Below are 72089 nucleotides of genomic sequence, written 5' to 3'. Positions count from 1 at the left end.
AGAGCCTTTCCCTGAATGGAGATCAACTAATCAAGAAAACATTTAACCAAACTCTACAAGAAAAGAAAAGAGGGTACCCAAATAAATATAATCATAAATGGAAGAGGAGAAGTAGCACCACAGAAATATAAAGGTTTTTAGGAAAATGTCGTTAATAACTATCTGCCAACAAATTGGACAATCTGGAAAATAAACAAGAGATAAATTCCTAAAACATACAATCTTCCAAAACTGAATAAAAAAAAACAGGAAATCTCAACAAATTGATTACAACTAATGAAATCAAATCAATAATCAAAAAACTTCCAACAAACAAAAGGTCTGGACCAGATGGCTTCACAGGTGAATTTCGCCAGACATTCAAAAGCTAACACCTATCCTTTTCGAACTATTTCAAAAATTCAAGGGGGGGAAGAATCCCAAGTTCATTGCATGAGGCCAGCATCACCTTAATTCCAAAACTAGATAAAGACACTACCAAGAAAATTATAAGCCAGTATTTCTGATAAACACAGATGCAAAAATCTCTAATAAAATATTAGCAAACTGAATCCAGTAATGCATTAAAAAGATCATCCACTGTGACCAAGTGAAATTTATTTCTGGGATGCAAGTTTGGTACGATATCTGCAAATCAATAAATGTGATGCACCACATAAGCAAAATTAAGGATAAAAATCACATGATTACATCAATAGATGCAGAAAGAGCATTTGACAAAATCCAGCCCAAATTTATGATAAAAACTCTCAATAAAGTGGGAATACAGGGAACATTTCTCAACATAAAAAGGCCATATGTGACAAACTCACAGCTAACATTATACTCAATAGGGAAGAACTAAAAGTATTTCCTGTAAGATAAGGAACAAGATGAGGATGCCTACTTTCACCACTCATATTCAATATACTACTGAAAATCCTTGCCACAGCAATTAGACAAGAAGGAGAAATAAAAAACATCCAAATTAGAAAGGAAGAAGTAAAACTGCAGATGACATGTTACTGTATATAGAGAACCCTAAATGCTCTACCAAAACACTACCAGAACTGATAAATGAGCTCAGTAAAATAGCAGGAAACAAAATAAATATTCAGAAATCAGTTGCATTTTTATACACCAATAAATTATCAGGAAGTAAAACTAAGAAAACAATATTATTTACAGTTGCCTCAAAGAAATACCTGGGACTAAATATAACCAAGGAGGTAAAAGTCTTGTACTCATAAAATTATAAGACATTGAAGAAGATACAAATAAATAGAAGCATATACCCTGCTCATGGATAGGAATAATTAACATAATTAAAATATCCACACTACCCAAAGCAATCTTTAGATTCAACACAATTTCTATCTAAATACTAGTGGTGTTTTTTACAGAACTAGAACAAATAATTCAAATATTTATATAGAACCAACAAAAACCCTGAATAGCCACAGCAATCTTGAGAAGGAAGAACAAAGTCAGAAGTATCATGCTATGTGATATCAAACTATACTACAAGGCCATAGTGATCAAAAGAGCATGGTACTAGCATAAAAAGACACATAGATCAATGCAAAAGAATGGAGATTCCAGAAATACAATGGAACCTTGGTCTCAAAATTCATTCGGAAAACTGTTTCAGAAGTGATTTGTTCAAAAACTGAATCTCCTTTATCACCTGGCAGACTCATGACTGACCATATAGGCATTGTCATGAAAGGGTGGTTGGGTCCAGAATAAAGACCTGAAGTGTTGTTAGACAATAAAGACATTTTTTTTCCATGAACAACTTGGTCAAGAACCAAACTGTTCAAGAAACAAGATGTTCAAGAACTGAGGTTTGACTGTAAATTCACACCTATATGGTCAATTAATATATAACAAAGGAAACAAGAAAATGGGTAAAGACAGGTTATTCAACAGATAATTTTGAGAAGATTGGACAGATGCATGCCCCCAAAATGAAACTAGCCACCTCCTTATACCATATACAAGAATAAACTCAACATGGATTAAAGACTTAAATGTAAGACTTGAAACCATAAAATTTCTACAAGAAAACATTGGCAGCAAACTCTCTGACATCTGTCTTAGCAATAGTTTTTCTGATATACCTCCTAGGACAAGGGAAACAAAAAAATAAAAATAGACAAATGGGACTATATCAAACTAAAAAGTTTTTGCACAGCAAAGGAGATGATCAACAAAACAAAAAGAAAACCTATTGAATAGGGGAAAATATTCACCAATGATACATCTGGTAAGAGGTTATGATTCAAAATTTGTAAAGAACTCATACAACTCAACACCAAAAAAAAAAAAAAAAGCAAAAAAAAAATGCCAATCCAATTAAAAATGGGCAAAGAACCTGAAGAGACACTTCTACAAAGAGGACATACAGATGGCCAATAGACATATAAAAAAATGCATGTTATTTATCATTAGAGAGATGCAAATTAAAACTACAATGAGACTATCACCTCACACTTGTCAGAATGGCTATCATCAATAAATCAACAAACAAGTGTTGGCAAGGATGTGGATAAAAGGGAACACTTCTACATTCTTGATGGAAAACAGATTGGTGCAACCACCATGGAAAACAGTATGAAGGGTCTTCAAAAAATTAAAAATTGAACTGCCTTATGACCCAGTGATTCTACTTCTGGATATATATCCAAAAAAACCCAAAACACTAATTTGAAACAATACATGCACCCTTATGTTCATTGCAGAATTATTTACAATAGCCAAGATATGGAAGCAACCCAAGTATCCATTAATAAACAAGTGGATTAAAAAAAGGTAGTGATAAATACATACAATGGAATATTACTTGGCCATAAAAAGGAATGAAATCTTACTATTTGCAACAACTTGGATGGACCTAGAGGGTATTTTGCTAAGTGAAATAAGCCAGTCAGAGTAACGGAAATACCATATGATTTCACTTATATGTGTAACACTTATATGTGTAATCTAAAGAACAAAGTATACAAAAAAACAAAACAAACCAGAAACGGACTCATAGATACAGAGAACAGACTGATGTTTTCCAGGGCAGAGGCAGGTTGAGGGAGTAAGTGAAAAAGGTGAAGGGATTGATAAGTACAGATTGGTAGTTGCAAAATGGGGGTATAAAGTTTAGCATGGGAAGCATAGTTAATAATATTGTAATGACTATGTATAGTGTCAGGTGGGTACTGGAAACATCAAGGAGAACCTTTTGTAAAGTACATAATTGTCTAACCCCTATGCTGTAGGCCTGAAATGAATACAAAATAATATTGAATGTACACTATAATTTTTAAAAATTAAATAAATTTACCATCCTAATTAACAATTTTAGGTGCACATACATGTATTTTTTAAAAGATTTTATTTATTTATTTATTTATTTATTTATTTATTTATTTATTTTTAGAGAAAGGGGAAGAGAGGGAGAGAAACATTGACGTATGGTTGCCTCTCGTGTGCCCCCAATGCGGGACCTGGCCTGCAACCCAGGCATGGGCCCTCGACGGGGAATCAGTCTGGCAGGCCAGTCAGTGCTCAATCCACTGAGCCACACCAGCCAGAGCATTAAAAAAAATTAACAACATTGTGGTGATTGCCAGGGTTGAGGGTGGGGGGTAGTGGGGGGTAGGCAGGGGACTAAATGGTATGGAAAAAGAAACAGAAAAAAATACAATAAAATAAAATAAGAAAAACAAATTTAAACCCAGTTAAAAGCAGCTTCATATAGGTGGAATCACAGACTATGTACTCTTTTGTGTCTGGATTCTGCTCTGTATGTTTTTAAAGTCACCAATCTCATTGCATGTATCAATACCTGATGCTTTTTAGCACAGGAGTTATTTCATTGTATGGATATACATATTCATTCACTGGTTGATGGACATTTGGGTTTTTTCCATTTTGGAACTATTATAAATAAAGTTTACAAGAACAATTTTTTGCATATGTGTGGAAATAAACTTTCGTTTGTGTTGGGAAATACCAAGGAGTGGTATTTCTGGGTCCTTTGGTAGGTGTCTTTCATTGAAAAGTAACTCTGCCACTGCTTTCACAGCATTATATTTTTACAAGTCCCATATTACCATTCCGGTTGCTCCACATGTTCACCATCGCTTGGCATTATCAGTCTTTAATTCTAACTGTTGTAGTGAGTGGGTAGTCACAGATCCTTATGGTTTTCTTTGTACTTCCATGATAACTAATGACATTGGTCATCTTTTTAGGTGCCCATTGACCATTCATATAGTACCTTGTTTTCATAGTGTCTGTTCAAATTTTGCCTATTTTTAGAAAATATATATTTTTTATTAACAAGTTATAGAATACACACACACACACACACACACATACACACACACAATTATCTCCCAGTTTTTGGCTTCCCTTTACATTTTCTTAGTGATGTCACTTGAAGAGCAGAAGTTTTTAATTTTGATAAAGCCTAATTATTTTTATTTTCCTGTAATGTGCTGTGCTTTGGGGTTCTGCCTTAAGAAATCTTTGCCCACCTCAAGCTTTCAAATGTTTAACTTCTGTGTTTTCCTCTGGAAGTTTTGGTTTTTAATATTCAGGTTTATGATGCATTTTTTTAATTAATTTTTGTACATGGTCTGACCTAAGGATCATTTATCCTGAGCTAAGGATGTCATTTATGCATAATGACTTTTATTTATTCTTTTCCCAAATTTATGCTTTTTATTTCTTTTCTTGCCTTTTTGCACTGGCTGGGACATTCAGAATAACATTGAATAAAAGTGGTGAGAGGCAATAGGCTCTCTGCTAACTGATCTTAAAGTAGGTAAAAGACATTCAGTTTTACACCATTAAATATGCTAGCTGTGGATTTTTCGTAGATGCCCTTTATCAAGCTGAGGATGTTCTCTTCTATTTCCCATTTTGCTGAGAGACTTCAATATGAACTCTATTTTTATAGAGTATTTTGGTGAGTATAAAATTCTAGACTAGAAAGTTTTTTTTCCTTTTAGCACTGTCAAGAGGTTATGCCCCTGTCTGTTGGCTTCCATAGTTCCTATTAAAAAGACAACTCTCAGTCCTATTGCTGCTACATTAAAAGAAAAGTTTCTTACTTTCTTTGGCTACTTTTTAGTGTTTCCCCTTAACATTGGTTTTCAGAAGTCTGACTATGATGCAATGTGGTTCCTTTGTTGGGTTTTTGTTTTTTGGTTTGGGATTTGCTGAGCTTCTTAAATCCGTGGGTTGACTTGTTACCAGTTTCAGAGATTTCTCAGACATTATCTCTGTACAAACTGTTTCTGCATCATTCCTTTTCTCTTTTCCTTCTGGGATTTGAATTGCATGTGTGTTAGAACATTTGAACAGGTGCCACAATTATCTGTGCTCTTTTTAATTTCTAATTATTTTTCTTCTCTGATTCACTTTGGTTATATTGCATTAACCTGCCTTCCTTTCACTTATCTTTTCCTGTTTGTACCTGTCCAAAAAGTTCTTAAGTTCAGATACTATATTTTTCAGTTCTGAAATGTTCATTCATTATTTTTTATAGATTGAAATTTGCTCTTGAAATTTTTCATTTCTTATATTTTGTCTACCTTTTCCTCTATTGGGAGAGGGGAGAATATATTCATCATAGTTAATTTAAGATCCCTGTCTAATAATTGTCATATCTGAATCATCTGTGTCTCTGTTTCTACTCTTTTTTCCCCCTCCTCATTTGGTCTTATTTAACTTTTTAAACTTTGCCTCATACTTTCTTATTGGGTACTGGACATTGAAAATGAAAAAAATTTAAATCTCTAAATGATTTATCTTCCTCCAAGAAGGGCTGTGTTCTTCTTCTAGCAAACTGAATACCGATGGGTCATCCTTGTTGTGGCTTGATCGTAGGCAATGTTATACCTCATCTCTTCTAATTTGGTTCTTATATTTAGGGTTTAGCTGTTACTTACAGCCTGGCATTTCCATGGTCTCAATTGAAGTCCTGGGGGACTTACTACAGTCCATCCTCAGGTACGGCCTGGATTCCCACCTCTGACTCTCCAACATCATGTGGCTACTCAGATCTGCAGCTCTGTAGCCTCCCAGCTGCTCTGTACTTCGCGGTTCTCCATGTCTGTCCACATACATGCCTTAGAAGTTGGTCAATGACTTGAAGGGAATTTGTACACAGATTGTGATGTTCTTTCTCTGTAGTACCCTTCTCTCAAAGATTTTTGTCTCTCACGTGTCAGTCACTTTGGTTACCCAAATTCTAACCCTGTATCTCCTCAGCCTAGGAAGATTTGTCTTTGCAAATTCTGCTCTATTCTCCAGTCCTGCAAATTGGGAAATGCCCTCAGGTAAAAAGCCGGAGTCCTGTGGAACTGATCTCATGAGCTTTCTTTCTCTCAAAGCCTGCAGTTCTTCAAGACCTATTATTGGTTGCTCTCTGAGGCTTCAAACAATTATTTTATGTTTTGGCCTGCTTCTATACAGTTGTTTTCAGCAGGAAATTTAGTTCCATAATAGCTATTCTGTGATAGCCAAAATTTTAAAGTCCTCTTTGAATTTTTGAGGTAACATACACTAGTAATAGGAGAACCACAGTGCCAGTGCTAGAAAATTAGAGTAAACCCACACTTTTTCTGTAGACAACTATTCTTCTTTTGAGAACTAGTTCCTTGTCCTGGTGCAGACTGAATGCCTGGCCAGGGAACAGTTAATGATCATGGGTCCTAAGCTGTCCCTTATGTATTGGGTATTAATTTGAACAAATAAAATATAAAATCAGATTATGTACATCAGTTGCAAGTAATAAATGTTATATTAGGTCAAGCAGATTTTGAAGGCACAAGTAAATTGCACGAGCACTTGGCTCAGACTCCCATGACACATAATCTTGCTATGTTGACACCTTTCCATCAACTCTAACATACATCCTCATGGGAAGTGTCCTATAACCAACTTCCTCAAGAAGAAAAAAAATTACATATAATTTTTCAAAATGGACTGCTGCTGCATTGCAGCCTCATTCAGGAGAGCCCTGTATGACCAACAAGAAGGTAACTCTTGTCAGTGGGCAGAATCTTGGGCAGTGCATCTGGCTTTTGCCTGGTGGGTTTAGAAGGCAAAATGAAAAGAGTTGTGGATCTACATGAGTTTATGGATGACGGCTAATGATTTTGCTGGAATATGAAGGAACTTGGAAAGAACATGCTAAGAGAATTGGTAAAGAGGAGATCTAGAGAAGAGTTAAGGTGTGAGATCTCTCAGAATGGGCACAAATTGTCAGGCCATTTGTCTCCCATGCAACTATTTACCAGAGGGTATCCATGGTAGAAAAAGCTCTCCCGAATCATCAAGAATAGACGAAGTCAGGTAGACAAGATAACCTGTCCCATGGAAATCAGTCAGACTCATAATGAGAATGAAGGCTACACCATTGGAGTAAAGTGTTAACCTTTTGAAGGCTGTTAATGACGCTCCCCTTATTTTTAGCAAAGCCTAGGGACATCCTCCCCCCTGACTCAATATATGCTCTATGAGGTGCCAGGTAGTTAAACCCTGACACCCAGGGGGATGGTAGGTGCAGTGCCCCATGGGAGCACTATCTTGAGAAAAATACTCCAGGAGGCCTCCCTGAAAGGAGGAGTTAAAGGCTTAATGAGCCATGACTCAGTCTTCAACAAGGCCTTGCACAGAAACACCACAGGAAACACCAATGTGGACCAGGCTTAACAGGTAAGAAGGGCTAGGGATGCAGTACCCAGAGAAAGGCAGAGAAAGCTGGGGTAGGAAGACAGGGGCAGGGAGGCCAGAGCCTATGAACCAGGGATCAAGAAGACTTACTGGGTGTGCACAAGAGGCAGGCAACCAGAATCCAGGTTGGCTGTGCATACGTGGGCTGTGAGACCTCAGACCACATATCCTGGCAGCTCCGGGTAAGGGAGTATACTCACAAGTGGGATTCAAATCACCTTGGTCAAGGGCTTCCCACAGGAAAGCAAGACTGATGGCAGCAGTAACCATTGGGAACACTAGCAAACTTTGCCTTCTTACATGTTCCAGGTTCCTGTGTAAGCTTTGTCCAGAGTTCTCTCCATAAAGACTCACAACAACCAAGGAGGGGACAAGGAGGGAAAAGGGCTCAGAGAGAGGAAAGTGACTTGCTCAAGGTCACACAGCTGAAGGTTGGAGCTGGGATTGCAATCCAGTCCTTTCTCACTCACAAGTCCACACAGTTAACCACTTAGGTCCACATAACATAATGTAAAGAGCCTGGCCAGCAGTAGGTGCTCACTAGGTGGGCTTTTCCTCTAAGCTCCTCACTGAACAGATGAGAAAACCAAGGCTCAGAGGCCCAGAGTCACAGCAGCAAGTGCCAGAACTAGTCCAGGAGCCAGGACTCTCGGCTGCCAGGTGGAGCTCAGTCCCTCACAGCAGGTCAGCTACAGGACAACCTTTGCCCTCCCCTCTCACCAGCTGTGGCCTTGGACAACTGCATGTCACTCTCTGATCCCCACTTTCTCATTTGTTGACGGGGCATAACCACTCCCTGGCAGAGCTGGATGAGAAGTGATGATGGACGTAAAATATATAAAGTGGACATCTGGGTGATTGACTTTTCTGTCCTCCTTTGCCCCCACCAGCACTGTAACTAGTTCACAGACAGTCCTGACAGGGGAGACTTTCTGGGACAAGTTCTGAGCCCTGAGAAACAGCACGTTTTAGGCCCTACACACAGAGCTGCATCACTCAGGTGTAGCATGTACTTCAAAATACAAGAATGGGGCTTTGAAATAGCAAATGTGAAATTCTTGCAGGAAGTATTTTTGGTGCCCCTGCCTTGTAGTGACCCAGCACATGCCTGGTCTACCTGTTGGGTAGTCCAGCACCACCTGGCAGTGAAAAGCATGTGCCACCTCTCCACCAGGGTCTCAGTATTGGGACACAGGAGGCAAGAGAGGGGAAGCTGGACTTGATGGCCCCTAGGACTCCTCTGGCTTTGGACCCCTGCACTTGTGCACCTCAGACCCCCGACTCTGCCTCCCCTGGGACCGTCAGCCATGACTGCCTCTCTGAGGGCAGCAATGTCCGGGGCAGTGCAGTTTGCATCGTTTCGGGTGTGAGTAAAACCTGATGACTGAACTTGTTGGATGGGGGTTGGTTATCTAAGGGATAAACCTCTCACTTTGGGACAAAGCAGGTTCACTCTTTTTTGCTAGGTCTTGGGAGCTGACTTCTGGATCATTATTTCAGACAAAGATTTGCATTGCCAGGTACCAAATCTTAATTTAGTACTTACCATATATAGACTCAGGTAAAAATATGAAATATAGATTTCTCTCATGTTATTAATGAAAAACCAGAAAGGGAAATAGGTAACATGAGATCTAATATTTTTTTCCCCGTAAACTTGAATTTCTGGATTCTCCAGGAAACATGGCATAGAAGAAAGAGTCCCATCCTGAGAACAAAAGACCCTAGTTCTGGTGGCTACTCTGCAACCAATGCCTGTGGCACCTGAGAAAGCCTCTGCTCAGCCTCTGGCCTTCAGAGGGAAAATTAGTTGGCCTTAAAAATAAAAAAGATTTTTCTAGTTTTTACATTGGTGGTTTTATGTATAAGAGATGTGATAAGAGAAAGAAATTAGAGGTGACTCAAGGACACTGCTCATGGCATAATCAGGATCAATGAGGCAGCCATACCTGTCTCGACAAGAACTTGCCAGGGGCGGGAAGGGGGGGTTGCATAATCTGAGGGACAAGTCTAAAGCAGAGGGCGAATCAGTACTTCCCTGAGCACAAACCCCCCCAGTCACATGACAATTTCTGATCACAGACTAGGGAGGCCTTCTGGGTAGTGAGCATCCAACGGTTGAACAGAAACACCTGCCAAGCTGCAGCAACCAGTAGGGGGATGAGTTCAATGGAGTAGCACAGACACTGTCTCAGATTCTCTGTTGCTAACCAACTGTGGGAGAATCCATTGTCAGCTCAGACTCCAGATAGGAATGACTTCCCACCAAGAGTATGTTCAGTGTCACACCCTTCACTGTAACATGACAAAGAGCCAACACACAGAGGCAGGATACAGAGTACTCGGCTTACATGGACATAAGCAGGACCACAGCACCGAGCAAACAAGAGAGAAAGGAGCCATTCCCTGGTTAACAATTACAGTGGGAAGACAATCATTGCTGTTAATCTTGGAGAAATCAGCCCTCCCTAGCAACGTGGCGACAAAGGCGTCACTTTTTAAAAAAAAAACTTAAAGCAAATGCCAAAAGAGAAAAGAGTTTAGTAGGCTGGTTTAAGAGACCTGATATCCCCAAAAGGATCATATGTAGAAGAGGAGCAGCAGAAGTTCTTCTATATACTTAACACAATTGCAATTAAATAACTATGTGATTTATTGCTTAGTCTCTTTCTCTACCACTAGAATTTCAACTCCACGTGGTTGGAGACCTTCTCTGTCTTGTTCAACTTGTCTACTACATACCTAGCATATAACACCAGGTTTTGTATACCATAGGTATTTTTTCCACACTTGATTAAAAAAGGAAAGAGGGAACTCTGGGATAGAATGAAGACAGGGATCGCCATCTTTCTTTTATAGTCAAAAATAAATATGGTTACATGAACTATACAGTGATCATTATTTAATTCTCATTCCAGAATCACTGATTATTCTCATTTCCAGATGTGCGTAGTTCCCACGTTTTCATTACTCACCTCCTGGGCATCCAGGTTAAACCGCCATGCAGACTACAGCCTGTAATGGATCAGAGGATTCCTCGACCATCTTCTACCTTACGGGCATCCCCTCTCTGCCGAAACACCTCTTCCTTTCTATCTTCTTTGTCTTTCTCTTCCTCTACCTGCTTATCCTGGTAGGTAACACCCTGATCCTGGTGGCTGTGGTGGCAGAGCCCAGACTCCACAAGCCCATGTACTTCTTTCTAACCAACCTTTCTGCTGTGGACATCATTTTCACCACAACCACTGTTCCTAAGATGTTGTCCCTACTCTTAGTTGGGGACCAATTCCTCAGCTTCCCTGCCTGCTTCCTGCAGATGTACCTCTTCCACGGCTTCTCCTGTTCTGAAGCCTTCATCCTGGTGGTCATGGCCTATGACCGCTACGTGGCCATCTGCCGCCCACTGCACTACCCTGTCCACATGACTCCACAGACCAACACAGCACTGGCAGCTGGTGCCTGGCTCACAGCCCTCCTCCTGCCCATCCCGGCAGTGGTACAGACCTCCCACATGGCTTTTGGTTCTGTGGCCCATGTCTACCACTGCTTCTGTGACCACTTGGCTGTGGTCCAGGCCTCCTGCTCTGACACCACACCCCAGACCCTCATGGGCTTCTGCATCGCCATGGTGGTATCCTTCCTGCCCCTTCTCCTGGTGCTTCTCTCCTATGCCCACATCCTGGCCTCAGTGCTTCGCATCAGCTCCCGAGAAGGACGCTCAAAAGCCTTCTCCACTTGTAGCTCCCACCTCCTGGTGGTTGGCACCTACTACTCCTCCATTGCCATAGCCTACGTGGCCTACAGGGCTGACCTGCCCCTGGACTTCCACATCATGGGCAATGTGGTGTTTGCTATACTCACACCTGTTCTCAATCCTCTCATCTACACACTGAGGAACAAGGATGTCAAAGCAGCCATCACCAAAATGGCATGTCCCCAGGGCCCAAAGAATGCGGGGAAACCCTGGTTCATAGGTGTAAGTTGATCTACTCACAAATAACAATAATAATAAAAGGGGAAGTGGACAATTCAAGCAGCCAGGTATTTAGAACAATAATTCTCAAAATACAGTCTTAAATTTTCCTCCATTGTAATAAAATAATAAGTTTCTTCCCTTACTTCACAGACAAAATGGATGGGAGTTTTCTGTTTAATTTTTTAAGCTGTGAATCCCAAATTTCACAAGACTGTGAATACAATTTTGGTCACATTTCCATTAATTCAAACTACTCTGTTTCTCAGAGACTCCAAGTATTTGACTAGCAAAAAAATCAGTCTTTTGCCTTATACCCTCCTTCCAATATTTCTAAACACCCTCAGGATTGTTAGCACATATATGTGAATCAGCCTTGACCTTATTGCCAGAACAGAAACTTAGAAACCCCCTTCAGGGATAAAGCCTGACACTTCTGCCATCTCAATTCTTACTGCCTGAAAATTCACTGCCACCAGTCACACAAGAAATTTACCTCTGATATCTAAACCGTCATGGAGTCATTGAAGAGCATGCCTTTCCTCTAGCTTATGCTTAGGCGTGTGGTATCCCCTACCAAGCCTGTGTGGGCACCAAAGCATTGTGGTTCTCAGCCACACCAGGGTTTCCCACACATGACAACAGAGAGCTAAGCAGAGAATTTCCCCTTATCAGTAGGATCCCCTGTCCAGGCCCCTTTTCCCTTCTCCTATGCCACATTTCCTCTTGGAGAACTGTCTAATTTGTCTATCCAGGGACATGTAGAACATATGTATTGTTAAAAGTGTTTGGGGGGAACCCAGGTGACATATCCTCATCTCTGACTCATGACAGATATTCCTATCTCAACTTCTAGGGTCCGAGTTTTTGCCAATCAAAGAATTAACTTTAACCATTTTCCCAACGTATAAACCCAATGTCAATGAGAATTCAACTGATGATGCAACTCAAAAAAGGATAGGATTTGTGCTTGGACTTAGTTTTCAACAGGCTTGGAGATCCTGCTATGGTCAGAAAGGGCTTACTGAAGCCAAATGATAGAAAGACTTTAAGTTTTCTTGTATATTGACCCTGGGCAACTGGAATTGGAACTCATGTTCTTCTGGCCAAACCTTATTCAATTTGCAGCACTTCTATTCCCCAGTCCTTGAAGCTGACATCTAGACCTCATTAGGACCACAATCCTCAAGGTCTAAAGGAGACCTTAATGAATTGCCTGCCTCATGGTTCCAAGAGATACTAGAATTTAACCCAAGGACTTGGAAATTTTTTGCCCTCTACCCCACTACCACCCAATAAACAACTCTAAAAATTACCCCCATGTTACCAAGTTCTGTTTTGAGCAACTTCTATTATGGTGTCAATTTCAGTTTCAGTTCAGGACTTTGGTACCCTGTGTCCCTAGATGAGCCTCATGACATCCTTTCATGTTCAGATCCCCTTCTAGATGGAACAATGTATTAATCACATGGAGCATGGCTCATGGCAATATGGAATCCCAGGCTAGTTCCACTCTCGCCCACTATTTCCTTGTGGCTCCTCCTAAACATTTTTCATGAGTGGACATGAAATAGCAACAACAATAATAATGTTTTTCACCTGTAGCTTTACCTGCTAACTGGCACGTAAAAATAGTTTTGACTTTCATGCATCAAAGGACACTATTAAGAGAGTAAGAAGACAACATACAGAGTGGGAGAAAATATATCTGATATATTTTCTTGATAAGGGGTTAATATCCAGAATATATAAAGAACCCCTACAGCTCAACAACAACAAAAAACAAACAACCTGATTCCAAAAATGGGCAACAGACTTGAAAGACATTTCTATGAAGAAGATATCCAAATGGCAAATAAGCACATGAAAAGATGCTCAACATCACTGGCCATCAGGAAATCAAAACCATAATGAAATACCACTTCACACCCATTAGGGTGGCTATTATGAAAAATAGGAAGTAACAAACATGGAGAGGGTGCAGAGAAATTGAAATCTTTGAAAACATGGTGCAGGCACTGTGGAAAACAATATGGTGATTCCAAAAAAAATTAAACAGAAAAATACCAAATGACCCATCAATTCCTCTTCCATGTATATATTCAAAAGAATTAAAAGCAGGGTCCTGTGCACCTATGTTTTTAGCAGCCCTATTCACAATAGCCAAAAGGTGAAAAAACCCAAATGTCCATCAACAAATGAACAAATAAACAAAATGTAGCATATCCATACCTGCTACAACATGGATAAATCTCAAAGACATTATGTTAAATAAAATAAGCCATACGCAAAAGGACACATATTATAAAATTCCACTTACGTGAGGTACGTGGAATAGTCAAATCATTAAGACAGAAAGGGAAACAATGGGCACCAGGGGCTGGGGGTGGAGAGGGAGCGGGAGAGTTACTGCTTTGTGTGTACAGGGTTTCTGTCTGGAATGACGAAACACTTCCGGAAACGGACAGTAGTGATGACTGCACAACGTTGCCAATGGACTTAATATTACTGTATATTACACTTAAAATGGTTAAAATCATAAATATTATATTAGGTATATTTTAACACAATAAAAATATATTTAAAAAATGGTTTCACCAGGCCATAGGTCACAGGTCCCTGAGTAGCTGAGGGCCTGGCTGGCATTTTGTCAGATGCTCACGTCTGGATCAATAAGCAGTTGCCAGAGGAAGATGTGGTATGTTGTTCAATCACATGGTTTAACACGGACACAAAACTCAGTGGAGCCGTTTGCCTTCAAAAGTGGGGTGGGAGGGCAGGCATTTGACACCTGGTACACTTAGGAGAGTCCTTTTTTTATCTGTATCAGGTGATTGCTGTGAAGATTTGAGTGAGAGCAGGTAATTTCACCTCCCAAATATCTCGAGACTGCATCCGCTCCTCTGCACCCCCACTTCATCTACCCTGGTGCAGATACTACTACCTTCTCTGACCCGAATGAGCACAGCAGTTTCTTCGTGGGTCCCTCTGCCTGTGTGCCTGCCCTCTATCCCATTAAGTGGGCAAAACGGGCTTTCTGCCTACATATAAATCTGATTACCTCGCCTTCCTGAACGTAACTCTAAGACCCTCTCTGATCTGGCCCAAAATGATCTCTTTGACCTCAGATCTCACCACTGCCTCTCGCAGCAATTTTGAACTTCCTTCAGCTTCTCAAACACACCAAGTTCTCATTCTCACCAATAACTCACTCTTTTCTCTTCCCAAAGTCCTCTTCCTCTTTGTCTACATCAGCTGAAATCTTAACTCATGCTTCTCCTGAGACATCCTCTTCTCAGGGAGCCAGCCCTGGCACCTCACCCTGAAATGTGAGGTGGGTGACATTCATGTGTTCTCCCTCAGCACTTTATAATTCCCCCATCATGGCACTTTTTTACTTTGGGGCCTTAGGAGAAGAGAACCTGGAGCACGTTATACCCATTAATCTATGCACACTCCTTGCTTGTTTTATTCATCTTTCTCTTTATCTCCATCCCCCCAATTCCCATCCCCTTTCCCTTTCCCCGATTAAGCATCCATCCTGATGTGTTGGATATATGTCCATAAATATAAGCATATCTTTGTAAAATGTGTAATGTTGTTTTATGTATGTATGCACACTTTTAATTTCTATAAAAAAGAATTATGTTACACATCTCAGTTTATTTCTTACATTTGTATTCAATTCTATGAATTCATAGACCTATGTTGCTATTTATATATCTAGTTTCATCGGTACTAACTGATGTATAATATTTCATAGTATGATTTCATCACATCTCACTTTTCTCCTAGTGGAGGACACCTAAATTACCTCCAGCTCTTTGCCACCACAATGTCTTCAATGTCCTTGTGTATGTCCTTTTATGGACCATGGAGGATTTTCCCTGGAATATATAACAAGGATGCAGGTTAGTCATCAGCTATGCATAAACTTTAGCTAAATATAGGCTTTTCTCATTATTTGCAGATTATGCATCTGTAAATTGACTTAATAACCCCAAAACCATACTCATGGTACTTTCACTGTCACTCACGGACATGCCCGGAACAGCAAAATATTGGAGTCACCCGTGCACATGCTCCTAGTTGAAGTCTAACAAGGCAACACTCTGCTTTCTTGTTTCAGCTTGTACTGCATACAAGTTCCTTTTTCATGGTCTATTTAAGGCCATGGTTTTTGAGGGTTTGCTTTTTTTTTGCATTTTTGTACTTTTGGAGGGTAGGGTAATACTGCTGTTTAAAACGGTACCCAAGCATAGTGCTGAAGTACTGCCTAGGACTCCTAAACCCAAAAAGCGTATAATGTGTTAGATAAGTTTCTTTCAGGCATGAGTTACAGTGCTATTGGCCAAGTTCAATATTAATGAATCAACAAGATATACTTAATAAGGTGCTTTTAAATAGAAACACACATAAAACAGGGTATGTATTTGATCAGCTGATGAAGATCTGATCAGAGGCTGACAAGAATGTTTCCCCTAGAAGAATGATTCACTATTTCCTAATGCATTGTTTGCAGCTACTTTATAGAACACAAACTATCACAAGTGAGAATTGAGTGTACTTTAATATTGTTTCCTAGAATAGTTGTACCATTGACACTCCCAGCAGTAGTGGACTATGTAGTTCCTATCTCCCTACATGATCACTAACATTGATATTATTCAGCTTTCTATTATTTTGCTACCCTTATCAGGCTAACTTAGTACCTCATTCTGTTTAATCTGCATCTCTCTGATTACTAATGCAACATCTCTGTAAATACTTGTTAGCAACTAGCATTTACTTTTTTGTGAATTGCTTATTGAGAACATTTGCTCATTTTCCTTGGATTTCCTGTATTATTTTATTGCTTTCAGGACTTTTCTGTGTTTGTTTCTTGGCAACTTTAAATATTACAAATATATTTTCAAATTTATGATATGTGCTTCATGTAGCAGAAATTCTTTGTTTTTTTAGATTTTGTTTTTATTCTTCAAATACATTTGTCTCCATTTTCCTGCCACCACTTTACCCTGCCCTACCCACTCCCACCCACTCCTAACTCCTACCCTCAATCCTTCCCTACTTTGGCTTTGTCCATGGGTCCTTTATACATGTTCCTTCATTCAACTCTTCCCCTTCTGTTCCCCATTACACCCCTCTCTTTTACCCTCTCATTACTGTCGCTTTGTTTTTTCTTTAAATGTTGCTGGTTTTATTTTTCTTGCTTGTTTGTTTTGTTGATTAGGTTCTACTTATAGGTGAGATTGTATGCTATTTGTCTTTTACCCCCTGGCTTATTTTCCTTAGCATAATCCTCTCCAGTCCATCCATGCTATCGCGAAAGATAGTAGCTCTTTCTTTCTGCTGCATTGTATTCCATTGTATAAATGTTCCATAGTTTTTTGATCCACTCATTTATCAATAGGCATTTATGTTGCTTCCAGCACTTGGTTATTGTAAATTGTGCTGCTATGAACATTGGGGTGCACAGGTTCTTTCGATTTGGTGTTTTGGGATTCTTAAGGTATAATCCCAGCAGTAGAATTGCTGGGTCAAAAGGCAGTTCCATTTTTAACTTTTTGAGGAAATTCCAAAATGCTTTCCACAGTGGCTGCACCAGTCTGTATTCCCACCAACAGGGTACCAGGGTTCCCTTTTCTCTACAACCTCGCATTACTTGTTTGTTGATTTGCTTATCATGGCTATTCTGACCGCTGTGATGTGATATCTCATTGTGGTTTCAGTTTGTATTTCTCCAATGGCTAGTGATGATGGGCATCCTTTCATATGTCTCAGGGCCCCGTTTATGTCCTCCTTCAAAAAGTGTCTGTTCAGGTCCTTTGCCCATTTTTTAATCAGATTGTTTGTTTTCCTGGAGTGGAGTCATGTGGGTTCTTCCTATATTTTGGAGATCAAACCCCTGTCCGAGGTATCATTGGCAAATATATTTTCTCATACAGTTGGTTCCTTTCTCATTTTGCTGATGTTTTCTTTAGCCATGCAGAATCTTCTTATTTTGATCAAGTCCCATTTGTTTATTCTTTCCTTCATGTCCCTTGCTCTAGGGGACATATCAGTGAAAATATTGCTGTGTGGAATATTTGAGAGTTTCCCGCATATGTTCTCCTCTAGGACTTTCATGGTGTCGTGACTTATGTTTAAGTCTTTTATCCTTCTTGAGTATATTTTTGTGTATGGTGTAAGTTGGTGGTCGAATTTCAATTTTTTGCATGTAGTTGTCCAGCTTTCCCAAAACCATTTGTTGAAGAGGCTAATTTTACTCCATTTTATGCTTCTGCTCCCTTTGTCAAACACTAATTAACCATAGAGACATGGGTTTATTTCTGGTCCCTCTATTCTGTTCCATTGATCTATATGTCCGTTCTTATGCTAGTGCTACACTGTTTTGATTAGAGTGGCCTTGTAATATAGTTTGATATCAGGTATTGTGATCCCTCCTACTTTGTTCTTCTTTCTCAAAATTGCTGCAGCTATTTGGGGTCGTTTATGGTTCCATATAAATTTTTTATATGTTTGTTTTATATCTGTGAATTTGTCATGGGTATTTCAATAGGGGTAGCATTGAATCTATAAATTGTTTTGGGTAGTATGGATATTTCGATGATGTTAATTCTTCCAACCCATGAATATAGTATATGCTTCCATTTATTTGTGTCTTCCTTAATTCCTTTCTTCAGTGTTGTGCAGTTTTCTGAGTACATGTCTTTTACCTCCTTGGTTAAGTTTATTTCTAGGTACTTTATTTTTCTTGTTGCTATAGCAAAGGGGATTTTTTTCTTGAAATCTGATTCTGATATTTCATTGTTGGTGTACAAAAATGCCTTCAATTTCTAAATATTGAGTTTGTATCCTGCTGTTTGGCCAAATTCACTCATTTGGTTGAATAGTTTTTTGGTGGAGTCTATCGGGTTTCCCGTGTACACTATCATGTCATCTGCAAACAATGACAGTTTTAATTCCTCCTTTCCAATTTGGATGCCCTTTATTTCTTTTTATTGTCAGAATGCTGTGGCTAGGACTTCCAATTCTATGTTGAATAGAAGTGGTGAAAGCAGACAACCTTGTCTTGTTCCCGATCTTAGTGGAAAAGCTTTCAGTTTTTGCCCATTGAGTGTGATGTTGGCTGTAGGTTTTTCATATATGGCCTTTATTATGTTGAGGTATGCCCCCTTTATTCCCACTTTTCTGAGTGTTTTTTATCATAAAAGGATGCTGCACCTTATCAAATGCTTTTTCCACATCTATAAATATGATCATGTGATTTTTTTCTTTCCTTTTGTTTATGTGATGTGTTACACTTATCGATTTGCAAACATTGAATGATCCTTGCATCCCTGGGATGAATCCCCCTTGATCATGGTGGATGATCTTTTTAATGTATTGCTGGATGTGGTTTGCCAATGTTTTGTTGAGGATTTTAGCATCTATGTACATCAGCGATATTGGCCTGTAGTTTTCTTTCTTAGCTGTGTCTTCTTCTGGTTTGGGGATTAGGATGATGCTGGCCTCGTAAAAAGAGTTTGGGAGTCTTCCCTCTTCTTGGATGATTTGGAATAGTCTGAGAAGGGCAGCAGTTAGCTCTTCCTTAAATGTTTTGTAAAATTATCCTGTGAAACCATCCAGTCCAGGGCTTTTTGTGTGTGCCAGGAGTTTTTTGATTACTGCTTCAATTTCACCAGCTGTTATCATTCTGTTCAGGCTTTTTGCTTCCTCTTCATTTAGTTTTGGAAGGTTATATTTTTTTACAAATTTGTCCATTTTATGGAGGTTTTCAAATTTCTTGGTACGTAAGTGTTCATAGTAATTTCTTACAATCCTTTGTATTTCTGTGGTATCAATTGTTATTTCTCCTCTTTCATTTCTGATATTATTTATTTGGGTCTTCCCCCTTTTTTTTCTTGATGAGTCTGCCTTTTCAAAGAACCAACTCCTGGATTTGTCGATCATTTGAATCGTTCTTTTAGTCTCTATGTCATTCAATTCTGCTCTGATCTTGATGATTTTCTTCCTTCTACTCGCTCTAGGCTTTGTTGTTGTTTCTCCAGTTCTTGAAGCTGTAGGGTTAGGTGGTTTATTTGAAATGTTTCCATCTTTTTTAGGTAGGCCTGTATTGCTATGAACTTCTCTTTCAGGACTGCCTCTGCTGTGTCCCATAGATTTTGGACTGTTGCATGTTCATTTGTTTCCAGAAGCTTTTTGATCTTCTTCTTTGATCTCATTATTGACCCATTTATTGTTTAGTAGCACACTATTCAGTCTCCATGATTTTGAATGTTCTTACATTTTTTTCTTGAGAATGGTTTCTAGTTTCAAGTCCTTGTGGTCCAAGAAAATGCTTGTTATGATTTCAATTTTCTTGAATTTGTTGAGCCTTGTTTTTTGTCTATCTCTGAAAATATTCCACATGCATTTGAAAAGAACATGTATTTTGCCTTTTGAGGGGATGAAAGGTTCTGTATATGTCAGTTAAGTCCATTTGACCTAATGCGTCATTGAGTTCCCCAATATCCATGTTGATATTTTGTTTCGGAGATTGATCCATTGTTGACAGTGGGGTGTTAAAATCCTCTACTACCAGTGTGTTGCTGCCTATATCTTTCTTGAATTTCTCCAAGAGTTTCCGTATATATTTGGGTGCTCCTATGTTGGGTGCATCCAGGTTTACAATGTTTATTTCTTCTTGATGGATTCTTCCTTTGAGTATTATGAAGTATCCTTCTGGGTCTCTTTTTATGGCCTTTGTTTTGAAATCTATCTCGTTTGATTTAAGTATTGCTACCCCTGCTTTTTTTCCTGTCCATTTGCTTGGAATATTTTTTTCTATCCCTTTACTTTCAGCCTGTGTAGGTCCTTTGTTCTCAGGTGGGTGTTGTGTAGGCAGCATGTGTGTGGACCATGTTTTCTAATCCATTCAGCTACTCTATGTCTTTTGACTGAAGCATTTAATCCATTCACATTTAAAGTTATTATTGATCAGTACTTACTCATTATCCCCTTCGTACCTGTGTTCCTCTCTCTCTCACTCTTTTTCTTTATCTTCTTAAAGCAGTCCCTTTACCATATCTTGCTGTGCCAGTTTGGTGGAGGTGTATTCTTTTAGCCTTCTTTTGTCTGGGAAACTCCTTATTTCACCTTCCATTTTAATTGAGAGCCTTGCTGGGTAGAGCAGTCTTGGTTGTAGGTCTTTTCTTTTCATGACTTGAAATAGCTCTTGCCATTCCCTTCTGGCTTGTAGTGTTTCTGTTGAGAAGTCAGCTGCCAGCCGTATTTGGGCTCCCTTGTATGTTACTACCTGTTCCTCCTTCACTGCCTTTAAGATTCTCTCTTTGTCTTTGATATTTGCTATTTTAATTGTGATGTGTCTTGGAATGGGCCTCATTGAGTTCCTCTTGAATGGGACCCTATGTGCTTCTTGGATTTGTGTGACTTTTTCGCTCCTCAAACAGAAGTTTTCCATCATTACTTTTTCAAACTGATTCTCTATCCCTTCCTCCTCTTCTTCTTTTTCTGGTATCCCTCTTATACGGATATTATTATGTTTCAGATTGTCCTGCATTTCCCTAAACACCTCTTCATTCTTTTTGAATCTTTCTTCATTTTCTCACTCTCTCTGGGTGCTTTTTTCTACCTTGTCCTCCAGCTCACTATTTCGATCCTCTGTTGCACTAGCCTGCTCTGGATTCTTTCTACTGTGTTCTTCAATTCAGAAATTGTATTCTTCACTTCCTCTTTCCTTTTATTGATAGATTTTATGTCCTTTTTCATGCTGATATAGTTTACAGTAAGTTTCTTGTAGTTTCCCTGTTGTTTTTGGTAATTCTCTCTGAGCTCACTGAGCTCTTTGAGCTTCCTTAGAACCATTGTTTTGAACTCAGTATACTTTACTTGCCTCTATTTCATTTAGTTCTCTTTCTGGGGATTCCTCCTTTCCTTTCAATTGGGGGGTGTTTCTTTGTCTTCCCATTATTTGTGAGACTCCTTTTTGTTTCTACTTCTTAAATTGATCTTTTTGACTTCCTGACTTTCTGGTGTGAACTCCTATGGTAGGAGACAGCTGTTCTTTCTTTTTGGATCTGTCTCTGATGATGTCAGATATTGACCCTGTCTGACCTTAGGCAGTCTGTTCAAGACTTCCAGGAATCTACTGTCTGTGCGTGTCTCATTCAATTGTTAATCTAATCACTTTGCACTCAGCAGTCAGGCCTACGTACCTCAGGGTATGGCAGAGTCCCTCCTGGAGTCAGGGTCGTTGGGTCCTCTCAGGCTGCTGCCACTCAGAGGAGTGGTCTGCTTGAACCAGATGGCCGCTGCCATATGGGTGAGAGGTCAGCACCAGGATCCCGCCAGCTACTGTCTCTGTTCTCTCCCCAAAGCCTCCTTCTCCAGTCTCTCCGCAAGTGTCTCTAGACTACTCTGTGTCCCTCTAGCCAGGAACCTACTATCTGTGGCTTCCATTCTGTCCTCAGCAGTCAGGCTTAAGCACCCCTGAGTCAGGGCAGAGTCCCTCCTGGTGGCGGGACTATTGCGTCCTCTCACGCTGCTGCCACTCAGGGAAGTGGTCTTCCTGAGCAAGATGGCTGAGGCTGTATTGGGGATGAGTCAGCACCGGGATCCCACCAGCTATTCCCTCAGTTCTCTCCCCAAAGCCTCCTTCCCCAGTCTCCCCTCAGGCATCTCTAGCCCACTCTGCCCCCGCCTTTGCCAGAGCCCAGGATAAGTGGCTGCTAATAAAAATTTATGCGTCAGCCTTTTAAATGGCTCTTTGAGTCTCCAGTCCCCTATCTGGCAGAGCGCAATCCTGCCACTTTTTCAGCTGGCTGTTTATCTGTGTGCTTTTTGGGCTCTGATGCTGTAGGCTGGAGATCCCCACTTATGGTTTAGACCTCACTCTTCTCAGGGAGATCTAACTGACCATTTAAATATCCCTCTGATGCTGCCACCCATGGGCGCCCCGCCCACCTTCTCGAGTCTCAACTGCCCTCCTTACCAGTCAGGTTGTGCTAAAGCTGATTCTTCTGTCTGTCTGAGGTTATAAGGCTCCTCTCTCACTCTTGTTCAGTTGTTTGTTCCAGGTAATTTCTCCACAATTTAGTTGTAATTCCAGACTGGTCCTGGGAGTATGTCACTGTGACTTCCATTCACTCCTCCACCATCTTGCTGCCTTAGAAATTCTTAATTTTGATATACTCAAATCCATTGCATTTTTTCCTTTTTTGTATGTGAGTCTTTAGCATTTGCTTATCATTATTTCATCAAGGTATTCCCCTAACATTTTCTTTCATTAGCTCCCTAGTTTTATCTTTCACATTTATATCTTGAATCCATGTGAAATTCCTCTGTGTTTAACATGTAAGGTAGGAATTTTGTTTTATTTTTCTTCACATTGTAAGCCTTTTCCCCCCTTAAATCTCTCTTTAAAAAATCTATTCTTCCCCATTGGTTTATAGTGCCACATTTATTAATTTCAAATTCCTATATACCTTGTCTACTTCTGAGCTATCTATTTAGTTTTACTATCTATTTGTCTATGTCTATGCCAGCACCATGTGCTTTTATTATTATAGCTTTGCAGTATTTTACCTATCATTTATATATATATATAAAATTTATATATACTTTACAAAACTTAACAATAAATTTTTTGAGATTGCTTTATGTTACCCCTCCCACTTATTTGATATAGCTTCCCATTTATTCAAATCTTCTTTTATGTCTTTATTTAAGTTTTGTAAAGACATTTTCCTTTTTTTAAGATTTGATTGATTGATTGAGTTTTAGAGAATGGGGAAGGGAAGGAGATAGAGAGGAAGAGAAACATTCATGTGTGGAACATCCATCAGTGCCTCTCACACTCCCCAAGCTGGGACCTGGTCCACAACTCAGTCATGTGCCCTGACTGGGAATCAAACCAGTGACCTTTCAGTTCCCAGGCTGGCACTCAATCAGCTAAGCCACACCCTCCAGGGCTCATTTAAATTTTTTAATTATTTCAACAAACATGGTAGTCATTTTTGACAGTATAACTTCATTTGCATTACTACTGTAATGGGCATTAAAAATGTTTGTCCTAGTTGTTATGCTAGAAAAAGAACACCAGTTTCCAGCTAGTATAAGAGGTTCCCAATCATAGTCACATTGAATTATAACTTAGTGTAAGAGGTTCCCTTTTCACATTGAATTATAATTGCCTTGTTATTACTCATATGTATTTTTCATTAAATGCCAAGCCATGTGAGGATTGGCACTGGGTCTGCCTTTGTTATCTCTGAATGCCCAGCACCTCTCAGAGGGCCTGGCACACAGCAGTAGCTTAATAAATAGCTCAGCTTTTGACATGTGGTGTCATTCAATATTAGTTCCCTCTCATCTCTGAATAATCAATCATCTCATCAGATGCCCCATTGTAGAGATGGACAGCCTCACACCCAGAGAGAGAGAGGATGTATCTCCCAAGGAGTAAATTAAAGAAAAACTGAAGCCCAGGTCTCCTGGCTGAGATCGATTTCATCTCCATCTAGCTGTCTCTGCTCATTAAGTCCGTCTCCCCTTAACCTCATGGGAAGAACAGACATAGATTCTATAAGAGATAGAGCAAAGAGAGCAAAGTTATCACTTGAATTCCGGGATCAGCCTTATCAGAAGCCAAACTATGCCCTTGGACTTCCCAGTTAAACAAACAAGGAGATCCCATGTTTTACTCAATCTGCCATGTTGGATATTTGTCTTTATGTTGGACAGCAGGAGATCAGGGTTCAATTACACTTTATCACAGCCTTGCTACGTGTCCCTCACCAACTTCTTACCTATCTCTTTTCTCTCTGTAAGATGAGGGGCTTGGACCAAGATGTCCTTAAGGGCCCTTCTAAATTGGACCCTCTAGGAGGCTAAAAGTTGCTTATAGTTTAGGGGATCTCATTGCTTTAAAAAGGGGGACATTCTGAATCAGCTACTTCTGCCACTGCCTTTTCCTTTAGATCAAATTGATAACATTCCTTAATTCAACAAACATCTATAAAGGAAAAACTATAGCTAGGCATAGGAAATAGAAAGATAAACAAGAAAAAATTCCTCGTGTAGTTTACATTGAAGTGAGAGCACAGACAATAAATAAATAAGATAATTACAGTTTCCGTAGTGCTATTAATGAAATAAACTATCAAATACATAGGTGGCAGACCTTGTTAACAGTGTGACTTCAGGCAAGTCATTCTCCCATTAGGGGCCTCATTTCTTTCTCTGGAAGGGGGCTTCTAATCCTAGGGGCAGGGGAGGGGATGAGCACAGGACGATTTCCCTGCCACAGGCCATGACAGTGAGAAAACCAGAGTTGGAGGGAAATGCTCGCCCTGTGGTTAAAGACAGCAGACCCACTCAGGGCACAGAGGGAAGGGGGAATGGATGGGAAAGGAAGGAGAGAAAGAGACAGGACCAATCACCAGTGTCTCTGAACACTTGCTCTGGACCATGCACTATATCTTGGGCTTTAGGTTATTGTATCTAAGTCTCACAACAAACCAGCCATGTAAGTATTGCTGTTCCCATTTTGCAGAAGAAGAAACTGAGGTTCTGAGAGATTATATGACCTTATGAAGTAGCAAAAAGAGGATCCAAGAGGAACAGGTTTCTTTGACACCAAATCTGATGCTGATTTAGATATTAGGAAGATTCTAATGAGATATAAAAACATATAATGTTGAAACTTTGTGTTCTGTAGGAAAGGAAGAAAAGAGATGTGTGAGGGCTGAAAGGTTAGGAAAGTATTCCTGGAGCAGATGGATTGTCAGCTGGGCCTCTGAATGTGAGTGGGTTCGAGAAAAAAAAAAAAAAGGAGGAGAGAAGTAGAGAGCATGAGGCATTGGACTGAGATCCGGTCACTGGATCAAGTTAGGAGTACATAAAGGTGGTTAGGGAAGATGAGGCTGGAAATGTGGGCTGGCCCAATAAAGAGCCTGGGGTGCCTTACTGAGGAGTGTGGTCTTGGTTCTTGGGTATTCAGGAGCTGTAGGAGGTGTGCAAACAGGCAAGGGACATGGTACAGGAGAGTAGATCTGAAGTCAAAAGACCAAGAGTGGAGTCACGATTCTCCCACGTATTAGCTACATAGCCTTAGACAGTTGATTTCATTTCTCTGAGCCTTAAATCCCTCGTCTCAAACATGCCTGACTTAAAGAGTTGTATTCATCATTGTATCCTCAAGCACAAGTTTCCCTCATTTAGAAGGTGTTCCACAGATGTTTATTAAATGAACTAAGATTAAAAACTGCCTATCCCAAACATCTAAACATAAGAGCTAAATGTGTGAAACTTTTAGAAGAAAACATAGAAGAAAAGGTTCATGACACTACATTTGGCAATGACTTTTTGGATATAACAACAAAAGCACAGGCAACAATAGGAAAAAAATAGGTAAATTTTGCTTCATCAAAATGAAAATTTTTTCTTTGTCATAGGTTACTATCAAAGGAGTAAAAAGGCAACCCACAGAATGGGAGAAAAATATCTGATACAGGATTAATTTCCAGAGTATACAAAAAACTCAACAACAAACTAAACAACCCAGTTAAAAATGGGCAAAAGGCTTAAATACACATTTCTCCAGCGAATATACACAAATGACCAATAAGCACATGAAATGCTGCTTAAAATCACTAATTATTAGGGAAATGTAAATCAAACCACAAGGAAATACCACTTCACACGCATTAGGAAGGCTAGTATCAAAAACAGAGAACGACAAGTGTTGGCGAGGATGTGGAAAAATTGGAACCCTGTGTGTTGCTGGTGGTTCATGAATGTAAAGGACTAGCCTAGGACTTGGCACCTGGTGAGTGCCCATTACAGGACAGTACTATGGTGTGGGGGGGGCCAGTGATTTCTGTGATGAGGATAATGCACTTCATACAGTGCAACACTGAAGCCCTGTTCTTATATGATGAAACAGCTCTGTCATTACTTCTGCACTTGTATTTTTCCTCAAAGTGGGCAGGGTGTCCCTGAGGCTTACTCTGCCCCTGGAGGGACCCAGCCCAGCAGAGGAGAGATGGGCCTGTGTCAAGCAAACACACATATACCTACCTCTGCTCTCCCCACCACCCAAGATTCCAGAGACCCTAATTGGCCTCCAGAGTGGAAAAAGTTCTCATTGAAGGGCCCTAATTAATCCCTAGGAATCTGGGTCCCCATATTCTCCTCTCATTGCTCTCCAATTCCCCAGTTACATGTTCCAGACAAGGAAGGAACTTTGCAGACTCCCCAAGGAAAGAGGCCTTGGGAGGGTCTCGTGCATGGTCTGTGCCAACTGTCATAATGAGGCCTCAGGAGAACCTGCCTCACCAGAGCAGACTCAGAATGTGGAAAGTAAATGCTAAGGATGCCTCCCAGCACCTGTTCTGGCTACATGCCCACACGTGCCTTAGCCCCATGTCATAAGCATGTGTGTTCTCACCTGGCTTTCCCAGGGGCAGCTAATTTGGGCATCTCTTCATACAGCTCTTTCCAGCCCACAGTTCTAGAGGCATGGTCACTGTCACTGCCCTGGCAGCATGTCACCACTGGAGGTCCTATCGTCACAGGAGCTATTTCTGCTCATCCTTCAAGACCCAGAGCAAACACTCCTCTGTGAAGTGTTAGCCAAGTGCCAGGCAGGTCCGCCCCATCTTCCCTGGGGTGCCCATTGTTTCTGGCTCCTGGCAGAGTTCATAGCACTGGGGGCCCTGGAGCAGATCTGGTTGTTTGCACATTTTTTATTCTGGCCAGACCCCAGATCCACAGTGAGTGGGAGCTGGGTCTGAGGGGAAGGAGACCTTGGTCTCGGTTCTACCCTACTATTGTCTTTACTCCAAAGTAGATGTCCACATTGTGTTCATAGTTGTTATTTAAAAACAGGTTCTGTAGTCAAATAAAATTAGAAAACAAGACATAAAGATTTACTTACTGCAGAACTTCTCAGAGCCTTTACTCCGTACACATCCGTTGTGGATCTCTAATAAGGTTATGTGATGCAACAGTTCCCAAACTTTTTTGACTACAGACCTTTTTGACTCCTGAGCATCTTATTGGACTGATATAGAGAATCATTATGTAGAATCATTCTGAAAAATTAAAAAATGACCTAGATTACAATTTACATGTACTCAGTCCAACTGGGGAAAAAAATCATTTTAGAGGTTTGCCTTATATCATATGCTCAAGCAAGCCCTAAGTGAGTTAACGAATTAAATGTGAAAATGAAATTATAAAAACTAAGGGAAATGTGAATGTGGACCGTGGGAGCTCCAGCCTGCACTGAGTCTCACCCACAGTGCTCTCATTACTTGTGGGATGAACACAGGGTAGTGATGTCACACATAGACATGCTATGTAGGTAACATTCAATTTTGCATCTTGAATAGGCTGCTTCAGCTGTTAGAATGACAAGGCTCCATTCTGGCCGTACTCTTCCTATGAAATTACATCTAGGAAACTAATAACCTCACACTTGGAAAAGCTCCCTAATGATGTCACTTAAAGTAACCATTGGGCCTGCATAGAATAGCCTTTCATTCAAAGCGGTGACTTCAGCCCTGATATAATGGTGCCCTGGAAGGTGGAGAGGGACCTGGAGAGAACCCAGCCTTTCCCCTAGTGTCCAGCTTTGGGAAAGCCCAGGCCTGGTGTCAGCTGAAGAGAGAGCAGGGGTGGGGGTGGGAGAACAGCTTGAGCAAAGTTGCGGAGGAGGGAAGTGAGGAGGCCAGCTGAAAGGTGTGGACAGTTGGGGACAGAAAGACAAGACAGGGCCGGGTCATGCAGGATCTTAAATACCAATCTAAGGAATTCGATTTGAGGACAGTAAGTCACTGAGGAAGGGTTTGGCACAGCAAAGGGGGCAGCATGGTCAGATATATGCTTTAGAAGGGTCACTCAGACTAGAGCACAGAGAGGGGTGGGTGGAGGCTATGTGACCAGCAAAGAGGCCACCTTATTGGTCCAGGAGGAAAGAGGAGCACCGAGGTAAGGCATGGCCATGTTGAGGGGGAAAGGAGGGGATTAGGGGGACACTTAGAGAAAGAGACAGCAGAACTTAATCATTGACTGGTTCATAGGGACTCTAATTATCTCACAGATCCCATGCAGAAATCTTATAGATGTGGAAACTAAGACCTAGAGATGGCCCTGTCCAAAGGCACACAGCAAGGTAGTGGTAAGGCTAGCCTAGACCCAGGCATCCTGGCTCCCAGCCCCAGACCCTTTCCTTGCAGTGGCACAAATAGCAATAGGACCACACAGGTCTCACAGAGCCCTGAATGCCAAGCCTGGGCATTTGGACCATTCCCATGAGCAATTGGGAGCCATGGCAGGTTCTTATTATTGGCAGCTTTTCTTATTTCTTTGCCTTCCCCCAACAGGAGCCTTGCAGTGCTGTTGCTAAAGTGTACAATCTGGATGCTTGCAGGCCAACCCAACTCCCTCAGTCTTCATATAGAAGAAAGAGTCATCTTCTCCTCTTTACAAGGAGAAAGCACAAAGCTCAGAGAGGTAGAGATTCACCTAAAGCCACACAGCCAGTTAGTAGCCCAGATTTCCCCAAATCCCAATACAGCTCTCCCATAGCCTAGTTTAAACACACACACACACACACACACACACACACACGCACACACACACACAGGCTAGGAACCTAGAATTATGAGCCTGGAGAAGGAAGTGTCTGATGCAAGGTCGCAAGTGGGTGGCAGAAGCAGGACCTTGAGTCTGGGTCAGCCCCCTGGGGCCAGTTCAAAGCCAGCTAAGCTGCCTCCCCCCCTCTAGCCTTCCCTCCACGACTGCAGTCCTGTGAAGCAGGCTGTGTCCTGGCTCCCTCCCTCGCAGTCATCGTGCCCCCATCTGTCTTGCCGGGGGCCAGTGCTGGGACATCTCCAGGCTGCCTTCAATTATGAGCCAATAAATATGAGATGTGCTGTGCCACGAGCAGTCCCACCCCCACCGCACCCCTGCCAGCCTTTGCACCAAGGAAGATTGGATTTTGTGTCGTTCATTTTTTATCTCTAGTCCGTGTCGGATGGGAAGATACAGTACGTGGGCAGTGAATAATTTTATCCTTCCTCCACTTATCAGGCACAGCACTGAAATGAGATGAGTGGTGTCCTCAGGTCGCCTGCTGCCCTCATGCGGAGAGGTCCTCCACCCTGAGCCCCGAACCCTGGGCTCCTACCCTCTGCTGGGAGGAAAGAGTCCTGGGCAGGAAGACAAGGGACCTGGATTCAAGCCTTGGCCCTGCTGCACACCCACTGTGTGACCAGGGGCAAGTGTCTAAGGACATTCTGTAAGGCCCTTCTCTGCGCCAAGCTCTGTGCAGCCAGGCAGGGGCCACAAAGAGGAATCTGACCTGCTCCTGCTGCCAAGGAGCTGGCCGCCAACTCCAGGCAAACAGACATCCCATGGAGGCAGGGGTGGCAGATGGTGGCACTGGGCATGAAGGGTGACGATTTTCTTTCTTTCTTTTTAAACTGATTTTATAGAAAAAGGGAAGGAGAGAGAAACATTAATGTGAGAAAGAAACATCAACGGGTTGCCTTCCATATGTGCCCCAACTGGGGATCGAACCCACAACCTAGGTATGTACCCTGACCGGGGATGAAACCTGAAATATTTTGGTGCACAGGACAACACTTCAACCAACTCAGCTACCTGGCCAGGGTGAAGAGTGAGAATTTTTCAGGTACCATGTGAGGAAATGGAGGGAAAGGAAACATTCTGGCAGAGGCAGAGGGAGTTACTTGAATAAAACATGGCAGAAGGCAGAGAGTGACAGTTGCTTAGGGACCTGAGAGTGTGGCATAGGGCAGATGGAATGTGGGAGAGAAGAGTTTTAGGCAGGTCAGTGCCATTATCATATTTGCACTTTCAAAAAAATCTCTTCAACTACAGTCTGAAAAGCAGATTAGAGGATAGTGGGGGAGAATGAAGGCAGGGGTTTCAGTGAGGCGGTTGGTGCAATGGTCCAGGAGAGAAAGGACAATTTCCTAGATTAGAGCATTAACAGTGAATCCAGAAGTAATAATAATCATTATCATCATTATCATGAATACTATTACTAAATGTTACCATAGGACAGTTAGGTGTTTACATCTTTGTTTCTTATCCTCACAACAACTCTTCAAAGTGGGAATGTCCCCAGTTTGTAGATAAGGAAATTAAGTCCTGGGTGAATTAAGAGAGTCACTAAAAGTTATATAGGCAGTAAGTGGCAGAGGCAGGATATCAAGCCAGGTCTGCTGAGCCCTAAAGCCCATACCCTTTGTACTGTGTTCTTTCTAGAAAGGGAGGCACAGTCTCCAGAGAGTCTAAGAGAGTGTGGAATCCATCTGATTTGTGCTATGGTTTGGATGGGGAAAGCAAAGGACAGAGAGGATTCAAGGAAGCCATGCAGGCTTCTGGCCAGGGATGCTGGGTGGAGAGAGGGAGCACAGGAGGAGGAGTGGGTTTGGGAGTAGCAGATGGGTTTGGTCTTGGCCAGTTGAATTAAAAGGTAGTTGGAGCCAAGATCTAGCCTAGAAACAGAGATTCGGAAATCATTGACAAACAGACAGTCACCATTGTGTGAGTGGATTAGGTCAATAGAGGAAGTGTGTACAGTGAATGGAAGATTGAGGCTGGAACTTCCGAGAATTCCAACCCTCAGAGGATGCGCAGCAGGACAGTAGATAGGGGATTAGAGTGATGCAGTGTGATGTCAGCTCAGGAGAAAAGGAACTGCTTCAGGAATGTCAAAGAGTAAATAGTCCTTGACCCTGCCTAGCAGTCAGTAACATGAAAGTTAATAACTGGGTTTAGGGCCAGCAAGCAGCAGTGCAGAGAGCGCTCCAGGCAGCAGTCATTGGCAAAGTAGTCTTCAAAGGCACAGTGTAGCCAAATGGTTGGAGGGGCCTACACCTACCCTACCCGTGGCCCAGAATTATCTCTCTGCACTAGGATTTGGGCAGGGAAGGGGCATCTTTTGACCGTGGCACACTAGTGACTCCTACCCAAGCTTTCCCAGAAATCCCAGGCTAGGTGAGGAAAGTAGCAGTGTTAGGGAGAGAGATAGAGATGTGAAGGAAAGAAAACAAAAAAGATTGTAGAAGGAAGAGAGAAAGGCTGAGAAATGCATAAAGACTGTTAGGGAGGTATGGTAACTAAAAAACTACAAAGAAAATAAAAGGAGACTTTATTTTTGTACTATTTTCTAATAATTATAGCTACCAAGAAGGAAGCCATAATCCAGCATGGCTGAATGTTAAATAAGTGAAGAAGAGTAAGAACCACATATACCCAGGGAAATAGAACAGTGTAAGTGTCAGTTCTGTTGCTTTTAAAGACACTTGGGTTGTTGCCTTTGCACTTGAATGACACATGGGCTGGGTATAATACTACAGTACACATGAGCAGAAAAGCAAAACTAGAGCTGAAAGGAGAAGACTTGACTCTAGTGTGATCATCAATTAAGTTATGTCAAAGTACTCAGTGTTTGTTTCTGAAACTCTTTTCAATCTTGATGAAAAACTTGTCTAGAGCTGTAACATGTTTTACATTTTACATAGCTGATTTCATGGTTGATTGACAGTTTTTTTTTTAGGCTGCTGATAGGCACACAATTTTTTCTCTGCAAAAGTGGGGGCACAATCTCCATATACTTAGCATGGAGTTTTGGTGGAGTGGGAAGAGTGGAAGCCAGTGTGAAGAGGAGTGAGGAAGTGTAGAGAGCATGTGGAAAAATCCAAGAAAAATGAACTGCACAGTGATGGTGAGGAAAGGAGAGTAGCTGTAGAGTAACATGGGATGTAGGACATTTTTGAGATGAGAAAGTCATAAATATGTTGAATGCTAAGAAGCCCATGGAGAGAGAGCTTAAAGAGGGGAGGCAATGATTGGTAGAACCAGTTCCTGGAGAAAGTGGGAAGAAAATGAGCTCCAGGACACCAAACTACAGTGGGGGCAGCTTCATGGCCACTATACTATATAGCATCGTGAATAAGAGCTTGGGTCTATAGTGAGATAGTCTGGCTTTGAAACCTGGCTCCATCAGGATGGCTTTGGTCAAGTTACTTAACCTAAGGCCAAGGTATCAGTTCCTCATTTCCAAAATGGGGATAACTGACAGTGTCTATCCCATAGGATTATTATAAAGATCAAACGAGTTGACACATGTAAAGTACTTAGAACAGTGCACAGCACATATTAAGTGCTTGAAAAAAGGAAGCTGTTAGTGGTCAACAAAAATTAGCTGTTAGCAAACTCATAAAGCAAGAGAGAAGGGGAAATATTAGAGTGGCCTGTGGAAACTCCACTTGGAAGGGAGGAATGATGACAGAGTTCATACCAACAGCTTTGCTCTTGAGCCAAGCTTTGGAGTTGGAGCTGGGTTCACCTCATTTTACTATGAGGAACCTCAGTTCTGTCATCTGGACAAAGCTTCGTCTGAAGGGAGGTTGTGAAGGCCAAGCCCTTAGAGGTGCTCAGTGAATGGTAGTTACTTACAATTATGACCTACTTCCTTCCCAGAGACATAGACCTTGACAAGAGATCTGAGAGGGAGAGCAGAGCTGAGGGTTGGAGCTTTAAGTGTGAAAAGGTTTGCCATCACCGGTATGGCTCAGTGGGTTGGGCATTGTCCCATAAAGTGAAAGATTACCGGTTCAATTCCCAGTCAGGGCACATACCTGGCTTGCATGTTTGGTCCTGGTTAGGGCATGTATGAGAGGCAACTGATCAATGTTTCTCTCTCACATCAATGTTTCTCTCCCTTTTTTTCTCCCGCCTGTCCCCTCTCTCTAAAAATAAATAAATAAAATCTTTTTTTTTTTTTTTTTTTTAAGTACAAGAAGGTTTGCTGGAGTGCTGGATGCTGCAGAGGGTCAGATGCAACAACTTCCAGGCTACCTGGAGAGGAAGAGAAGCTAAGAAAAGTTTCAGAGGTGAGGGGGTCCGAAGCTGGAGGCCTTAATGAAGGTGAAGGCAAGAGGAAGGGGCCAGGAGAAAGGTCTGTGGTTTAGAGGAGGATAGCTGAGTTTCATTCAGGCAAACTTTTCTAGCACTTACAGTATTCCAGGAGCCACATACAGCACTTCATTACATGAAGTCATACAACCCCACCCCACCCCCATCCCGTACAAGGCCTGATGGTAAGCCCAGAGGCCTGTCCCTCCCACAGATCTGTAAGGGCCTTGCGACCTCCTGATCAGGTGCAAACCATAAGAGATCCTATAATGTCTGGCAAGGCTGAGTAGGACAAGTGAGCCAGGCCAATCAGACTCCTTCTGTCATGCATAAGAACTGGGTAGGTTAGACATCTGGTAGTAAGAAGTGAGAATTACAAGGTGGCCCAGTGGGAGGAACCATGGAGTTGAGTTGCAGCCATAAAAGGTCATGTGTAAACAAAAGTTGTGGGAGCACAGAGGGAGGAAGGAGAAGCTGAGAGAGAGAGAGAGAGAGAGAGAGAGAGGAGAGGAAAGCACTCAGACAACGAGTGGTGGGAGATAAGCATAAGGCAACAGAGACCCACTGACGATGAGGCAGCGAGAGGCGCCAGCTCCCAAGTGACCTTGGATCTTCTCAATGTTTAGGTCCAGTTCCAGTACCCAGAGCGGGCTCCTCCCCTAACTCATCTTTGTCTAAATGGACTCAGGTGACTTTCTGTTCTTTGCAAGTAAAGAAATCCCCATTTTTACTTGCAAATAAAGTAAATCCCATTTTGCAGATGAGAAAACTAAGGCTGAGATAGGAAATGAGTTGTGAAGTCACATACAGCTAAGAACTAAAATTAGAATCCAAGAGCCTTCTTTCTTCAGAGCCACTCCTCCTCCTTCCTTAGCCCCATAACCCAGGCCCCTTCTCTCTATCCCCAGCTCTTACCCTCAGACCCTGTCACCCCTGAGAGCAGTGACAAACCCCTTAAAGCCCAGCCAGAGCTCTGCCAAGAGAGAGATGCCAGCAAGAGGCCGTCTTAGCTGGGAGGGTGGCTGGACTCAGGACTGATTTGTTCTTCAAATCTGCCTTCCCCTCGGGGCCTCTTCTTGGGATCCCCCAATTCCTAGTCCCTTTTCACTTTCCCCGTCTCACCAGGGACACTGCCATTCATGCAGAAAATGCCCACAGTGGCTGAGCATCACAGTTTAGTGTTCTGGGGAAGAGGTGAAGGGGCTTGTAGGACCCAGGCAGGGGGACAGGGACAGAGTTGAGGGGTGGGGGTGAGAATAAGTTTCCCTAGAATGGATTCCACATCTACACAGGACCCAACAATCTCCTTGGACCCTTGCCACTTCCTGGTAAAGTCAGCACCGTTATCCCCATTTGATAGCTGGGAAAATTGAGGTTCAGAGATACTAAGTCACCTTCCTAAGGCGACACAGACAGCGAGAGACAAAGCTGGAACTTCCTCTCTGGCCTTAGGACCCCACATCCAGGCACCCCATGCTGCTGTAGCTGCCCATCTTGCCCAGGAACCAGGGGCACTCAGACAAGAGCTCCTACCCAGGTCTGCTGGGGAACAGCTCGGCTCTGGGCCAGCCGCCTCCCGCTCTGGGTCTCAGCTTGAGTGGGGAGGGGTCCATTGATTTCTGAGGTCTGCCCGCCTGCTCTCCCGATGGGTGACAGTCTCCACTGCCCACATCATTCAGGCCACTCCCCTTCCTCCCTCTCAATTAATCTCCAGCCAACAGCCCCAACTGCAGTGCTTCCACCATCCAATTACGAGTTGCTGGCACAATAAATCTTGGTCACACAAATGCAGGCGAATCTGGAGCTATTTTCACGGCCGTTACTGTGCATAGGACATTGGGACTCAGGTCATTTGTTTTTCTGATGTGGAGTCTTACCCATCCCCCATCTTCCCTGCCCTCTGTCGTTTCTCACTGGTAGCTTCTCCACACCCCCTCTCCCACCCTCCCACTCCATCCTCCTCCTAAGCACATGCTCCTCTCTTCCCCTCTCCTATCCATAGGCAGTGAGGCCAAGATCAGAAGACTCTGTGTGACCTTGGCCAAGTCAATTCACCTCTCTGAGTGTTTATTTCTACACCTAAAACAGAAATAACATTATTCACTTCATAGTGTTTTGCGAAAATTAAATAACCTAAGTGTGGTATACACCTCACTAGTGGTACACAGGTTGTTTGTTGGTGGTCCCTGCTATTTTTAAAATAGCTACATATTTATCTTAACTTGTATAAGAAAAATATAACTGAGACATCAAACCTCTGATCTTATGAGTATTGTTACATAACAGACAATGAAATTGGATATATACATAAAATATGTTAAAGAAAAATATGAAGAATACATGGATTTATCAAAAATCATAGAAGAGTAAGGAGGCTGGGAAAAGCTTGGAAACCTTTGAAATAACAGCTGCGTGCTGCTTACCTTAATAAATAGTTGTTCTGTTCTCCACCCCACCCTCTTCCTGTGGAGGGCAGTGTGGGGAGCTATAGAGGGAGGGGAGCCCCTCCTTCCCTGAGGGGTGACTGGATCTAATCTGGGTGGTGGGGTCACCTCAGGGAGTTTCGTTTGTGTGAGACACCTTCCCCGATGCCTGTTCATGCAGGCTCTGTGATGGGTCCTGGGGACACAGAGCTCAAATGGCCCTGCCCCACTGAGGGGCCCCCAGACTCCCTCACTTCTGAATTAAACCCTTTCAGGGTCTGCCAAGGTAGCTTGTAGCTTGTACTTGACAGGAGATGGAGCAGGACTTTCCCAAGGCTTCTGACTTATGGAATGGCAGTGAAGCCCCCAAGCAGATGACAAGAGGCTCTAAGGCCGACAAACAAAGGAGAAATCGTATGTGCTTGTACACACACAAAGGAAACTTCATGTGGGAAAGGGGAGAAGTTAGCCACAGCCTTGTGAGGAGTGCTCTGTTCATGCTGAGAAGGCACTGTTATGACGGAGAGTGGAGAGTGTGCCAGAGCTCCCCACAGACGCTGGGCATGCTGCCCAGGAGACCCTCGCCCCCTTATCCAGGTAGGAAGCTTGCTGAGCTGCGAACCCGCAGGCATAGCTCAGGATTGCCACTGAGAAGCACAGAGCCTGGGATGGTTTCCGGGACAGCTAGCCAGTGGTAGGACTTCCACGGGGGGCGGGGACGGCGGGGGGGATATGGGGGGGACCCATGGACAGGAGCATGGCGAGGTGTTCCAGGAAGGATTCAGAGGACCCCCTCCCAGTTTTTCCTGGGTGCAGGCAGGCCTGTGAGGAGATCACAGCAGTTCCCATGCTCCACACAAAGAACACTCAGGAAAAGAAAACACACAAAGGAAAACTCAGCTGCCACCCTCTGAGCAGGGCCTTGGCAACAGAGGGGGCAGAGGGGAAAAACCACTGTGCCAAGAAAATCGTGCCCATGACCTCTGTTACCAGTGGTCAGCAAGGCCACCAGCCTCAAGTGCAGATAAGCAGATCCTGTGCTCACGCGGGCGCGCACGCAGGACTCTCTCCCCTGGAAAGCCATGGCCTTTCTCCGGCATCAGCTTCTCCTTAGGGGCAACAGAGTTAGTAAGAGACGCCTTGGGGCCATATGGAAAGACTGATAGAGATTGCTGCTCTGTCACCCACCTCAGGCACTGCTGTTTAAGCTTCCAGGTTGTCTGGAGCCAGCAGGGAGTTGGGGGGAGATTGCCACCTGGTGGTCAACGTTGGCAGTGCCACGGAACCACAGGCGAAACCCTGGTCTGGGAGCCCCCAGGCTCAGAGCCAGGCTTGACTTCACTTCAACGAACTTGGGCAAGTCACTGCCACTCTCTGAACCTCACTTTTCTCTTCTCAGATGTGGGACAATTATGCCGGCCTCGCAGAGCTATAGTGAGCATTAAACGAAATTGCACTGAGGTACCTGTCTTGGGCAGGTCCTCTGAGTTCCATCCAGCAGGACTGACGACAAGGATCAGCCCCAGGAGACAGAGGGGAGGGAGGCACTCACAGAGATCCCAGCTCCTCAGCTTTCTCTTACAGGCCCCATTAGGATTGTCGTTCTGTGTGTGAAAAACTGTTCTTAACCCACACCCCTGGACAGCTCCTGGGATTACAGAAGTTTGGGAAATTGAAATGCTGACTCGAGCGGGTCTCTGGACCACACAGCTCCAGCTTCAGTCCACCTCTAAGGTGCTGTGTGACCTCCAGCAAGGCACCAGGCCAATATCTAAGGCTCTCCATCCTCCTCTGTACAAAGCGGGTGATCACTCCTGTCCAGGAGGAACAGCGAGGAGTGATTAGGCGACCCTGACAAGGCACGGTGGGGCCCACGACCTCTGGCACCAGGCCCCTCCTCAGGGAGAGAGAAGACAAGCTCACCCGTCTCTGTCCCACTGCATCACACAAATTTACACACACACACTCTGAACCCTCATGTTATTGTGTCCATTTTATAGAAAACAAAGGCAAGCTAAAGGAGTTTAATAAATTACCCAATGTTTCACTCAGCTGGGCTTTTTGTTGTTTTGTTTTGTTTTTTAACTTAGGAAGGAAGGAAGGAAGGAGGGAAGTAAGGGAAGAAGGGCTAAAAATGAAAGAACTAGCATCTAATTAGGACTAAGATTCTTTACCTCTGTTCCAGGCTGTTGCTTGATTCTCAGGATAACCCTAATCTCCTATCATTTTTGCTCTATTCAATGAATTTCACGCTCCTAAATGTCATTTAAGTGTTATTCTTCCTACCTCTCAGTCTTCAATGGGACCCACAAGCCAGAGGTCCCATTGTCAAGTACAAAGACCTTTTTTGAGAGTGATCTAGAGTGCCCCACATTTAGATGCAAGGCAGACATATCCCAGGCCCATGTCAACCTTGCCATGTCAAACATGGGTCCTTGGCCCCATGACCTCCCAAAGAAGTCAGGCACAAGCTCCCCGAACAGAGCTTAGCCCCACCTCAAATGTCCAAACCCAGGCTTTCCCATGGTTTACCCTGTATTAATGAGAAGGAGGCACACCTTCGGGGCAGTGGCAGCCTTACACATGTATGGCTTGGGGAGCTCCATGTGGCTGGATTTCAGGCCCCCTGGCCCTTGGCCAGGCACTTTTGAATGGTAACCTAAAGCAGCAGCCCTCCCAAACACACCCCCTACCTGAGCTCCTGAATCTGGAACCTATTGCCCCTAGCGGTGGGACCAGCCTCAGCTCCCCAGCAAATATGAGTGTATTTGCAGCTGTGGATCCTTGCCAGGCCCCACTGGGCTCAGGAAGGTCTGATGAGGATCTGCCCCCCCTCCTGACTCTGCCCTCCATTTGTAACTCTGAAGCACTGGGATACTCATCGGCCTGGAAAGCAAAGGTGAATCCCTACCCCCAGGCCCCACCCCTACCCTCCTGAGAGTTACTTTGCTACAAGGGGGAATCTGCACTTGAGGGTTGGAAGGTAGATGGCACACCAGACTCTGACCTGGCTTCAAGACTCAACTTCCCCTCTAGGTCTCTTCTTGTTAATCCCTGCTGCCAACACACGATGGCCTTTAGGAGCCTCTCTCTTCACTGTCCAGGCTCCAGGTCACGTGTGCCCACCCAACCATCCCTCAATGCCAACAATATAGTGGGCACCAGGCTGCAGTGCTCAGATCAGGCCTTAGGAATGTTTTTGAGGAACAACACAGAACACGCTATGAACCTGGATTACTGGAAGGGCAAAGAAGGTGTCCTCAGCTCAAGCCTGGGTCCAGGGTTCACTTTAATTCAAGGTGCCAGGGATCATCCTTTGGGTCACTTAGATGCTGTGAAGTCTCAAACTTAAGAAGTGAGGTTGGGAAAAGCAGGAGTGTCCTATTGTGCCCAAGCCCCACCTTCGAGTTCCCAATTTTGGAGGCCCTCTACTTCTCCGAGTGATTGAAACTGGAATGGCCATCGATTAATTCATTCAACAAATACAGGGTGAGCCAAACTTGTTTGTAATGGGTACCATGTAGCCCCACCACTTTCTCTCCCTAAACCTCACATTCAACTGTCAAACCCATGGGCTTCAGCAACCTCTTGCTTGGCAACTGTCCGCACTTAGCTCACACTCTGTGCTGATGCTCACTCTCCCTTTTGCAGGTGTAAAAATCCCCTCTTCACAGAGCTGAGTCCCAAGGCCTCTTTGTCCACTGCCTGCGAGTCCATGGCTGAACCCAGGGGTCTTGCAAATGTGCCCTACAGACGGAAGAGCACTTTGTGCCCACAGGCCCAGGTCTGTGTCCAAGCTGTGGTGTCACCTTTAATCTCTATGAGATATGGCAAGAATATCAGTAGGAATGTCAGGCAACTACCATGCCTTGGGAAAGCTGAGTTTCTGACCTAGGAATATACAGCTGACTGACAGGTTAGAGGACCAAGTTAGACACCTATTTAGGAATGGGACACACAGTTCTAACCAAATAGGTTAGTTCTACGCAGACATTAGAAATCTATGTCCTACCTATCCAGTGGGCTGGCAAGAGCTTGAGTCTTCAGTGAGGCAATAGAGGGAGAAGTAGGTACTATGACATAGTGCTTCTCAGAGAGCAGTCCGTGGACCTGCACATCAGTGTTACCTGCAAGCCTGTTAGAAATGCAAATTCTCAGGCCACACCCCAGACCTAATGAAGTGGGTTCTGGGGGAGGGAAGCAGGAACCTATTTGTTTTAACCTCTCCAGGAGATGCATATGCCCACATAACCTTGAAAAGCCCTGCTAACACACTGTGCCCTTGTGATGGGCCGATGTGATTATTACAGGGAAAAATCATAGCAATTACGGCAGTTCCCATTTTTTAATTCTATTATGTGCTGGATACTTTTACACTTTTACCTAAGTTTAAATACATTATCTCATATAACCTTCACAACAGCTCCATGAGATACTTTTATTGCCCTAGTTTTTACAGATGAAAAAATTATAATTAAGATACTTGCCCAAGTTATTTGACCTTTCCAAGGCTCAATTTCCTTGTCTGTAGTTTGGAGACAATAATGTCTCTCTTCCCTGGTGGTTGTGAGGTGTGGAGACAATGTATGGAGGGCCATCCACACTGCGTGATGAGGTCAGACCCAGCCACTGGGTGCAGCTCCAGGAATGGGTCCAGAGTGGGGAAGGGCAGAGGCAGCATTGCTATCTCCAGCTCGCGGCTCACTCAGACACCTGCCCGGTGACTTCAGGCCCCAACCTTCTCGCTTAGCATTAAGTCAGCTTCACTTACTGTCACATTCTATGTTTACCCATCAAGGGAAACTGTGCTCTCATCTTTTATTCTATTCCTTGGTGATGACGACAAAATCTACATTTAGGATAACTCTGGGCTTCAAAAGGCAGATGCTCTGAAGGTTGAGGATACTGGAAAGTAATCTCCAGCTAGAGCTGGGCTTCCAAAAAAGAGAAACTATTTCTCTTGGGTGAAATAGAAAGGGAAGGTCTTTGGTTTGAGAGGCCACCCAATACAGCTGTGAGACATGTCACTACAGAGGTGATCACCAGTCTCTCACCAGCTGCTGAATGCCCACCATGTGCCAGGGACTTAAGAGGAACTAACTCTGCCTCACATCTATTTGCAAGGTATCACCCTGCAGTTCTGACTCTTAGTTGTCATATGACAAAAATCTTGGTTTGGAATCAGATCTAACTTGATCACTTACAGATGTGTGTCATTGGGAACATGTCGTGTAGGCATGTGGAGTCTCAACTTTCCTATCTCTAAAATAGTTTGTTGAATTAAATAAAAGTACATATAACTCAAAACACATAGTAGGTACTTTAAAGTGTTACTCCCCTTGCATTCTTCTTTCCTATACTGTGCCATGCATGACTTAATGGGGGCCACAGAGAACAGAGACGATTCTGACCAAGTCCCTTCCTACCTGGCGTTCAGATTTCCCTCTTTTGTACCCAGGCTGGGTCACTCCTCATAGTAAGGGAGCAAAAGGTCTGGGGCAAAGTTAGAGCCTGAGCAAAATCATAAGGGCTGCAGTTCGCTAAGGACATGGTGGAGGTGAGGCAAGGTGGCTGTCCTTGCCTAGAGGCATAGATTGGCGTGCCCTCCTCAGTGGGCCCTGCCTCCCTCCTCTCCTTCTCTATCCATCACCTTCATTTCCAGCATTCAGCTGTCAAATGTTGCCAGTGCAGATGGATAATAAATGGAGATCCATGGGTGAAAGGTAATTTAACTGCTGTTGACACTGCACTGCACTGTTTCCTAAACCCTTTTGAGGACTCACTAGCTCATCAGGTTAGTGCTGTGAGTGGCAGGGCAAGGACCACGCTCTTGCTATAGCTGAATAAATGGGTTCCAAGAGAGGGCGGTGACGGGTCAAACTCACCTATGACATCAGTGGCAAGCTCTAGGATAAGGATCCTGACTCTTCCAAGTCCATCCCTTTCTCTATTTTATCCCAATGTCTCTCCTGTTAATGTACCCTTTAGATAATACTGTTGAGCACATTTTAGTATACTAAAGTTCATTTCTCACAGCTGTAGTGCTGCTACACATTGTGACCGATAGATTATATTACTAATTAGTCAAATTTTCTGTGAAAAGGTGTATCTTTTGGTTTCAAGCTATATACATCCAACCCTAACCAGCTTAATAAAAAATTGAATGAAGGTTGGTGTTTACAGGTTCCCATAACAGGGAGGACCCAGCGGATATCCTAAGGACTGTTTCTGCCGGCTCCATTCTTTCAGGCTTCCATGCACACAGGCGTTCCCCGCAAGCCAAGGAAGAGCAGGTGGCTGTCTTTGGTTCCAGGCCCCAACCCCTCAATTTCATGCTCCAGCGGACAGAGAGCTTGTCTGAAATGGTGTTCTTTTTCCTTGGGATCTGCTATAACTAAATCCCTGGGAGGGTGCAGGGGAAAATCTGATAGTTACTAAAACTCTAAAGAGGTTGAAAAGTTAGAAGTCACAAAAAGTGCAATGATAATGAGGAACAGTTAAATCCACAGCATCGACTTTTTTGTACTCCATTTTGGTATAAGGGTGTGTTCTATTATCATTGGTTCTATCTACTATGTAGGGTGTTTGAACTATTGTTCAGAAAAAATCAGCTACACTAAATCTGTAACTGTATTTATGTTTAAAGCGGTTTAATTAATCAAATGTTATTGTTTAAATATTCAAGCACTAAAATTTATGTTGTAGTGTATATACCTCTCAAGCCCAGAGTCCCTTAGATGTTAAGCACTAACAAAACACTTGAAAATAAAATAGATCACTGGATTTTTTAAAGCAATTATATAATTATTGTAAAACTATTTTTAGAGGTAAATTAGTCCTCTAAACTTCGTTTATTCTTTCATCATTATGTGACTCCCAGTGGTACAACAAAAGATACGTCCATTTGAAACTTTTTCAATAGTCAACTTGTTTTTTTAAAAAAAGCAGACTGACCCACCGACAGGACTGGAGGAGCTATGCTGAAACACTTGGTGGAATCAACAGTGCCATAAGCATCCCAATAGAACAAAGAGGAGGTCAAGCAATCACCCCACTTCACTGAGGTAAATATTTGTGGGTCTCTTCAACTGCAACTTGCACAATCTCAAGGTATTTTTGAAAAAAAAAAAAACAAGATGTGCAGTGACAAGCCCTGGGGCTGGTGCAGGAAGGGGGATTCTGTGCATCCTGGTGCCTCCACTTAACAGCTAGTGTGTGATATGCAATCAAACCAGTCGTGGTCACTTCTGCCCCGCTTCCGTCAACAGGTAACTGCGTTCAAGTAACAATGTGTAAAAGTGCAAAGGATTATTATTAATAATGTTTTCTGAAAGTAAAAGTTCTATGGAAAGCAAGAAAATGCCTCAAATCTTAAAAAAAGTTGGGTACAAAGTAGATAGAAGTATTAGGATGATTATGATCTCAGTTTCCTTTACAACAAAACCAGTCGTCACCAAAATTACACTCTTTATTCATTTTCCTTGTTTCAAAGAGTCATGGCAGTTTTCAGTCTTTACAGTACAGAGAGCATTTGTGGCACCTGGTATCACAGAACCAAGCCACACACAGAACATGCTGAGGGTCAGCATCTCCCTCAGAGTCCTGGAGGAGAAGTAGTTACAGAAAACCCAATCAGACAGGGGAATACCAGTGAAATGAGAACCCCAAATCAAGGCTTCGCTTTGGGCTTGGGCTGTGATCCTGGGGATATCCAGGCAAGACCAGACTCAAGCCAGAGAAGAGCTCATCCCCAGGAAACCCTGTGACTGACGTGGAAGCACGCCAGCACAGAGAAGCCTCTGGGTGAGCGTGCGGCAGGTCCGGAGTGCCATGAACCCAGAGGGATGCCGCATGCTCCCCCCGAGAGGGAGCTCACCCTAGCCTCCTCATTAGCTCCAGAAGGCCATGGGTCTTTCATTCCTTTATTAAGTCAGCAGAGCTTTACTGTTGTCTATTTTGTGCCCGGCCCTGTGCTCGGTGAGGAGGACAAAGAGAGGACTCAGAGGCCTTATCTTCAGGGAATTCAAAGTATGATAGAAGCATTTATTTATGAAGTCATTATGATTCAAGGTGAAAAGCACACAGTGAGGAGTCCGATTGCACCCTCAAGCAGCCCAGCAACTGCTCAGCAGAGGCCTAGAGGGCACAGCACACAGGCAACAGCAACATAGGGCAGCCCACGGTAAGGACCAGAGAGGCTCCAACTGCGCACTGGGGCAGCGCAGGGGAGGGTGCCACGGCGTCTACTGAATAATGCAGTGGGGAAAATTCACAGCCTACTGAAGAACACTGAGCAATTTAATCTAGCCCAAGTAAGGACTGAATCCCACTCTCCCGAGGAGGAGGCTGTGCAGCCTCAGGGTGGTCTCTGTGGGTCCCTTGGGCTACCCAACAAGCAGGCTGCAAGGCCTCTTACCTATGGCTCTAGTTATATTATACCCTGTGGTGACCAGGGAAAACAGCTCCAAGTAACAAGGGCCAAATAACAAAGCCCTGAGGTAAATATTAGGAGCCTAGGAGTTAGGGAGCACGAGCAAGACCAGCAGGGTGAATGGATGGGAGGCTGGTCTGGGTGCATACCAGCGGCAGGAGGCCACTACCTGTGCTTTCTTGCACTTCCAGCGGTGGGCCACCTGTGTTAGATGGACCCACGAAAGGTCCAAGGACAGGGTGGGGCATCTGGGAGCAAAGGACCACAGCCTTTATAGACCTTTCTTTATGCCTCTAGAATATAGGCCTTCAGTCTACTTTCTTTTCTTCACAGCTGCTATCATCTGCCCTATCTTTTCCATTCTACCAACCTGGCAGTGGCTGCAATAGGCTTAGTTAGGATACCAGTACCATGGTATAGGTTCTAGGGCCCTGATGATCTTGAGTAATTGGCACATAGAGTTGGATGTTTTTGTTGGTCGCCTGGAGCATGGACAAACTGAGCCAGCTTAAAGTTACAGGGTTGGGTAGGAACTTATCTGCAGCCTAACCTGCTGCTCTGTGCAGGCCTCTTTCTGTTCCCACATGGTTTGGGGAATCGCTCCAGCCTGTTACCGATTCTTCTTCACAGCAACCACCACCTACGCCACGTGTCCGGCCTAGGCCTCATCTGTACTACTTTCTCTCTCTTCCTAAAGGTGCCAGGACTTCTATCTGCTGTTCTTTTTCTTCACAGCTGCCATCACCCACCCTGTCCCTCTCTCTAGTCCTCATTCTGGATTATGCCTGTCCCCCTCTTTTCTTGCTAATTCTGAAATGTGCACATATTTGCCTACTTGCCTATTAAAGGAATTTATTGCCTATTCAGGGAGTTTCTCACTAAGAGAAGCAAACATGAGGCAAAAGGGAAGGAGAATGAAGAGGGCAATTTAGGGATGGTTGAGGCATCTTACGAGTATCACACTAAACATCTGTGGCCAACACTGGCATACAACTGAAGTCCCTTCCTTGACGCCCTTCTTGGATGGTCCCAAAGATATTACCATTCTCTCCACCCTTTAGCCCTGACTGCAGAGCTTAGCCATCCATCCTCCCTATTCCTATCTGTTTGGAGTATAGTGCTCAGGTACGCTTTGCTGAACAAGAAGTTTCTAATACTAGGAGGGGGATGTGCTTTTAATCCTCTCCCCTGCACCAAACCCCTACCTCCCTCCACCTGCCAACTTGACAGAGGTCTTCTTTGACAGCAGGCTTCATATCAAGAAGTAGAGATAAGTAATCATTATTTCACTCAACAACCAAAGGTCCCACATGCCATGCTAAAGGTAAATACCCTTTAACAGGCAATGAGGAGCCACAAATTATTTTCATCCAAGGGACAGCAACAGAAAGCACCTTACATTATGTGCAGGCACCCAAGAAATATTTACATAAATGTATAAATGAGTGAATGAATGATTGCAGCTGACTTCTGGGAAGATGATGGCAAACATATGAGGCTACACTAAGACATGGGCTTTAACCATATGCTGAAGTAAGTGAAGCTGATCTCCACTTCCCTCCTGTAGGACTCTTCCCCCATCTGGCAGGTGCATCCTAGGCTACCTTCTACCACTAAGACTTGCTCTCCGGGGTCATTGCCTAGCACCACATATACAGGGTGGGGCAGAAGCAAGTTTATTATTGCATTGTTTTCCATAGGAACTGTGGATCTACTTTTCCTCCATCCTTTATTTAGCTGATATGCCAGTTTAAGGGGGACAAAAAAGAAATCTCTCATGATAGAACCTCTCTCACAATAACAAGCTAAGGGGGAAGCAATCTAAAGTAAGAGCAACCGCTCTGGTATTATCCAAGAGACCCACTACTGGCAAAGTTAAGCCCTAAAACTACTAGACAAATGTCATCCCCACTTTACAAATAGTGATTTCAGTAGGTCCAAACAAACAGACCAGATTCAGTGGCTTGGGGGTGTCCAGAGACCTTTCTAACTTTGAAGACTTTCTCCACTGGCAAATGAAGTGGCTGGGCCAAGACAACATTCTCAGAAAAACAAACTTAGGAGAAACCCAGCAGCCTGGATGAGCGCTTGGGGCAGATGACTCCAGGCACAATAAAGGTTCAGCAAGGACAATGAGCTACCATCACACCAAGTTACAGCCCAACATCTACAGATTGTTCTACCTGCCGCATTTTTTTCTTTTTAATTTTCTCCTTCTAGCCTCATAAACTATGAGCTCCCTGAGAGCAGAGACTGTGGAAAGATTTGGCCAATGCTTTAAAGCCTTAAGCCATGTCTTTTTCCCATAAGGAACCATCCTAATAAATGAACTTCAGGTTCATCTTTCATAGGAGTAAAGCCATCATTTTGTGCCTAGGAAATAAGGCTTTCTGGATGAGGAAGTGCAGGTTGAGCAAAGCTGCAAAGCTGAAGAAGGTAGGTGACCTCATGATTCTATTGTTTTGCCCAGTTCCTCTAGGATAACCCATAGAGCTCTGAGCGTGATTAGAAGGGTGTGGATGTTTCTATTAAAAACTGAACAATCCAAATCCTTCTTTATGACACGACACCTTCTTATAACTTCACAGTTGGATGAATGGTAAGTCATTTGAAAAGATGGGTCCTCTGATTTCTATTTTGAGATCAGAGTCCTATCTGCAGCCAGGACATACTGGTCATGGAGCAAGCAGGCACTCTGCCTTCCCTTGGGACAGGAAGGAGAGAAATCACATAATGAATGACCTCATTTTACAGATGAAGACCTGAGGCCCAGAGAGTTCAAGTCCCAGAGCTAGCGGTGGCAGGCCCAGGATCATATCAAGGTCTCCTAATTTACATTATTCAGGGCTATTTCTACTGCAGTAGCTATGGCAAAATTTTTTCATTCTCCTCTTTGGAGAGGTGAAAAAAGGTAGGGAACAGAATATTAGGTTTTGGGATTCCCTGTAGGTTCAGTAACGTCTGTTATCCTGGCCTCCATTTTCCTGGCTGTGGTTGCCTTCTGATGGTTTCCCTTCTATGGAAAGTTGGATCCTAAGCCAGTTAGTTTTGAACTGGTTCCATGTTCCTACCAGGGCTGGTGCAGTCACCTTGCACATGACTTAGAATCTCTTCGTCTGTGAACAGGCGGAAGGCAATCTGCTCACATTCTCGCTTGGTCCCACACTCAAACAAACACCCAAACAAGCCATCCTCCAGCGCAGCCAAATCAGAGTAGCCGCAGGGCCCGCAGTGCAAGATCCATGGCGAGGACCAGCAGGCCGCCTCCAAGGGGGTCTGGTTGAGGTAGATGCCTAGGTTAACCCTCCGTTTCTTACTGGTTGGGTGTGAGTACAAGAGCCATGATTCTGACAGTGTTCCAGTTTCCTGTTGTAGCCTCAAAGAGCTGTCCAGCAGAGGGGTCTGCTGAACGATAGGGGCATCTTTGCCAGTACGGTCCTGGCACCCACGTGGGATCCTCAGGGCCTGGAAACTCACCACACTACCTTGGCAGCCATGCGGGGGCTCACAGAGCTGCTGGCTCAGGGCCGGCCTCTGAAAGCATTCGCCGTGGTCAGTGCTGAGAGCCTCTGCTCGGCACCTGTTTGGCGTCCGGGCACTGCAATACAGCACAGGGTGGCCGGCCTTCCCAGTCACCTCTGCCACTTCACACTCTACTGTCACCATGGGCTTAATGAACCTGCCATGGTGCCATGTGGCCCCTAGGTCATCACTGTAGATCATCAGGGAATGAGGCCTGGCTTTACATGGTAACGGGAAGCAAAAGAACCAGTAAGGGATGTGGTAGGCATATGCAGGGATGACCAGCCTCCCCGACTGCAGCTGGATGCCATGGCCCGGGCCCACAGCAAATGTGGCCCAATGCTTCACTTCTGAGCCAATGACCTCCTCAGTCAGGTCCCTCACATCGCTCCATGAATAGCCAGAATCCTGACTGCAGATGAAGCAGAGGCGAGCAGCATTCCTGCCTGACACGATCTGTTGACGCTCAGTGACATGGCCCTGCACACAAATGAAGAACAGATACACACAGCCACTCTTCTGCTCCCACACAGGACAGGGGTTCATGGTCCGATGCCCAGGCAACATGGCTTCCATCAGTGGCGTTAGTGGTCCCCACTAGACAAGAGTAAGGGAGAGAGGAAGGAGTGAGAGACTAATGGGAAGACTTAAGACTCATTAAAAGCATTAGAACTTTTCAGAGAAGAGGAATAAATGGTATTGAAATCTATAAAATTGGGAAGGCCCAAGTAGTCACTGAATTCTCCTGCTGCCCCCTCTATCTAAAATATTCTTCCTCACTTTTTCTAGATGCCCAATTCATCCCAAAACATCCAACTCAAAAGTCACCTCCTTTATGAAGCCTTCTATGGCACTCTCTGTCCTCCTCTACCAAAGGCTTCCTCTTTGTACACAGAGGGGATTTCTAGCAATTATTACATAACATCATATTTTTTATGTGAGTGGCTCCCTCCCTAAACTATGAATCTTTTGAGGGTAGAAACCAAATTATTCTAATTTTGTATCTCCAGTGTTCAGCACATGAGAGAAGCTACATAAATATTTTTTAAAAGAAAGGAAGGTCCCCTCCAAAAAAAAAAAAAATAGGAAGGAAAGAAAGAAACAAAACGGAATTAACACAAAGCAAGGAAGACAAACATGGACATTTTAGGCATATAAAGGGAAATTTAAGACAGAGATTTTTTTTTTTCTTTCCTTCCTCTACTACCCTGAGGAGGCAATGCATAAGTGTCATTAAAAATTCAAGCATGGAGTCAGAGATACCTAATTCAAACCCTGCTTTCATCACTTACTGTGTGACCTTAGACAAGTTATTTAATCTTCTGTTACTTCAGTTTCTTCATCAGTTAAATGGAGGATGTAATAACATGCTCAGAAAGGAGTTGTTGTAAGGATAAAATGAGATAGTGCCTAATCAGACATATCACAAACAGAGGCCTAATCTCATTAATATATTTTAAAATTGGGGGGGGGGGGGGGGGGGGCAGGGGAAAGTGGTGGTAGGAAGGTGGAGACAAATGTATTTGAACAATAAAAAAAAAAAGAAACAATATTAGTCTAGTATTTCAAGTCTCTTTTCCTCTCAAAGTATCTCTATAATTTTAAAAGAGGTAACTGAGAAGCTGAGCAATTCCTGAGAAACATATGGGGCTAGGAGGACAAAAAACATAGAAGCCTTGGTAAACTCCCTTGCTTTGCGTTGGAAACCTAAAGGGCTAAATCCCAGGAGTAAGAGAGAAACTGAAGTAGACCTACCCTCACAACCACCACGCTAGAAAACTGTCTGGCATTACCTACCGAAATAGGACATCAACATATCCTACAATCTAGTTAATTCCATTTCTAGATATAAACCCAACAAAAATACATGTGCCTAGTACTGAAAAACACATAGAATATTTAGCGCAGCATTATCTATACATATAATAGCTAACCCAAATATGCAACAACAGAATAGATCAATTAATTGCTGTACAGTCATATAACAGGATACTTTGAAACAATGAAAATGAACAAATCACAGCTGTACACCTAATTTGGAGAAACCTCAAGAATATAATGTTGAACAAAGGAAGACAAACAGAGTATATGAATGTCTAACCATTATGCTGCATGCCTGAAACTAATACAAAATGATATTGAATGTAAATTGTAACTAAAAAAATACACAGATTAAAAACAAACAAAACTAAACTCAAGAGCTATAAATCAGAATAGTAATTACCTCTGGGAAGGAGAGGGGAGACATATGAGAAGCTTCTAAGTTGCTGGTAATATTCTATTTTTGAGTTGAGTGGTGAATTCACAAGTGTTGTCTCTGTCAATTCAGAGCTGACATTTATGTTTTGTGCATTTGGCACTTACGTTTTCTGTATATGTGTTATCACTTCATATTAAAATGCTTTAAAAGGCAGAATTAAGGATATGTACTTGTATTTCTTTCTGTGTGAAGAAGCACTAGAAGAATACATAAGCAGCAACTGACTGCCGACAGGAGGTTCAAGACTGGGAATGGGATGCATACCCTTTTATACTGTTTTTATTTTTCAGCCATATAAATGTATTGACTAGCCAGAACAAAAAAAGTTTTAGAGTTTTAATTCCTATAGGAATGGGCAAAAACTATTATTAAGAAAAGCTCAGACCAAGGGGTCTCAAAATCATAAGGACTTAGAGCTAACTCCCATCTTACAGAATATTTTCTTCTAAGTTTTCTGCTTAAAGACTAGTCCCTCCTTGAACTAGTTTAAGGACAGGGAACTCACTATCTCTAGAGCAGCCCATTCTATGGCAGAGTCCCCTGTGTTCTGTAAACACTTCAAACATGTGCCAAAATCAGCATAATTATTGGACAGCAGCCCGCCTTTCTCTACAGAGCTCTCCCAGATTGCTAACAAATTGAAGACTGTTTTCTAAATCCTCCCAAATGGCACTGTTACTCTCTGGAAACTCTCATTGCATAGGAAGTGCACATCGCAGTCTGACTGCATTTTAAACCCATGGAGGCAGGACCTCAGTTCTCAGTAACTCAGGGAATCAAGGTCCAGAAGGCCACCAGTGGGAGGGACAGCCAGGCCTGCCTTGAGGAGAGGAAAAGCACCCACAGAGCAGACTCCAGGGCCTCACAGATACCATCAGAGAGAGGAGATAAAGTACTGTGGACATCAGAGAAGGAAAGGACCATTTCTAGATGTAGAGAAGCCAGGGAGAAACCTTTGATTCTGCTCACCTTCAACCCACTCACTTTGAGAATCAGTATAAATGCAGTGGCCCACACAGTAGCTTCTCTGATACTCAAATGCATTTGAACTCCTTCTTCTAAGGAAATACCCCACGCTGACAGGACGAACCTACCTTGTGACACTTCACGGATTCTGTATGGATTTGGAAAGTTACATCTGTGCACAGCTCTACTTTCTCTCTGCAATTCAGTTGTGCAAATTCTTTGCAAAGAGACGCCAGAATCTGTCATCTTTTGTTTTGCCTCCCTCTAGACATCCCCCCTAATTTAATGGCTGGAACACAGTAAGTGCTCAATAAATGTCTATTGAAGAAAGGAGGAAAGTAAAGAGAAAGGAAGAAGGGACACAGGGATGGAAGCGAGAGGAGAGAAGAAAGAAGGGAAAGAGGGAGGGAAGAATGAAAGGGGGGAGTGAACAGAAGGATTACAGAAAGGCTCTCAGGTAGAAACAATATAAACAATGTCCAGAGGCTCCTCTTCCTCCCAAGTGCCAAGAATAGGCCTAGAGAGCAGATTTAATTTCCTACTGTCGCTCTAGGGATAGAGCCCTTGTCTCCTCAGCACCCTGTGTTGAAACCAATACTTTATGGATAGCAGTGAAAATGTGCTTCCCATGAGAAATAACTCATCTGCTGCAAACTCATTTGGTTGATTAAGATTGCTCAGATTAAGAACCTTGAGCAAAATCCAATAAGATAAGGGTAAGAAATCCATCAGCACTGCTACTCCCTTTAGGAATACGAGGGGGAAAAAATTACTGGACAGGCTAGTCAGGGAAGCCAGATGCTCAGCCATCCTTAGCAACTGAAAGGAGAGTATGACTTAGGCCTGATATGTCTAACATAAAGTTTACATGAAGCTCTAAGAAACAGTAAACTAAAGATGAAAGCATTAGAATCCAAATAATCGCAACCAGTTGCAGTAATGAAATATAAACAAGCTGAGGATTGACAGAGATTAAAAAAAAAAATGTCTTGAGCTTAAAAATCTGGATGGAGACACATGATTAAAGAGCAACAAAAATAGCCCTGGCCAATGTGTCTCACTTGGTTGGGTAGTGTCCTGCAAGCCATAAGGTCAGGGCACATGCCTGGGTTTCAGGTTCAGTTCCCATCTGGGGTGCATGCAAGTGGCAACTGATCGATGTTTCTCTCTCATATCAATGTCTCTCTCCCTTTCCTTTTCCCTGCCTTCCCCTCTCTCTAGAACCAATAAATGGAAAAAGAAAAAAAAAGAATAACAAATGTAATAGCCAACAAGTTTATTAAAAAATTCTCAATACTGTTAATAATTATGGAAGTTTTTGATATCACGTCTTACCCATGAGGATGACTTCTATCAAAAAACACAAAATAAGTGTTGGCAAGGATAGAAATAAAAACCTTTGTACAATGTTCTTGGGATAATAAAATAGTACACTCACTGTGGAAAACAGCATGAGAGCTCCTCAAGAAATTAAAAATAGAATCACCATATGACCCAGCAATTCTACTTCTAGGTATATATCCAAAAAATTGAAAGCAATGTCTCAAAGAGATATTTTCACACCATGTTCACAGAGCGTTATTCTCAAGAACCAAAAGGTACAACCCAAGTCTCCATCAAGAATGGATAACCAACATGGATAAACCAATATATGGAAAAGCATACAGTGGAATATTCGGCCTTTAAAATGAAGGAAATCCTGCCATACACTACAACATGAACCTTGAGGATATTATTCTAAATCAGCATTCAACCTTTTTCATCTCATGGCACACATAAACTAATTACTAAAATTTTGCGGCACACCAAGAAATATATTTTTTGCCGATCCAAGAAAATTGGTATAATTTTGATTCATTCGCACTGGACAGCTATTTGTGTTTGTGTTGTGTTGTCTGTTGTCATTTTTTTTATTTGAGAATCTAACGGAAAAGAGGTCAGTGTCCCTTACCAGTCAGGTATTGCATGTTTTAAAATTTCGTGTGTCAAACCAGTTGAAAACTGCTGTTCCAAATGAAATAAGCCAATCACAAAAAGACAAATGCTGCATGATTCTGCTGATACGAGACACCGAAAGTAATGACACTCAGGTAGAAACAACATAAACAATGCCCAGAGGCTCCTCTCCCTCCCAAGTGCCAAGAAGAGGCCTAGAGAGCAGATTTAATTTCCTACTGTCGCTCTAGGGATAGAGCCTTCGTCATAGAGACAAAGTAGAATAGTGATTACTAGAGACAGAAGAAGGGGAAAATGAGGGGTCATTCAATGTGTACAGAACTGCAGTCATGTACAGTAACAAATTTTAAAAAGAACTGTTGCACAATAATGTGCATATAGTTAACAATACCATAAGGTACACTTAAGACAATTAAGATGGAAAATTTTATTAGGTGTATTTTACCACAAAAGTTTTTTTTTTTAAAAAAAGAACAACAAATGTGAAAAAAACTTGGGAGATTTTAGCTATTGACTTAATAGTCTACAGTGTTATGCAGGATCAAAAAAGTGAATGTTACTTTCCTTTAGGATGCATGAGAAGGATACAAGGTGGGATAGGCGCCTCACTGCTGGGGTGGCTCTATCCTTGGGGTCCAAGTTCAATTCTGAGTATCATTCTTTGAAAAAGGACACTGACATCCCAGACCAGATCCCAAAGGGAGTAATGTATTCAAGGGCCCAGAAACCAAATCCAGGCTGTAGCTAAGGAAGACACTAAAAGAACTGAAGTTGTCGAACCAAAAATAGAGGACTCAGAGAGCATGAATGATAATTTCACGTAGACGAAAGAGTTCTCTCAGAAGAAGGGACTTTATTATGTACAGACTCATTATCCCAGAGGACAGAACAAGACCAACAGGTAATTGTAGAGTATAGATCATCTCGTCCCTCCAAAAAAAGTTAACAGGTGCCACAGGATTAAGTTCCTCATCTGAGGAGTTGTGTAAGGAGACCCTTTATAGAAGGTGACTAATGTTGAGTTCCTACTGGGTATTGTAATTGCTACTATTACATTTTGCGGATGATGAAACAGAAAAGAGGCAAGTATCCAAGGCTATACAGCCAATAAATGTTTAGGGCTTGCCTGACTTCAAAGCCGGGCTCTTAACCCCTGAGCTATTAGTAGCTACCAATGGAGTACAGAAAATTTCTATACTGGGAAAGAAGTTGGACTGATGATTCTTCTAATTTCAAGATTCTACAATTAGTAAATCAGAGATAAAAGTGAATAAAGCACGAGGCAGGAAGAAGAGCAGTAGCAGAAGAATGACTGTTGTCATCCTACAACCCATCACCTGCTAGTTGTGGTTTTGAACAAGTTGCCTGCCTCTCGGAGCGCCAGGATCCCTCATCAGCAAACCTGGGCTAACACTGTTTACTTTCCTGGGTGACTTATGAAGATACAAAAGAATGTAAATGAAAAGGACACATGAACCACATGTTCTGGAGGCTTCTGGAGTCAGACATCAAGTGTGAAGCCTGCTTCTACTCCTTTATTATAGCTGTGTGACCGTGAGCAAGTAGCAAGCTCTCTGAGCCTCAGTTTTCTCATCTGTAAAATTCCTATGTCCCACAGAGCCTGAGATCAATATGTCCCTGGCACACAGCCAGTACTCAGTAAGTGAAAGGCAATGGTTTTATTGTTTTTTCCACCTCAGCTCCCACATAGGGCTTTTCCTGCACTGATGGGAAAAGGCACAGACTCTTGAGTGCTCTGAGAAAATGTGGAGAGAAACTGAGGCCCAGGCCCAGATCTAGGATGAGGAGTCACCTGTACTGAGTGCCCGGTCCTCAACCCTCGCCTCAGCACCAGGTGGAGAGCATCCTCATCCCTGCTCGTAGAGCGCTTCTCTGCAAAGGCCAGGAACGTGTGGGTGGGGGGTACGTAGAGCAGGGCTGGGATCCGGTAGGTGATCCCTCTCTTGTCTTCCTGCTGGAACAGAGGGGTGTTGAAGGAGCAGGACGTCACTTCTTCCATGACCTCTGCAAGGATAGGAGGCAGCCAAATGTGTATCCATATCCAAATGCTGGCTAGTATACAAGTTCTGGTCTATCACTCCATTTCTGGAGATCACTGAGAGGCAGAAATGTACTCAAATACTTACCTTTTTTTAATACAAAAATAACATCATGGCCTCAACAACCAAAGCCAGCAATATGCACTTTTGTTTAACAAACCTATCCTCCAGGCTGTGGGAATCCTCTGCAGCCTGTGTCAAGTGGGTTTCTCCGGAGATTCTGCATATGCTCCTGCCAATCATCCAGTGGTATTACCAACCCGGATGGCTTCTAATGTCAATTTCTTGGCTTGGAGTTTTTAGGCCATTCAGGTAACATAAATATAAACCCAAATCGGTATGAAGGAATTCCTGTGTTTAAGAATTCCCTGGGGAAACTTTTCCCCTCTACTGGAGCCTAGGATAAAAGGCAATCTTCTTTGTCACCTCTGTGTCAGTAGCAAGATTTTTTTTCCTACTCCACCTCACCAGAAAGTGTAGGTTTTCAAGGGACTTCATGCAGGGATCTCAGGTCCAACCAGAGTCTCTGGCCCATGCTGGCCCATAGTTTCATGCACTGCAACAGCAGGTCTGTTAAAGCCCAAGCTTCTACATAAGTAAGGCCAGCAAATCTCCAGGGCAGCTGACGTCAGGTTAAGGGGCTAACTGTAACTATCTGGTTTTCAGTTTACTCTTGGTTTTTAGGCCCCTGAGAAGTTCTCTTACTTCCTTGCAATTTCAGCTTAAAGGACTTTTGTTATATTTTATCTTCCATTTCACAGGTTAGATAGCTAGCCATATCCTGAAAATGGAAGTCTCTGGATACACTTCTCAAAGAAAATCAGGTGTTCTGCCGAAATCAGAGGCCCAAAAAGGGAATCAAGCCAGCCAGCCAGAACCAGGCTTAACATTTTTTTTTTTTTAATCTCTCTCACCTGTCATCCAATCCCTGTCTTACAAATCATTTGTAAAAATTACCAGGCTGTAAGAATGAGGCCCATAAGATCATATTCCTTTATTTAATCAGTATTTCTAGGTGCCTTCCAAGTCAGGCCATAAGGTAGGTGCTAAGGAGACAGAAATCAGAGGTCCCTTCCCTGAAGAAACCCACAACCTAGTGAGGGAAACAGACCTAAACATGAACAATTACAACATCATGTAATAAGTGTTACGTTAGAGGTAAACCATGAGAGCATGTAGAAAAATAGAAAAAGGCAGCTGTCGAGATGAAGGCAGAAGAGGATTTCTGGAGAGGTAACAACTAAACCAAGGGCACTCCTGTCTCATATATTCATATTCTGTGTCTGCAATATTCTTTCAGGTAGCCACACACCTCATTTCCTCACCTCCTTCTACTCTGTTCCATGTTACGCGAGTCAGCAAGGCCTTCCCTGTTAACTCCCCTGAGTTCCAAATCTCCTTTCTCTGCTCTTTTCTCCATGCCACTTACCCATCTGTTAATACTTGTTTAATATATACTACAAACTAGATGCTTCATAAGGGGCAGAGATATGTCTGTTTTATTCTGTTACACCTCTATACCTATAACCATGTCTGGTAATTGATAGACACTTGACTAATATTTGATGAATAGGTGAGCTGGATCTTAAAGGATGAACAGTGGGTAAGCCAACTGAAGGGTAAAAAAGGAGAAGGGCAGAGAGAGAGGATGTGAAAAGCCTATAGGTGACAGAAAATACCATGAGCTGTGGGGATCCTCAGTAGTCCAGTATGACTGTCCCAGTCAAAAGCTGTGAGAAGAGATGGGACTAAAAGGAGTCAGCAGAGTTCAGATCCGGGGAGGCTTTGATACCTTATTAAGGTGCTTATCCCACAGACAGGGAGCCACTCGAGAGTCTTTGGCAGAGGAATGGCATGATCGAGTATGCATTTTAGACCAATCTCTCAGGTAGCCTTGTGGGCAATGAACTGAAGGGGAACGTTACACTGCTTGTGGCTGTCTCCTCCTAGTGCCAATCAAGACAAACTTTCATCAGTGGCATATGAGTATCATTTAGTCACTATTTCTAACTTAAAGAGAACCATGACTCACTATCATGAGGGGTATAGGGAAGTGGTCTCCGGAGTCCAGAAGAAAAGCCCCCCCTCAATGCAGTTCTGGGCTCTCAGTCACAGAATTGAAAGGCATGGGTGAATTGCCTGCTTCACACAATCCTAGAACATCTCTCCCCCCAGTTCGGGCTCTCCTGTCGGGGAGGATATGACTTTCTTTTAAATAAAAATCAGTCCCTGAGCCAAGCTGGTATAAAGATTAGGAACATAGGATTTGAACCAGGCCGGCACGACATGACTTTGGGCATGTTAATTTAACTTCTCTATGTGGTTGAAAGAATTAAGTTAAAAAGTTGAAGTGAGTATTACAGAGCCCATGACATAGTATGAGCTCAATATGTGACAGTTATTATTGTTAGACTGTCAATCCCTGCATATTCTAGTTTTAGTGCTTGAAACCTATGGGTGATCATGATGATTATAACAGCAACCACAATTACAATTTACCTTCTTAAAAGCATTTAAATCCCTCCGCACCTCTGGGAGAGATTATATTTTCAACTCTTATAAGCTAACACATCAATTATGAGTTAATACCAACACTATTAATCATTAGTCAACAAATGATTATTAGTTAACATTGAAAAAAGAAGAATAAAGCAAAGGATAAGCATAAAGTGGGGAGAAAGGACTAGGAGAAAGGAAAGGGAGAGGAAGCAGAGAGAGCACCAAAGAACATATATGGGACCGGACTGGTGCCCTGTCACTTTGTGACTTTGTGCTAGTCACTTAATCTCTCTAGGTCTTGGATTCTTTGCTTGTAAAATGTGGATAAGAATAACATCTACCTAAGATGATCAATATGAAGAACTACTGTAAAGTGCATCATAAGCTTTAAAGCACCATAAATAAAAGTCTTTATTATAAATTTTGATGTCTTCACAATTTCACTTATGGCTTTGCTATCACTCCAACAATTAGAGTCATTATCATTAGTTTTCATTATGATTATACTGATCATGTTGATGACAGCACTGACATAGATGGTGACTCTGATTGATACCCAAACTATTTCATACACACCATATGCTGGGAACTAGGGATAGAGAAGAATCAGATACAGTTCTGCTTTAGAATTGTTCATTTGAGCACAGAACTCGTATTAATAATTGCTGCTCCATGTAATCACCTTTCAGTCAAGTCCTCCCTGCTCTCTTACTAGGAGGATAAGCATATCGATAGCATGGACTTTGAAGTGTGATTTGGCTTTTATTCTTACTTGCAAATTGCTTTATTTCTGAGACCATATCCTTATAATGGAGATAATACCACCTATTTCTCAGGGTGTAAGAACAATGTAACTCCATAGATTCCCAGTGAACCCCAGAAGGAGACCTCCCAATCTCATTTACTCACTCCTAAACAACGAATATTTAAGAAGCACCCATCACATTATCAGGCTTTTGGAGGTCCTATAGACCGAGCCCTGCTCGTGGTACCACCTTTGGGAAAACTGAGGCCCATGGAGAGGAATAAACTTACGTGAGGCCACTCATTGAATTGGTAGCAAAACCTGGATCAAGACCGAGGTCTCCTTTTAAGTTCCAGCTCACGGGTCTCTGCGGCCCACAGACCCCTCTCTAGTAAAAAAGGGTTTTCCCAATCTCTGTTCCCTTTCATCTCTAAAATGATAATTCTCGGGTTTAAATTTGGCTTCTGTGGAAGGAAAACAAAAATAGAACTAGCCAAGAATATTATTCCAGGTGTCTGAAACGCTAACTGACTGGGGTGGCTCTGACTCAAGATTCTTTCAAGGCTGTACTTCCTAAGCCCAGATGGTGCTGCCAAACTTTCCCACAGTCTCACTGCCCCACTTTTCGCAGGGCTCTCCAGTCTCCCAGACCTGCTCACCTGCACAGGACCCCGGTTCCTCCATCTCTCTCCAGGTAGAGCTTGGCTCGCAGGCAGGCTCTCAGGTCTCGGGCACCAACACCCGGGAGAATGACCAAGGCTGAGGAGACGGAAGCAGGAGAAAGAGACTGCGGACACGAAAGCCGACCACCAAAAGCGAAGAAAGCGGGAGACAGAGACATCGAGAGGCAGTGAGGCAGACAGATCTGGGAAACGGAGACCAGCAGAAGAGGAAGCAGAGACGGGGACACGTTGAGGCCACAGCCCGCTGGCGATTGGGACTTACGGCTGGCGCCCCGCCCCTTCGGACCAGCGCAGCAGAGGCTGCCTTTTAGCAGATGAGGCGAGGGACCTGCCCCTTACTCTCCAACCACCACCCCCTCCGCCTGCCCAATTTCTTTTCAGAGTTTAGGCCTACCATAACTCCCAACAGCGGTGCAGGTCCTTGGCTCCGCCCCCTAGCCGTCCATTTTCTCTCCCTCCACCCTCCCCTCAGCCCCGTATTCCCACTCTCTATTGGTTGCCAGTCTGTAGGTAGGTTTCACCTCATAAAACTTCCCTAGACAGCGTGAGAGTCAAGCAAAGGTTCCGGACCTCAGAGGGGACTCCACAAAAAGGAAGAGAGCGCCAGAGAATTGGGCCACCCCTACTCAAAAATAGAGATAGATAGATGATAGATTAGATAGACAGATAGATAGATATAGATAGGTAGTAATAGTTATATTACTTTTGTGTGCATGTGTATATATTGCAGAAAATAATATTGTTATAACTCACTGAATCAAATAAAAACTATGAGACCAGATTTATATGAGTAATTGAATAAATAAGTGGGGGAGAAGGACAGCTCTTCCTATAGAATTCCAATTCATAAGTGTAGACTTACGCGCAGGCTGTTTGAACACAATACGGTTTATGCTGAACGCGTTTTCCTTCTGGGAGTCTGGAAATTTGGTACATGCTAGGAAGAGGGTGCCTGCATGACCAGCTCCCAGTAAAAACTATAGGTCCTGAGTCTCTAAAGGGTTCGCTAGGCAGAAACATGGCACACATGCTGCATTTTCATTGCTGGGGGCAAGTGTGCTTAGTGTGTTCCCCCATGAGAATAAGAGCATAAGGAAGCCAACACATGGATGTCTCCATACTTCGCCTGTGTCTTTTCCTTTTATGACCCGATGTGTGTCCTTACTACATTGGTGTCATAAACCTTAGCACTGAGCAGGGCTATATGCTGAGTCCTGCGACACTTTCTAGTGAATCTCTGAACCCAGGGGTGGTCTTGGGGACACTCAACCACCTACCATATAAAAAGATTTAAAACATGTAAAATAGTACCATAGGTTGTCAAATGGACTCACATGTATGAAGAAAATGTATAGAAATAATAACTACCAAATTCAGGGTAGCAGTTCTGAGAGTGCAAGAAGTAGAGTATGATCAAGGATAACCAAGGGCCTTCAATTGTATTGGTAATTTCTTTAAAGGTGGCCGTAGATTCATAGGTCTTCATTTATTATTTTTAACCATTCTTATGTCTGAAATATTTCATTTTTAAAGATGAGCTTATACAAAGTCGTAGGGTTCTTCACTGTACTTCTCCAAATTCACAATCATCCACTGTGTGGATCACCAAATCAATTTTAGGAAAATACCTAAAGTTAATGAAAATCTCTCAATTCCTCTGTCCTGAGACCAATGGTCTCAGTCTTTTTTATACTTGAGGCAGTGAGGGTTAGTAGCAACCTCCATATTTGGAAGTGAAGAGATATTGGCTCCAATCCTGACTTCCTACTTCCTAACTGAGTGCCCTTGGCAAGTTATTTAATTTCTGTGCCTCATATTCCTCATCTGTAAAATGGGCACACTTGACCCTACTCGTGATTTACTTCATGACTCAAATCAAACACGTTTCACTTCCTGTATGAGGACCTCCCTGTTCTCCATGCTAAAATAGTTACTCCTAGTCTAGCCTCCACTGAACTTCACACAGATGGCTTCTCATGAATTTTCCGATTAGGTAATTTTGATTAATCTTTCAAAAATGGGCATCAAATCCATTCTAATGGTCTCATACAATATTTAATTAAGGATGCTGTCAACAGAACATCAAAAAACAGAATGAGACCAATCTGCAGGAATGACCTCAATCATACCCAAGGAAATGCCTGGGCCAAACCAGCTGGCAAAACCACCAACCATACACACACACAAAATAAACAAACAAAAAACACCACCATAAGCCATCAAGGTTTACCTTAGAAAGCCACATGGTCTACCTGCCTTGAGGTACAGCAGGATGCATTTGCTATTACAGGTTCAACCTTGGCCCACAAGGAAGTTGAGTATTCTATCACCCATAACCATACTGGCCAATGAAGCTCTCCTGGATGTGTTCCAGGGCCAAGGTAGTATCATTGATGGCTTCAGCTAAAGTCAGGGACAAATACCATATCGACATTTCTAAGAATTACCCTTAAGATAGGGATAAGCTCCCACAGAGTGTGCATAAATGAGTCAGTCACCTTTCCAGGAAAATCCCCCATGGGACCATCTCCACAGTCATCTGGTGGCTACACAATCTTCTTGTGATTCTTCCCTAAACACCTGAAAGTTGCTTAAGACCCTCTCTATGGTGCAAGATATGTTTTCAGGTAGGAAGGCAAGTTCATGCCTGGCTTCCCCACAGGGATAGCCTGTGTGTATCCTGGGACATATATGAGGGGGAACCCCCCCAAAAAACCTGGTATTATCTTCTGGGGGGGGCCCTTGTGGTACAGGCTTCTCCACTAAGTAAGTGTTCTAAGAACCATCTGCATCAGCGTACCAGCTAGCATTGTGAGAGGCTGCATTTCGCTTCAGTGAATTTTTTTTTGGAGGCTTTCAATGCATTTGCCCATTTTATAATGGCTGACTTATGAGTGCACCTGCCCACACTGCACTGAGTGTTCAGCAGTTTTTAACCAAAAAATGGCATGATTCCCATGTCCCACCCTCCCTATTCACCCAGTCTTGCTCTGTGTGGCTTTTTAATGTTTCTCTGGATAAAAAACATCCTCGAAGGGAAACATTTTGCCCATGTGGAAGAGGTGAAAAAAAATTGGCAGAAGCACTAAAAGCCATCAAAATTGACAAAGTTCAAAACTATCAGAAGCAGTGGAAAACAACATCCCTATAGGTGTGTTGCCTCAAATTAAAAGTACTTTGAAGGTGACTGAAATTTAAACATCTAAGACACACAATTTTTCACAAATAAATTTTTTGGGGTCCCCTGTCACATGATGCCCATTTACAATGTTTGGGGACTCCAAAATGGAACCTATATCATTCAGGAGATACAGGTTGACAGCGTCCCTAATGTAGTCTCATTGCCTCAGAGCTCCCAGTGCAGACAGAATAACTGAAACCAGCCCTCATTTTGAAAAGATTGCCTAAAAGTAATTAGTCCAACTTGTTTCATATATCCACACCACCAGCCAGATGGCATTTGTCCACCCCATAGGATGACTGAGTAATAGCTACAAGAATGGGGGTTGGGAGGTTCTGGAAGTTGTGACATGATTTGCATGAGAGATAAAGGAGCTGAAAGTGATTTTCCAAGACTTCTCAGTAGGTTAAAGGAAATGGCTATCAAATTGCACTCAGCATTCTGGTGCGGGGTGGCAAAACCAGCAATCGGTCAAGTTTAAGGAGCTTGCAACAGTTTAGGAGAGGCATACTAAGCCATTTTCCTCTGAGATGAAGGCTCCAGGGATGACTCTTTTTCCTAGTGTGATATCTAGGACCATGTCAAACCAACAAGAGAATCCAAGTGGCTGAACCAGAATGAAATGTGAATACTTAAGGTCTCCTTTTGTCTAAGGTGCCACCTGGAGGGTGTGGCAACCAGGCTGGCCTGAGGATGCTGTTAGAGCAAAGAAAACATCATGCCTAGCAACAGTTATGGCAACAGAATACTGAATTTTCAAAATAAATCTATACAAAACTCCCCAACCCCTCATTCTGACCATTACTCAGTAAGAAACTATAATTAAATTTTATGCCTCAACTGGAACACAGCATCCCCAGATATTTAGTTAAGCAGTATTCTAGATGTGTCTGAGGGTGTTTCTGGATGAGATTACTATTTGAATCGGTGCTCTCGGTAAAGCAGAGTGCCCTCTGTAATGCTGGTGGGCTTCATCCAACTTGGAGGGCAGCATAGAACAAAAGTCAGAGAAAGGGAAAGCTCACTCTCTCTGCCTATTTGCAAGTTAAAATATCAGTCTTCTGCTTCTCGACTGGAACTTACACCACCCGTTCTCCTAGTTCTCAGGCCTTTGGATTCAGACTGCATCTATATAATTGGGTCTCCTGGTTCTCCCACTCACACACAAGATTATGGGACTTCTCAGCCTCCATAATCATGAGCCCATTTCTTATAATACATCTCTTTATGTACACACACACTTATGCTATTTGTTCTGTTTCTTCAGAAAACCCTAACAGCAGTCAAGAGGAAGTGACTGCTTCCTGGGAATAGCCATATTTAGTGACCAAACTGCCTTACTAAAGTGTATTGATTAGGATGAATTTAGAGAGGTAGAGTCAGAAATCTTTTGAGTATATTTTTTGAATGAGCTATTCCTACAGACAACAATACTAGATGCCTGTGGATAGAAGAGTGGAAGGCCCATCAAATACCTTCACTATCAGCTCACCATTAAGTGGCTGTTGCAATTAAAGTTGCACTGCTGTCAGACTGCAGGTGGTCAAAAACAAAAACATGAAACAGATTAGTTTGAAGACCAAAACAGTGTGGCTAGAGTTGACTGAACTAGAAAAACACCAACCTGAAAAAATGTCAACAGTGGAGATAGCCCCCAGAAGGAGCCAAAGGGCTGATACAGCCAATCAGCCACAAGTGGGTGGCATGTGCTATGTGGCCTCACTCAAGGCTAGACAAACAGGACTTTTGACAGGAGTCAGTCTAGCATGAAGCAGTAGCCTCTGAATCAGAAACATAAGTGCTTTACTTTGTGCCCAAGCTACAATGGTGGGTGTAATGCCATATCTGGTATGACGATGGAACCAGGCAACAATGGTGGCAATCTGGGTGGTATAGGGTCCAGCAGCAGAAACTTGATTCCAGTTGGTCTCATCCAACAAAGGCCCTCACTGTGGGCATCTAAAGGAGGGACCTGAACAGTTCAATTAAGAGCTGTAATTAATTTCTAATTTGTAGCCCCAAAGAAGAGGGTTTTTATTTTGACAGTCTGTAGCCTTCCAAGGAACAGACCAGAATATTAAGCCATTGGCAAGAGCCCAAGAGTCAGTAAAAGTATATATCTGATTCCTAGGAATTATCTGGGATAAGGGTGACAGCTTTCAATTCAGCCCTTTGTGCTGATCAGCCCTTAATGTAGTCAGTCTTCCAGAATTGTCACTGAACACCAGCAGCTTTTAACTTAGCTGGACCATCAGTGAAGTGGGCCCAGGCATTTGACTGAGAAAGTCTCTGTAAATCAAAAGCACAAATGAGCCAGTGGCTCTGCTTCAGGCAGCCAAGTGGGGAATTCCTCCAAAGGAGTGGCTTCCACTTTTTCATATAAAACTAAGATGGTTGGATTGACTGCATCCCAGAACATACCATATCCATTTGACTAAGGAAGCCTGCTGGGCTCTTTTTGGTTAATTATCAAGTCTGTGTTAAGTGGCCCTAAATGGAGGTTAGGTCAGAGTTGGGAGGTTTGCATGGGTCAGATGATCAGTCTCAGCAATAACTAAGCAGTAGTCTAAAAATCTGCCCACCTATTTACAAGAGTGTACCTGGTGCCTACAAAGGGCATGTTGGCACCGCTGTACCAGGAAATGGTCTGAATACTCCAGCAGTCACCAAGTTGTCAACTAAAGTTTGATTTTCATTTATTTCTTCTTAGGATTCTATATTGTTCTTACCAGACTACCCAGAGAGGAGACGGGGATCACTTCTTTATATGCAGTAGTCCCTGAATGGAAGGCTTACAAACACAATGCAATTAAATGTATCATTGGTATTGATAACACATTAAGGTGAAAGGTGTAAAACAGTATGTTGAATCAGTTTAAAGACTTCCCTACAAGTCATTTTAATTTTCCTTTCCCATTGCAAACTTTGCCCAAACCCTGTCAGTTGAATACAGGCATATTTTCCCCCTATGGAACCCAAACCAAGCAGTTTTAAAGTTATGTTGGAGGCCTCAGCTACAGCCACCAAGAGATTATACTCTCTCTCAGGCAAGAGCGTAGCAACTTCAAAGAGTGGGAGAGGCTGGCCTGCAGGGGGCAGCTCAGCCAGTGGGAGGGCCTCCTCTCCTCTGACTCCTGCTGCACGGTCAGTGCTGCCTTCCTTTGTGTACCTCTTGGCTCCAGCAAGCAGCTAGGGCTCAAGGGCTGCTATTTTGGTTTTGGGTGTTTTTGCCTCCTGCACACCACTGTGGATCTGCCCCACAGTCCTTACTACTTTTGACCACCCTGTCCCCATGGAACTCAGTATGATGGTGACTTAGATCCTTAGATTCAAGAGCTATAAAAAGACATCTCCTCAACAACCCCCAGCATACACAGCTTCTTTCCTTTAAGCAGCAGAGGGAGAAGGCTCAGAGGGAGTGGCTTTGTGCCAGTAAGAAGTGGTTACCTTCTTGGACTCAACAAGCTTCTGTTTTGGGTTCATTCAGATCTCTATATTCTTATAGTCAAAATCAGTCCCTTCACCTTTGGGGAACCCCTTCATCAGTCACAGTCACATTGTCTTCAGCTGGGCCTACAGGTTTGCTGCCCCACTGTCAAAACATTCTTTCCTCCTGTCCAGAGGAGCAAGCAACAACTTACATACCATTTGGGCACTGTGTTTCAATCCTACCTCTTGCTGCTTGGCCTCAAAATACTCATTAACAAGTAAGACAACAGAGGACTCTTACTATCCCCACCCCTGGCTCAGCAGCATAGTTTCCAAGTTACCTTCCAATATTCCCTCACCTGGCCCATTAACTTTCTCTTCTAGAAAGCCATGTCTGTCAAGATTCCATCCTTGTTACCTAAACTCTCAGAGTACTCTATGGCCTAGAATTTTATCCTACCTGCAAACTAACAAGTTGACCTACTATTCTTTCATGGATACTGTCAGAAGGCATAAGACTTAAATCAGAGGCAAAGAATTTGTTTATATGTAGTGCAGCAAGTGATGTGAGCATATCTGTGCCATTTCCCCATGACTCCCAAGAGAAGTAATGCTGGGTAGCCTAGATGGATGCCCACATGTGCGGTAAGTTGTGTAACAGGCAAAGAACCCTGAGCTTGGGGCCTTCAACACTTTTATAGTGAACAGTGGACAAATCTGCTCCTTAGGATGGGACATAATCTCATTTCTCAAGGTTGCTCACTGTGAACAAAACACAAAGATAGTGCCCAGAGTGGTCAAGGTTTTGCCTTCACATGAACATGCAGGAATACTCAGGGCTCATAACAGATTGCCTGTCCCAATAGTTTCTCATTGTCCTGTGGCTCACCTTCATTATAAACAGCATTATAAATCAAATCCAGGCACTGAATATTAGTCAGTACTCATCAATGGTTTCCCAGAAGTTTGTCAAAGCTGCCTTACTGCAGCAAAGGCCCAATGCAAAAAAAAAAAAAAAAAAAAAAAAATCTGAGATCTTTACTCTTGTCTCTAGATGGGTCTGAAGTTGGTTAGATAGAATGTAGGATGGGGTTGTCTACAAGACAACCCAAAGGTTGCCATTCTTCCTTAACAAGCATCACGCACCTGAATCCCTTCTCTCCCAAGCAAACCAGCCAAAATTATAACAATTTACCTGGTCTCTGCCCACAGAAGTTGGGAACTTCCCTCCTTTCATGCTCATGCAGGTGTGGGGTCCCTGTAACCACTGTGAGGAAAGGAATCTATGGCCCACCTAGGATGAATATTAGTGTCAGTAGTCACAACACGGACCCAAGGTTGACTGCCAGATTAGTAAGTAGTCTCCCTGCCCAAAGGAGAGTAAGGAACTATCTTTGAACCTGCATCCTAGTAATAAGCCTGCAACCACCTCCCAATTCCTCATTAACAGGCAACAATGCGCTTGCACATTTAAAACATTATTCTGAGACACCCCCAGGCTATCAAAAAGATCCAGGGTACTAGAAATGGTTAAGAATCCTTGTTGATTAATCTTAAGGTAGTTGTTGTCAGAGGAGTCACCTGAGCCCATGTGCTTCAGGCTGAGTTGTTAAGAATAGTTATTTAATAACATAAAAGGCTCTCAGTGGGGACAGGTTACATTCTACAAAATATGTTAATGTGATATTAGAGGTTTCCCTAGGTGATTTCCATCAGGGAGACAAGGTTTGGAGCAGGGGGCGAGGTAAGTAGCCAGAGGTGGAGATAAGGTAGAAAGACTTGGTAAGAGAAAGGACTCTAAACTGAGGAGGAACTTGGACCCAGAGAAACATACAGCCTTGTGTGTATTCAAAAGAACTTTGCAATTTTTTCCATTCCCTAAAGTTGTTCTGAAGCAAAAAGATTGTTCCTAAAAAAATATTAAAAAGCACCAAACATCAAATACACATTAGCAGCTAAAATTTGCAAAAAATGAAAAACATTAACTATCTTTTTCCCACTCTCCTAAGCATTCACGTATTTTGGAAGACCCAATTCCGTCCTAGGCAGGTGTGAGGCGTTGCAAGCCAGGAGGAAAATGTGATGGATGTCCTGATGGGAGAGGTGCTCAGACCTCCTAAAGAAGGTAGAGAGCAGCCCAGCAGCATTCAAAACAGGCTGGAGGGACTTCTCAGTTTACACAGGTATCTAAAGCCAGCCAGAGGCTCCCTGCAGCCCCCAAAATGCACCCATGCTGATGCATGAGCCTGTTCAAGTGATGGGAAATTGTCCTAAAATACCACAAGTGCGGGGGTTGGGATGAATGAACGCGTGCCACACAGGGCTGCTAACCCACTTTTCAGCAAATGGATATTGCCTTTATTGGTATCTAAAGTCAGAGGAAAACTTTAAGAAATGCATGCAGCCTCAGATCTCTCAAAGTGGGGTTTATGGGCAGATTTAAAAGATTTATAGCACTCATATTCTTTGTAATCATAAAGAATGTTTTGTATGTGAACATTTCTGGGGGTAAGGAGCCTTCATAATTTCAAAAGGACGCATTATCTAAAACCTCTGACGGATTCAGACACTTAGTCCTAGAAAAGGAATGAGTTCACAAATTAGAATAAAGCTAAAAGCAACCCAGGTCTCTAGTCTCTCACTTGAGAACCCATCTTTTCCCTTCTCCCCCAACCCACTCCTCCTGTGGGACTGAAAAGCTAGAAACAGACAACAAGCATATCAATAGATAGAGTTAAATTAAAAATACTTCTACTATGGACTGTTATACAGCTATTAAAAATGTTTAACTTACACATACTGACAAAGCATATAAAAATATTAAGTTAAACTATAGAACATATTTCAATTTTTGATTTTAAAAAAAAGGTGAAGTGCCAAGGCTTCTGAAGAGCCAAGGCTTCACTTTAAGATCTCAAAATTTCATACGCTTACATGGTATTAGCAGCATTTCCAAATCACAGAGGTAATTCTCTCATTTCCTTCAATAAAAGGTGATAGTAAAAAAAAAGAAAAAAGTGGAGATACATGTTTGTATATATAAAAGACACACCCAGTGTGAAGAACTCCAAGAAATCATCTTGGAGGGGGTTATTCCCTGTCCACATCTGCAAGCCTTGGACCCCTGTGCCTAACAGTAACTCCTTCACTGTGAAAATGATTATCCAATTACACACTTTCAAAAGCTTCAAGTAGCTGACAGGATAGAAATATTATCTAAAAATGGAATGGGGGAGGGGGCTCTAGAAACTCAGAGAATTATGACTTATTCAAGGTTGACAGGAACAAGGAGTATAGAACCCAAGGCTTCAACTCCCACTCAGTGATGTTCCACAACCCATATGATGTGATCCTAGATAGAATTCTTTTTCTTAATCATATTTTATTGATTATGCTATTACAGTTGTCCCAATTTCTCCCTTTGCCCCCCTCCATCCAGCATCCCCCACTCCCTCAGGCAATCCTCCCACCATTGTTCATGTCCATGGGTCATGCAAACAAGTTCTTTGGCTTCCCCACTTCCTATACTGTACTTTACATTCCTGTGGCTATTCTGTAACTATTTGTTCTTAATCCCAACTCTTCACCCATTCTCCCACTCCCCTCAATCTGTCAACCATCAAAACGCTCTCTATATCCATGATTCTGTTTCTGTTCTTGTTTGCTTAGTTTACTTTTTAGATTCAATTGTTGATAGATATGCATTTTTGCCATTTTATTGTTAGGAGTTTTGATCTTTTCTTAAATTAAGTTCCTTTAACATTTCATGTAATGACGACTTGGTGATGATGAACTCCTTTTGTTTCTTCTCGTTTGGGAAGCATTTTTATCTGCCCTTCAATTCTAAATGGTATCTTTGCTGGGTATGGCAATCTGGGCTGTAGGTCCATTTTTCATGACTTCAGAGTATTTCTTGCCCATCCCTTCGCGCCTCCAAAGTTTCTTTTGAGAAATCAGCTGACAGTCTTATGGGAACTCCGTTGTAGGTAACTGCTTTTCTTTTGCTTTTAAAATTCTCTGAACCTTTGGCATTTTAATCATGAAGTGTCTTGGAGGGTGCCTTTTTGCATCCATCTTTTCTGGGACTCTCTGTGCTTCCTGGAGTTGTATGTCTATTTCCTTCACCAAATTAGGTTACGTTTCTTTATTTTTTCAAATAGATTTCCAATTTCTTGCTTTCTCTTCTCCTTCTGGCACTGCTATGATGTGAATGTTGGACTTCTTGAAATTGTCCCAGAGGCTGCTTAATACTATCCTCTTTCTTTTGGATTCCTTTTTTCCCTTATGTTCCAAATCATTGATTTGATTCTTGACTTCATCCACTCTGTAGTTGCCCTGTAAATTATTATTTCAATTAGTGTATCCTTCATTTCTGACTGGATCTTTTTTATGCTGTTGATATCCTCGCTAAGTTTCTTGAGGATCCTTATAACCAGTGTTTAGAACTCTGCATCTGATAGATTACTTATCTCCATTTTGTTTAGTTCTTTTTCTGGAGTTTTTATCTGTTATTTCACTTGGGCTATGTTTCTTTGTATCCTTCTTTTGGCAGCCTCCCTGTGTTTGTTTCTATATATTAGGTAGAGCTGCCATGACTCCCTGTCTTGGTAGTGTGGCCTAATGTAGTAGGTGTCCTGTAGAATCCAGCGGCACAGCCTTCCCTATCATCCAAGCTGGGTACTCAAGATGTGCCCTTCATGTGGGCTGAGTCCACCCTCCTCTTGCAGTTGAGCCTGGGTTGCTGTTGTCAGGTCAATGGGTAATATTTACCCATGCAAGTCAGCTGCAAGGACCGACTATGACCACTGACCACCAACCTCCACCCTCCGTGGAGGGTCAGCTGTGCAGCAGGGTGGTGATGCTGACGTGGTCTGCAGCTACCCACTGGGTGCACTGGCCCTGGGGTTTGCCAGGTGGTGCAGGCCATGGTCAGCCCCCGCCCCTGTGTTCTGTCAGGGGCCCCACCCTGTATGAGCTACAAAGCAACCCGAGATGGCTGCTACTTGTGCTGGGCTTGGAGATTCCCAGGCGAAGCCAAGCTGTGAATCTAGGCTGGCTGCTCCTAGTGCCAGGCCTGGAGTCAATTAGCAAGAGGGACAGGGGCTAGGGGTTCACTGAGGCTGGCTGTTGCTTGTTTCATAGGATTAGGGAAGTTGTGAAGCATGAGCCAAGACCAGACATTCATATGGAAAAGTCACACAGTTAACAGTTTGGGTAGGCCCATAAGTTGGGGGGAAATGGAGTCTCAGGGAAATCTCCAGGCCAAGGCAAACAGTGTTAGCCAGATTGATGGGGTCTCACATACGGCACCTGCCTGCCAGCTCCGTGGCTCTGTAAAGGGAGGACTCAGAAAGGCGTATGGCCTCTGCCTGCCGGTTTGGGAGAAAGCTGCCCCCAGCTCCCGCCTTGACACCAGACACTTCAGTTCCTATATGCCACTGATGCCTTTGAAGCTGTGACCCAGGTACTGGAGCACAGAGAGAACAAGTCTGAGTAAGTCTGTATGTTAGTTTTTTAAGGGGAACTGCTTGGGATTCCAGAGTTTCTTGTATTGACTCAATCCCTGCCAGTTTTTGCAGCCAGGAGTTATGGTGACTTATCTTCCTGGCACTGAAACCCTGGGCTGCGGGGCCTAGTGTGGGGCTGGGACTCCTAGCTCCTGAGACATCCCTCCCAAACTTTTATCCACCACATATGGATGTGGGACCAGCCCGTTCTGCTTCTTCACCCCTCCTACCACTCTGGTTGGATGTGGTTTCTTTAATTTTGTAGTTGTCAGACTTTTCTTCAACTCAATTTCTGACAGTTCTGAGTGATGGCTGTTCTAAATTTTAGTTGTAATTTTGATGTGTTTGTGTGAGGACACGAGCCATGTTTACCTATGCTGCCATCTTGACCAGAATTCCAGTTATCACAACATTCTCAAGTCAAAGAGCAAAATGTGATAAGCATGATGTTTTGTAAGGTGAATATGGTTTTAGGTACTAGATTCAGCTAGAATTGTACTTCTGTAAGGAGAGAGGGACAATATTCTTAGAGGTCACAGGATCTAGACAAGTGCCCTGTTCTTTCCTGACTACAGTAGGAAAATACTAGAAAAGATGCTGCTCACAATTTGGAGCCAGACTGCCTGGGTTTAAATCCCAGTTTTATCATTAGCTGTGTGACAAATTACTCAACTTTTGTGCCTCAGTTCCCTCAAGCTATAAAATGGTGATAATAGTACCCACTTGTTAGGGCTGTTGTGAGCATTAGTGAGATACATGTAAAGTACCT

At 43.0% G+C, this 72089-nt stretch overlaps 2 protein-coding genes across 4 annotated transcripts; one reads left to right on the top strand and one right to left on the bottom strand.

The window, feature by feature from the left end:
• The first annotated feature begins 10723 nt into the window (after positions 1–10723).
• Positions 10724–11707, top strand: LOC129072681 (olfactory receptor 2AT4-like). The gene has a single exon (XM_054576180.1). It carries the CDS (start codon positions 10724–10726, stop codon positions 11705–11707), a length of 984 nt encoding a protein of 327 aa, XP_054432155.1.
• A 31878-nt stretch (positions 11708–43585) lies between these two features.
• Positions 43586–59661, bottom strand: NEU3 (neuraminidase 3). Of its 3 annotated transcripts, XM_054576271.1 has the most exons (4): positions 59598–59657; positions 59180–59279; positions 55030–55241; positions 43586–48631 (listed from the first exon to the last, which is right to left on the bottom strand). In XM_054576271.1, exons 2-4 carry the CDS (start codon positions 59202–59204, stop codon positions 47555–47557), a joined length of 1314 nt encoding a protein of 437 aa, XP_054432246.1. In that variant the 5' UTR covers positions 59205–59279; positions 59598–59657; the 3' UTR covers positions 43586–47554. The 3 variants fall into 3 exon arrangements, with proteins under 3 accessions (XP_054432246.1, XP_054432248.1, XP_054432249.1); XM_054576273.1 differs by lacking the exon at positions 59180–59279 and having other exon boundaries at positions 59598–59661; XM_054576274.1 differs by lacking the exon at positions 59598–59657 and having other exon boundaries at positions 59180–59444.
• Positions 59662–72089: the final 12428 nt, after the last annotated feature.

Source organism: Pteronotus mesoamericanus, unplaced genomic scaffold, assembly GCF_021234165.1.
Source record: "Pteronotus mesoamericanus isolate MK-2021 breed Mesoamerican mustached bat unplaced genomic scaffold, CSHL_Meso_final contig_33, whole genome shotgun sequence".
Lineage (NCBI taxonomy): Eukaryota > Metazoa > Chordata > Mammalia > Chiroptera > Mormoopidae > Pteronotus > Pteronotus mesoamericanus.
The sequence above is the reverse complement of the archived record's forward strand: the minus strand, read 5'-3'. Positions and strand labels throughout refer to the sequence as shown.

Coding starts and splice junctions, on each gene's coding strand:
- NEU3 (XM_054576271.1), bottom strand. CDS start 59,204: ATGGAGGAACCGGGGTCCTGTGCAG. Junction 55,242..59,179: donor GGAACCGGGGTCCTGTGCAG/GTGAGCAGGTCT, acceptor CTATCCTTGCAG/AGGTCATGGAAGAAGTGACG. Junction 48,632..55,029: donor GGACCGGGCACTCAGTACAG/GTGACTCCTCAT, acceptor ACTCTTGTCTAG/TGGGGACCACTAACGCCACT.
- LOC129072681 (XM_054576180.1), top strand. CDS start 10,724: ATGCAGACTACAGCCTGTAATGGATCAGAGGATTCCTCGACCATCTTC.